The 70,613-nt window shown below is 45.6% G+C and overlaps 3 protein-coding genes across 9 annotated transcripts; 2 read left to right on the top strand and 1 right to left on the bottom strand.

Annotated features, from left to right (window-relative positions):
- Window positions 1-6,050: 6,050 nt before the first annotated feature.
- On the top strand, window positions 6,051-16,705 carry LOC136959001 (BTB/POZ domain-containing protein KCTD1). Of its 2 annotated transcripts, none has more exons than XM_067253184.1 (5): window positions 6,051-6,419; window positions 11,385-11,563; window positions 12,863-13,007; window positions 13,873-14,178; window positions 15,481-16,705. In XM_067253184.1, the coding sequence occupies exons 1-5, from the start codon at window positions 6,411-6,413 to the stop codon at window positions 15,643-15,645; spliced, it is 804 nt and encodes a 267-aa protein (XP_067109285.1). In that variant the 5' UTR covers window positions 6,051-6,410; the 3' UTR covers window positions 15,646-16,705. The 2 variants fall into 2 exon arrangements, with proteins under 2 accessions (XP_067109285.1, XP_067109284.1); XM_067253183.1 differs by lacking the exon at window positions 6,051-6,419 and adding an exon at window positions 10,504-10,740.
- A 19,821-nt stretch (window positions 16,706-36,526) lies between these two features.
- On the bottom strand, window positions 36,527-39,240 carry LOC136958641 (proteasome subunit alpha type-7). Its single transcript, XM_067252682.1, has 7 exons — window positions 39,052-39,240; window positions 38,411-38,537; window positions 38,062-38,186; window positions 37,809-37,931; window positions 37,447-37,566; window positions 37,294-37,356; window positions 36,527-37,097 (listed from the first exon to the last, which is right to left on the bottom strand). The coding sequence occupies exons 1-7, from the start codon at window positions 39,151-39,153 to the stop codon at window positions 37,002-37,004; spliced, it is 756 nt and encodes a 251-aa protein (XP_067108783.1). The 5' UTR covers window positions 39,154-39,240; the 3' UTR covers window positions 36,527-37,001.
- A 625-nt stretch (window positions 39,241-39,865) lies between these two features.
- On the top strand, window positions 39,866-50,110 carry ss18 (SS18 subunit of BAF chromatin remodeling complex). Of its 6 annotated transcripts, XM_067253584.1 has the most exons (12): window positions 39,866-40,007; window positions 40,698-40,774; window positions 40,972-41,056; window positions 41,749-41,784; window positions 42,178-42,334; window positions 42,795-43,025; window positions 43,223-43,393; window positions 43,883-43,960; window positions 45,600-45,722; window positions 47,354-47,484; window positions 48,036-48,102; window positions 48,969-50,110. In XM_067253584.1, the coding sequence occupies exons 1-11, from the start codon at window positions 39,939-39,941 to the stop codon at window positions 48,051-48,053; spliced, it is 1,176 nt and encodes a 391-aa protein (XP_067109685.1). In that variant the 5' UTR covers window positions 39,866-39,938; the 3' UTR covers window positions 48,054-48,102; window positions 48,969-50,110. The 6 variants fall into 6 exon arrangements, with proteins under 6 accessions (XP_067109685.1, XP_067109683.1, XP_067109684.1 ...); XM_067253582.1 differs by lacking the exon at window positions 48,036-48,102; XM_067253583.1 differs by lacking the exon at window positions 48,036-48,102 and having other exon boundaries at window positions 41,752-41,784.
- The last annotated feature ends 20,503 nt before the right edge of the window (window positions 50,111-70,613 follow it).

Consider the following 70,613-nt stretch of genomic DNA (forward strand, 5'->3'; position numbering starts at 1 on the left):
CAATAGAAATTCAGCAGAGTAGAGGAGAAAGGCTCGCAGTAATGATGGATGATCACAGCTCTGTGTGGACCGTGTTCTCCTAGTGTTCCCCAGGCCAGATGAATGGCTGTGCGGCCGTTTCATTCTGAGTTTATGTCTCTGAAAGTAGCCTTGTTTCATCTTGCCTCATCCGTGGGAACACTGACAAAATGCGCTGCCCAGTTACACACAATAGTGGTGATTTGTCACAATAACACTTTATTTCCTCTGAAAAAGTAACAAGTACAATATTATTGGGGACCATGTGGTTTCTATGGTTTCTTCCATGCTGAGTAATAAAAAGTAAAGGGGACTGATTAGGCAGACAGATTGTGTCACTGTCACAACAAAGCTGTGGGGAGATAGTAAATGCTTTTATTGTGAATGGGAGGCAATTTTGTTCTGACACTAAATCATGTCATACCATATACCTTTGTGTGTTTATTCTCACAACTTCCTTCCCCTGATGAAAATGTATGACTACAGCGCCACCCATTGGACATGTTTATATGAGAAACTGTACTACTGTACATTTGTACCACTGATCTTGGTAATAATGATTACAATTAAAATTTAAAATTTAAAAAACAAGAACAGTCAATTCTGGTCTTCCACAATCTAGTCCAAGTCAAAATCTAAGTACCTGTTTAAAAAGTTAGTTCTTTCTGAATCACAATGTTACATTTAGAGCCTATTCTATGAAAGACATACTGACATGGTAAAAGGTCTCAAAAATGTGTGGACAATAATGTATTCCTCTGATAAGTATAACCTTTTAATGAGCCACAGTCTATTTACTGTATTAGAGGTGTTCATTGTATATGAACAATTTCCATTTGTATGCGTGTACCCATCACTGACCAGGAGAAGGCAGTCATGAGCCTTTCGTCAGGCTTTTTAAATTTGATGACTTCAGCTTGGCTGCTTGATTCCAATGCTTTGTCTTGATCTGACTCCAGTGAAAGATGTTTCTGGATAAATACCACAAATCATTTACAGGCTGAGACAGACACAGATGGATAGTTTCTTACCAGGAACCAGTCTTGGTGTCAACAAACCAGCTCACCTTGGCCTGCCCGACCACCTGTCAAGCCCCTCAGCTCCTGCTGCATCACATTTACAGCTTCCATGACTGAACCTATAAATGGAAGGTGTTGAGCATGTAGCTTCTGCTGGGAATCTGGGCTGGAGTGCTTTATCACCAGGAGTGATTTAGAACAGGATCGTGCCAGGATCAGATAGGGCAGGACAGGTGGACACCAGAGGTTCATAGACAAGAACATCAGTCCTTCTCAACTCTATGTTCATGTGTGCGACTAATACAAAACAATACAGTTACACACACTGACATTACGTTCTTCGATATTATAGTTTCATGTTCAGTGTATGACCGTGTAGCATAGGTTTTGTATTTTGATCTTTATTGTGTGATCACAATACACCATACAAATAGCAAGAAAAACATTACAATGACATTGGGCAATATAGCAGTTTACTTTCACAGTTGAGAAGTTTTAAAGTGTTGTTGGTGAGGGAAAGTCTCCACCATGATCTGTCCCTCACTATATTCCACACGCTGACAAGCCCCCCAACACCTTCTTTAGGACAAGTTCAATCCAAACAGTTCCACGCTGCTCTCATTGAATTCTTGGAGGATCAAATGCTTTCTGACCAACCAGCTAATTTTCATTAGAATAATCAAAAACTATGCTTCAATCCGAGGAAAAATTATTTCACCCATTTGATGGCTTATTTTGCTTGTTTGTTTTTTACCAGAGAACACGATGACAGAAAAGAACAAGAATGTATCTGCTGGATAAAACTACCACAAGAACAAAAAAGGTCATTTTGGTTTGATATAGAAGGAAATAATTTACCTCAAAACATATTTGATTAACTAACGTTCCATAGAGAATACTGCTGTAGCATTTTCCAACTTAAAACTTTGTATGCTAAATGCCTCTCAGCAGATGTGACGGCGGGGGCACAAAGATAAAACACACACCTTAAAGATCATTAGCAATTAATATTTGGGGATTCGTGAAGAAAAACAGCGTTAAACTCTTGCTTAATAATTCATACTATAAACAAGAAAGTCTCCCACTTCCTTAATAATTTAGACGTAAGCTAATGTTGATTTATTCAGGAAGGTCTCTGCCACCAGCAGTGCCTGGAGTGCCCAAATTTGAATTAAAGTAGGACAGTAGCGGGCGAGTCTGTAATAACATTTGTATAATTTTATTATTGCTCTGGGCTTAGTTCATTTCCTCCTCCAGTAGCTGCGTGAAATTGTTTGATTCTGGAAACCGCCTTGAGTCTGCAGCTCAGGGGTTGGAGGGTGGTACAGGAACAGGAAGGAGTGTGACACACACACACTCACACACATCTCTCTTTTTCTCTCTGATTGTCTGTCATACACATAAACACACAGGCACACATGCAAAGATACACATAGATGCTCACAAGAGAGATAAATTATCATTTGTTATTCTGGGTTTCATAATTCTGCAATTGGCTCACTTAATAACTCTATCTGTCAGGAGAATATGATTGATATCCTCACTCACCTTGTCGCTTATGATAAATACGTTGCTGCCTTTGCTGGAGACAGCTGGAAGACAGAGTAACTTTGGCATTTTATCACATTATCAAATAAAACAAAAATTAGATTTCTGTATTTGTGCACATTCAACACACAATTTGCCACATTCGGTTAACATTGGGCTGAGCCATGTTCAACGGTTCATGCTCCCTCAGTTTCCTTGAGAAGCACCTGTCGTGGATAAGGGATGCTAAAAACCTGCTAGCCATCCATGGACCCAGATCTGCACAGAAGGGCTTTCCACCCCCTTCACTATGTTGATGCCAGTGTCTGCCCTTGAACTGAAACTGTGTTGTGCCAGTGATTGGACTTTCATTTTCCAAAATGGTAATTTACAAAACCCTGATTACTTGAACACAAACAATCAAGTCGAGGTGGTATTAGCCCGGGTAGTGCACACCTGAGACCCCGATGGCTCCACGACAGGAAGGTGGGGGCAGGGGGGGGGGGAGGCTTCTGATTGGTGTCCTCAGGGCTCCTCATCTTCAGCTCCCACCCCCACACATTCCCTAACTCCCTCGCAACCCCCCCCCCCCCCCCCCCCCCCCCACTCCCCCTGTATGCAGAAACACCCAAACTCCACTTTGATGAAACACATTTGTTTGGCTTAACTCTTCCTGCTCCGGCACAGATGCCAAATCTCAAAGGCCTGGCGGTGTAATGTGGGCCATCAGCAGTTGGCCCTAATGAGAGGATATATGTACGACTGTGGGACTGCACCGGAGGAGCTGTTTTCCATTTGAGTCTGGACTGCTCCTGTTATTAGGGAAACCTTTATTATTGTTGCCCTCTAGTGGGAACCATATAATAGGATTACATTTTATTGGAGCCTCCCAGCATCACCCAAGCAACCCCCTCCTCTTGTCTCTCTTCCTCTACTCTCGCAGTGTCACCAGCTTCTCTGTCCACCACAGGAGCGGGGGGGGAGGGGGGGCAGAGGGGTAGGGCCCACGCTGTGATTGGACCGTTAGTGTAGATGAGTGGAGAAGTGGTCCTCAGTTTTGTATTCAAATCAAGCAGCGTGGGCCTTTCTCCGCACTTGTGGAACTATCTTTGGGATACCCTGCTCTGGGAATCTTGGGTTCAAGTTGGGTGAAATAAGACAGTCCCAGTTTCTTCATCAGAACCTCTACTGTCAGATCCACCTCTTAAACTGTATACAGCTTAAACACATTAAACACAATGTTAACTCAACTGCCGTGCTAAGACAGATACAGATACCAGTGTTACCTGTAGGTCATACTTCACCAATACGAGCTTGCTTGCATGGAGCCTTTCTGTAAAAGTGATATTGTTTAATGCCCAAAATACTACACGATGAAAAACTCTTGCCCTAAACTGTACATGCCTGGCAGGCAGATTGAGTCAGATTCTGGAATGATCTCAGTCCTTTCCCTTTCTGCAGTCCACTCCCTTACATAACCACAGGCCATTATAAGGGTGTGGTGAGCACAGAGAGTAATTAACATGGTCCCAGGCTAGAGCAAGATATCCCATAATACTCTGAATCAGAATAGGCCTGTTGTGGATGTGCCAATCTGAGAACAATGATGTCGAAGTGAGACAAAGGGCAGATTGGCCGTGAGATAATGAGAAGCAGCTTCGAGGTCAGTTCCATGTCATGGTCAGAATCTGAAGGTGGGTTCAGGTGATCCCGTCTTCCAGAGAGCTAGAAAAACACATCCCCCAGTCCCGTAGAGGTGTTTATAACCACGGGCATGATGTCATCGAGGCCGGCCAGTTTCTGTTTAGGCTCATTCACATCTGCAAGCAATCTTTGTAATTTGTCCACCGAAAACTACAGCTCAGTCAGAACCTCTCCCAGTGCTGCGGCTGCGACGACGTGGTTGAGGTCCAACTAAAAACACAACCCTTCAGACGCAGTGCTAGAACAATGGCTAGATGTTGGCCCCCAAACACAAGAGTATTTCAGACAGGAAAGTTACCAGCGGCTGGTTCCTACAACACTGAATGCATATCTTGAATACTGAATCGGGAGAGGTTCTTTTACTACTTGGCTCTATTTGTGTGGAAAATGGAGAACGTATGCGATTCGGACGCCTGGGGTGTTCTCACTTTGCTACAGTTTGTCAGCCTGATGGCGAAGATAAAAAAAAAAAGTGCAGGAGGGGGGAAAATAGAAAATGCAAGGCTTGGTGTTTGTGTGCGCCAGCCGGCACCCTCTGGGGGAAATAACTTCCTCGTAACACTTTAATCCTGTGTTTGTTTTCCTCTAGGACACGCTGGTCAAACAGTGGAAAGTTAAAGGGCCTCTGCTCTGGGTGGCACATACGGTGGGCAGGCTCTTCCTCCAAAAGCAATTACACTGATCATCTGTAGCCTCTGTACTAGAACATGCCAGGGAAAAACTAGATCTGCAGAAATGCATCAGTGTTGATAGAATTCCACAGCTTTTGGAATTTGCTGTTGATGGGGGCAGTGTTGCTGAAGTCTGTGAGATGTGGATTTGCATTGTGGCTTCATCCACCCTGACGAGCTAGTGTTTCTGACAGCAGGGGGCGAGAGAGAGAGACAGAAAGAAAGACACACAGAGAGAGAGAGAGAGAGAGAGAGAGAGAGAGAGAGAGAGAGAGAGAGAGAGAGAGAGAGAGAGAGAGAGAGAGAGAGAGAGAGAGAGAGAGAGAGAGAGAGAGAGAGAGAGAGAGAGAGAGAGAGAGAGAGTCCGAGGCCGGAAGAATTCCACTTCAGTCAAATGTTAGTTGATTGTGTGTAATCCTGGAGCTTGTGTTGATCTGTTTGGGCATTTATATATATTTTTCATCTTCCCTGTCCTATTCTAAATGTAGGTCTATATTGAGATGAGCATCAGATTCTTTAACATCTAGATAACAATAATAACAATATAGCATATTATGTCCAACAAATATGTTTGAGAAGATGTAATTCAAACATACTGGTTAATGCCCTTTACTGTTGCAATCCAGCAGTTTGAAGCTAAAAGCTTCAGAAGAGCTTCAATCTTCCTGAAATTATGCATGGTTGAACATTTGAAATGAGCTCTCGCATCAGCCCGGGGCACTGATTCAGACTTGATTGGGGCAAAGCAAGCTGCAAGTGCTTATTTATATAACTACGTCATTTGGGAATTTAGCCAAAAGCACAAAAAAAGGAATATCTGGTGTAGAATTTCTATTTGAACCCATTCCGTTGATTTAAAGTTGATTATTATCAACAAGTTGTGTATGATGTAGGCCTACATGTAGTACCCATTTATCTTTTACAAGATACATTGAGTGAGAAAAAATATATCAAAAGACTCTACTAACAATCTATATAATTATCATCATGTGCTGCTTTTCCTCCTTGGCAAAGAAACACCCCATCCATTTGTAGAAATCGCCTGAGGGAACGTTCCATCAAAACTAATCATAACGATTAAAATCAGCTTTTCTGTTCGAGAGAGGGAGGCAATAGGCAAGTTGGAGGCAAGAGTGAGTGAGAGTGTCGTATTCCCCAAAATAGCTAGATTTCTTTATTCGGTTTATAACACATAACATTCTAAATAGGCCGACACACTGCTGTTGTGATCTGCTCTTTTGCTCGGAGTTTTATTCTGCAGATTGGTTGAGACTGGGGTAGAGAGACATGAGCTAATTGTATCCTGATCTTTGCCTTGAGGGGTTTTCGGAGCCCTGGAGCAAGTATTCTCTGTATTTTGTTCTGTCTACCTTAGCCAAGCTATTGCATTTCTCACTGGTGTAGGAAGGGAAGCAGATCGCGGCAGAAATCGGAGGGAAAAGGTGCTCAAAAAGATACTTTATGCCGATCTATGTTTCAGGTAAGCGGAGATTTATTTGGTTTGCTATTATTTCCAAGGCTGGTTTGACTGGGGCATTCAAGGCGCAGCCGCTTTTACGCATGTGCCAGACGATGAGCTCCACAGTTCTTACAAAAAATGTTTAACCATTTACTGGAAATTGTTCGTTGTTTTACAAGTGTATGTATGTGGTGATGTTACGAAATCGTAGTTGAAAATACTCAATTTGACTGTATTTCAACCGAATACGACGACCTTGTTGGGGAAACACATAGCTATCGTCCATGCGAATTCGCTTCTGGCGCGTTGTTTCAGCCCTGAACGCATTATCGTCGCCGTGTCCCTCTTGGAATACTTGTCACATACTTACACAAACCTCGATTAAGCATGTCGATACAGCTTTTTCTGGTCTAGTCAGTTAGTCCCAAACCAGTTTCATTTCCTGACTGCCCCAGATCCACTAATGAAAGACGCCATTGTGGAGTAATTTTGCCGGAGGGGTTTTCTTATTTTGTAAGACAGGAGGTACCTATTTTACATACGTCAATGCAGATTCTTTGAATAATCTCTTGGTAGTACACTCTCCGCTACTTTGTAACAAGACTACATTTTTGCAATCCAAGTTAAACTGAAGGCTAACCTACTTGTCTTTTGTTACCCATTTCTTGTGGGGCTGACCTTAAGCCGTATACCAAGGGAACTCCAAGGCTAAAATTCGACTGTACAAATCCAACACTTCTGGGCGGAAATCTGGCTCTATGATTTTTTATTAAATTCTGTATGGTAAAAAATAAAGTTTTAATTTGAAACTGAAAATGTAGATATTTCAAGACCAAGATCATTTGCCTGTGTTAGACGCAACTGATTTTCTTTTCTCTGTATATTAGATTGAAGGATGGCAAGGATGCATCAGAATGTGGCTCCTTGTTGCAATTACATATCTTGGGAATGCAGTTCTTTGAACTTCTGCTCCCGCAAATACGGCCCTACGGCCATTCAATACACATTCAATACTAAATAAACCTTATGCATTTGTACTCTACGTTTATTCAAGGTCACCAATTTAAATAGTTGGATGTCCTTATAACCAGTTTATTAGGGAAAAGGGGGGGGGGGGGTGCACATTTGAAAGAGTTAGGTTGCGTGGTTTTTAAATTTGTATTGTGTTCACTGGAGGGCGCTATTATGACAACCTCAGAGAAAGCATTTCACACTGGGTTACATTTCTGTAAACTGAATTGGCTTACTGATCAGCTGGTATGTTAGAGTCACAAAATTAGGACAAGGTTGTCATCACCATCTGTCTTCTATTTATTATTAGTCATGTAAACCTTTATAAACATGCATTGGAGATACAGAGCTTGTCATTAACTTCAGTTACTTGGTTGAGGTAAAACTGAATCATCTGCAAATATAGATGTGGGTTGCTCTGTTGCTCTGGTCTTCTCAAACAAACACCCACAGGCAGAGAAAGACAGCCTACATTATGTAAACTCAAGTCTGACCGGCCCAAACTTATTAGCAATACTCATCTGCGTTGCAGTGGGGGATTGGTTGACATAGCTTGGAGTAACAACCAGTGACGTCCAGACCATTCCATTTGCTTTATCTCATCCTGCATGTGACTGGTAATTTGGCTGTAATGTTTACATTTATGACTTGGCTGCAACAGGTTGGAAAAGAGGTTCATTGCCACATACCACAGCATGTTTTCTACAGAGATCATGCTTGAAAATTACAGTTCCAACAACCACAGCGTTTATTCCTCCATGACAGTTTGACAAAATTGTGAAGTTGTGGGTATTTAAATTGTGTATTTAAATTGTACACTTTGGGTAAACAGACAGACCACTTGCTACATGAGACATTGTGAGTGTTTGAAGTGGACCAGAACACAGCTGTCTAAAGAGAACTGATTAATTCACTTGTGTGTTTAGATTTTTTAGATATCATACAGAAAAACTAAAGGCAACAGGTGGGATAACTGTTGCAGAGGGGCTACAGTAAAGTGCTTCCAGAAGTTAAGTTTTCCAGTCCAGATGTAACAGCATTATATATTATATAGAGGCTACTGTAGTGTCACTCATATCCTGTAGGCTTCTATGACACAGTGACTGTCAATAGAGGTTTTATGTTTTGAAACCAACATTCTTGTAGCTAAAGAGGCCTGGCCCAATGTAGTACAAGTTGTTTACTTTCTCTCCTCATTTGAGCCAGGATGAGTTATGCTACACGTATTACAGGAGGTCATCCACAGACGCACAGCCTTTTTTTATGAAGCCGAACAATATTTCACGAGGCTATGTCTAAGCTATGAGGAAATCCAATTCCAGAACTTACTCCACAGACACAAACTCCCTTTCCCTCTCTCTCTGTGTCTCTTTCCCTCTGCATACACACCACCACCAGCAGCACCAACATCATCTCCACAAATTAGTCAAGGAACAAATTACCTGCATTCTGAGTGTGATCCCACGCACACTGGCGGATGCCTTACACAGGTCCCCTTTTGAAGAGCAGCCGTGTGATTTCTCTCCCCTTCGCCCCGAAGGCCTCCTCTGCCTTCTGCAAGGGATTCTGGAGTTGAATAAAAAAAAAAACTATGCATGGCTGCTGCCTGGGCTTATCAGCTCGTGCACAAACGGCATGCAAATCAGGCCAGGATCACACACCGCAGTGGAGGCCTGCACTCAGAGGCAGGCTTAATTGCTAATTGGGTATCTAGGTGTGAAACCCACTCTGCCAACGAGACGTAGAGCCACAGTGGTTTTTAAAGACAGTGTGGTTTCTGTTAATCAATTTATTCCGAACATATTCCTGAATTAATTTTTTTAATTAACGGATTCCCTTCCCGTTACAAGGAAGACACGGAGGGGTGGTATTATGATTGAACACACGCGTCAGGCATTTGTGTGGTGTGGCGATTTGAGTGTCAACATTAGTGGCTACAGGCCTGGTGTTCTGATGGTGCCACTTTCTGAGGGGCGTTTGTGATTTGTGCATTTATCATTCGGAACATTGTGGAAGGAAATGCAGTCTGTTTGTTCTGAAAGAGGCAGGAATCATTGCCTGTGGTCACAGCTGATCAGATCTACAAATACTCTGAAGTCTTCATAGCTGGACATGGCTACACTGATTAGAAGACTGACTTTTACGAAGGTGCAACAGTGTCTCTATAGCAAAATGATCAGGACAGAATAACCCTTTATAACAAATAATACCGTCTCTTTACACTGTAACAGATAATCTTTTACCATAAAAAAAAACATGTTTGGGAAGGACATGCAGGTTATTTAATTTAAAAAAAGGATCCTACTCCACCAACTTTCTTACAATCAATGTAAGGCATTGTTCAGGAAATACATAATCACACATGTGAGGAGAAAGGAGAGGTTGCAGCATGCAGAGACTATAAAATGTCTGTGGAAAGGTCAGCCGTTCATGTGAGGTCACAGCTGCCCTGGGGACATTTGTCCAGTGAATGGTGTAACTGGTTTTAATCTCGAACAGAAACCGCCTCTGTGGTTAAGATACCATTCGATTCGTTACTGGATACTGTTAGGCTAGTTGGATGAGTTATATAGCGGCTGTTGCCCTATTTGCTCAAAGTGTGGAGATGTGTTGCCAGTGATATGACCGAAAATGTAGTGAATTTCACTTCGGTGCTGCTAACGTGTTATCTGCATGTTATGGCTTGAAAGTTCAGAAAGAACAAAGGATAGCTTTAGGAGCAGGACAGGGCAAAGAAAGATTCTCAAGAGTTCACTGGGCAGGTCGCAATCCAGATGTGTTATTTGGACTCGACATTCACCTTATGGGTGCTTAAAAGTTCAACGAGGGGCTCCCTTTGGAAAATAGTCATTAGCAGAGGTTTGCTGTTGGTCTAAAAACGCGACATTATCTGCTATTAAAAAAGCGACAATCCAAAAGACCCGAGGGCACAACAATGCTAATGTTGTCGGGGGCTTTGACTTCTCCCAGCCATTGCTTAGAAGCTTCTCAGTGTGACTGCCGCATTTATAGCCTACGCCGTCTCGGTGTGTGCGCTGTATCTCTATTCGGAAGGTGAAACCCGAGAGAATCTCCGACTTAAGTCTCTGTTGCAATGGACGAAACGGATATCATGGACTTAACGCATCAGAAAACGAGAAAACGACCGCGTCCAATCAGTTCTGTGGATTTGTCCGTACACGCGTCCTTAAAACGAATCCCGTTAAGAACCGGGGAATGCAGGGACCCAGCGTTCATGTTCACAGTCAGAGGCGACAACATACCTGCAGCATCTTTAAAGCAGAATGATCATTCTGTGTCTACTTCGCCAACTACAGTAATGCCCGCACAGGTAATGGATAAGTCCGGTACAGGCTATTGTCTCAAACAAATTGTTTTCCAGGCCAGTTGTGTGTTGGACCTGTCACTTTTCAGCCTTTTGCGTGCATGCATGGCTACTGGGGAATTCCCCTTACATACTTGAAAATGTACGTGGTTTTAGTTTTCTGTTTCAGATATTGTTTTTTTGTTTTTTTTTACCAATGCATAGTCACATTCCATTTCTTCGCTCTTTTATCTTATCAATTTTTTTATTTTTTTTATTTTGTAAAACATCTTGTCAGCTAATTGTGTTTTTAGGTTAGCTGGGAACATTTCCTCAGAATCCTATTACATTATTCAAATCTAGACTGATTGTTCTCTGTGAGATTGCTGCTCCAAATTAATTTGGTTTTGGAGGAGATAGCCCACAGATATAGAGCCTCCTGCTTGTGGTTACATTCAGGTCAAGGTCAGGAAATATTAGGCAATGTTGTAACAATGAGTGAGATAAATTATTCCTGAACCTCTCTGTGAACTGCAGAACATGACAGTTTCAGAATACTTTCTGAAAATGTTTCACCCGTTACAAGTACTGTGATCATCAATAACCACGACATTAAGAGGTCTGATCTGGTCTCCTGCTGTCTTAACACGTCTTTTTTATGTACTTGACAGGATAACCGTTCCAGTATGTCCAGACCCATGATCACCAGATCGCCAGCGTCTCCCATGAGTAACCAGGGCATCCCAGCCCCCGCCCAGCTAACCAAGTCCAACGCCCCCGTGCACATTGATGTGGGAGGACACATGTACACCAGCAGCCTGGCGACACTAACAAAGTACCCAGAGTCCAGGTGAGAGAGAGGCGCCCCCTGTTGGATCTACCGGCTAAACAATCCATGGAGATAATGATGTGTGGGGATGGGTATAGCTCAGTGGTAGAGTACTTGACCGTAGATCAAGAAGTCCTGGGTTCAAAACCCCCCTGTACGTCACATGTAAATTCTGCTGAATGTTTTTTTATTGTTATATTACAGAGATACGGTTTCCTACGCCAGACAGTATTTACAAAAAACTACTTTTTATTTATTTTTTTACTTTAAGACTTTTCTGTCATTGTCAATCAGCAACTGCAGAGTAGTGAATGAGCTATATACATATTTGTGTGTATTCACATGTCTCCGTCCATGTGAAGAATGTGGTTGATTTCAGGGCATAACTCTCTCAGATAGGATGACTCAGACTAAGAAAGTGAGCTGACGTCCTCACGCCAGATGTGTTTGTATGCATCAGCATTCACGTCAACTGTAATGTCAAACCTCGTCCAATCATGAAGAGCTCACAGTCCTTTTGGCAGAAATGAACAGGCAGGCCCTTGTTTAAACAAGGAGCAATAGCAGCTGGTGCATGGGAATTGTGCTCATAATTAATTGCATTTATATTTATTGTGCAACTTATTTCATACGGTTTATGCTTGCGTTATCTACGAATTGAAATTGAATACACAACATTGAAACTGAACTGAAAAATGGCTTTCAACCCCACAGTTGTGTTCAAGCCGTAAACATTTGCAGGGGCTGGAAGTCCGAAATTCAGAGCACAGACAAAAGCAGTTCAGTTATTCTGACAGATGTCACAGCAGCAGTAAAGGGCCAAAGGGCGCAGGGCCATCTGGAGGCTGGGAGGCTGTACTGTCGCTGGGGGCTCAGCCCCTGGCGTGGCATCCTGCCTGCAGCACCTCTCTACCAGCTGGCCATGCCCCTGACCCCTCCATCAGACCACACCACACCGCCTCTCTCTATTTCATCTCTGTCTCCCTCCCTCTCTTTCTCCCTCCCTCATTCTCTCACTCTTTTGCTCTCGGTGGTATGTGTGCGTCGAGCACGGCAACGTGTGCGTCTCTCGACGAAGGTGTAAAGGGAAACAATCGCTTCCGAGTTGACACGCGGAAGTGAGTCATCTCCGGCGCTGGCTCACGCTCACACACCTGTGTCAGCTCTGCCTTCTGTAAAAGCAGCTGTGAGGAATCGAATCGTTTTCTGCAGGCCAACAACAGACATGTTGTATGTTGTGTGGTTGACATGTTTTATCCCCCCCCCCGCTCTCTCTCGCTCTCTCTCTCTCGCTCTCTCTCTCTCCGTGCGTTCCTCCAGAATCGGCCGTCTCTTTGATGGTACAGAGCCCATAGTCCTGGACAGCCTGAAGCAGCACTACTTCATAGACAGGGATGGACACATGTTCCGCTACATCCTCAACTTCCTCAGGACGTCCAAGCTCCTCATCCCAGATGACTTCAAAGTGAGTACCATCAGTCACCCCAGCAGTGGTTTTCAGGGCGGTCAAGGGCTGCCGACGCGTTCTCAGTTCCTTTTAGTCTCACGGGGAGCCATTCTGAAAGAAATCCATCATTCTCATCATGCCAAGCCATGTTTTGTTAACAAGGAAATCCCGCTGTTCCCACAACCCCCAACATTCCCAATTGTCGTTATTTTAGACGTAAGGTTATGAAAATGAAAAGCCCGAGAGTGAACATGCTATTTGACACCAGAGGCTATATGTTCCCACTACAAGTGTCCAGCAGAGATAGGTTGATCCTCACTGTATGTGACACATTTGCATTCCGTCAGCTCTCTCCTATGTGTCATTTAGCCTTTAATTACTAACTTGCCCTGGGAGAAAATAAATAATCACATTATCTGATGAACTGTCCACACTGTGACTCAATCAGTGGAAAGTATGTCAGCTAAAATAAGCAGAGACTAAAAGACTGGCTCAAGTTCAGACCGAGGCCATGTTCACATCAGGGGACCGTTTTAAAGTAGAAAAACAGGAGAAAAAAAAGATGAAGCAACACAGTGTGACTTCCTCCCATTCAGTATCTCCGCCGCTCTGCTCCTTTGTCATCCCGGAAGGGTCCCGTCTCCCGGTAGACGTGGGGGGGGGGGGGGGGGGCGTTCACCCCGCCCTCTGGGTCTCTCACTGTGGGGCTTCTAGAAGAGTCTCTCCCACCGAGTCTCTCAGGCTGACAGTGTTCGAAGAGAGTCTGAATTTCGAAGAACTTAAACCCCACGCGGCTCTCTGTCCCTGCTTCTTCTATCCCTGACCCCCCTCCCCCACGTTATAGTATTGTTAACTGTTGCTCGCCCCCCCCCCCCGCCTGCAGGACTACAGCCTGTTGTACGAGGAGGCGCGCTACTTCCAGCTGCAGCCCATGCTGAGCGAGCTGGAGCGCTGGCGCTTGGACCGGGAGCAGGGCCGGGTGTCGCGGCCCTGCGAGTGCCTGGTGGTGCGCGTGGCGCCCGACCTGGGCGAGAGGATCACGCTGAGCGGCGACAAGGCCCTCATCGAGGACGTCTTCCCCGAGATCGGCGACGTCATGTGCAACTCGGTCAACGCTGGCTGGAACCACGATTCCACGCACGTCATTCGCTTTCCCCTCAACGGCTACTGCCACCTTAACTCCGTCCAGGTGAGGGGGTGTCTGCTTCTGCAGGACATATGAACATGCTACAACGGTGTTGTTATGTACTCTCTAGTACATGTCAACACTCTACAACAGAGTCAACTGCAACAACTATTCTAGCGGGTTTAGTTAGATCAAACTAAACCACTCATCCAATAATCAGGATGACAAAAGACAGGACACAAAGCACGTCAATAAATGACAGTCCTAAAGTGTTTGTGAATAGATCAGACAGCTGGCTCGGTCTCCATTTTAGAAGGCAGGAAGTCGACTCTACATTCTAGCCCATGTATGCAGGAGAGAGAGAAAGAGAGATGGAAGGAGAGAGAAAGAGAGAGACAGAAAGAGCGTGCTCCTTGGCAGGTTATCCCTAGGCAGGGCCCATAATCCTGTTTGGTTATTAAAGCACGCCGGCGGTGGGTGCTGTATCTGCGGCTAATGGAGGCTGGGGGGAAGGGGAGGAGGGGTGGTGGGGGGGGGGGGGTTGGTGGCCGGGGGGCGGGGTTGAGGGAGACTGCCAGCCGTTTGGGGGGTGGGGGCCTTTGTAGTTTTGGCGGGGGCTAAGGCCTGGGGCTGGGGGAAGGAGGAGGAGGGGGGGACGGGACTGGTTGATCAGCCCAGACTGCGCCAAGTGGCGGGGAGGGCGGGGGGTTTGGGGGAGAAAAGCCCAGAGATCCCTGGGGTCTCTTTGATGGAATGTGATCCTAGAGCCCGGCGGACACGTCTGTAGATGTCTGAGAGGCTGGGGGGATCAGGAACGTATCCACACACGCACGCTCGCTCGCGCACACTCACACAAACAATAAATGAACTCACGCACTCACACACACACAAAGAAGAAATGAACATGCGCATGCGCTCACACACACAAACAATCAAGATAAATGAGGCTGTGAGACTGAAGGGTTCTTTCTCAGGTGACAAGAGTCCCTCTTTTCTCTTATTTATTCAGCTTTATTTGGCGTCTGTGCAGTCCAACATATACCTTATTTAAAATTATGGTTTATCTGACACTGTGCTTCATCTCATTGGTTTTTATACACAAGCCTAGTTTGTTTATATTTTGATGCAACATTACACAATTCAGGAAGCGCAAGACTGCTTGTCTGCGAAAACCACATACCATAAAAAAGTTTGGAATTCACTCACAAGATATCGGCGGCTCCAAAACAAGTTTGGTTCTACACGCAGCAGTCGCGTGTGTGCACGTGTGCGTGTGGGCGAGTTTATAAGGGTGGACAGTGTGGCATTGAGTTTCTGCTCACCATCTCTCTCTCTCCCCCCTCTTCTTCTCCGTGGTGCCCCCAGGTGTTGGAGCGCCTGCAGCAGCGTGGGTTTGAGATCGTGGGCTCCTGTGGTGGGGGCGTGGACTCGTCCCAGTTCAGCGAGTACGTCCTGAGGAGGGAACTGAGAAGGACACCCCAGAGAGGAGGGCCCAACTCAAACAGAATAAAACAGGAGCAGCTGGACTAGAGACCTCCACAACCACAGGAGGCGCTAGACTTATTTACTTACTTTAGGCGTGAGCTCTGCGTGGGCGGAGCTCTCTGTATGGACTCTTGTGTTTTTTCGTTTTGGTTTTGTTTCCTTTGACATTTTTTATTTTTATTTTTACTTGAGAACCACCTATAGAAAAAAAGGTGCAAAATTTGTTTTGTTTTTTGCCATAAGAAGATACAGAATATTTGATAAGTTATTGAAATCTCAAGGACATTTGTTGATTGTTTACTAGCCCCTTTTGAGTGAATTTAAAAGAATTATACACCGAAGCCCAAAATGAAGTTTGTTTTAAAACTTTGAGCCTACATTAGGTTAATGTTCTCAATTTTACCTGTCAACATTTTTAAGGGTTTGATTGTACATGTAGTGCACACCCTTCTATCAGTGCTTAGATGTTTCCCCACTGGCAAATTGCCTAGTTTTCTGTACAAGGTCTCCGTTTCCATAAATGCTTTTCAATAGAATTGAATATACTAATTAATAATTACATTCTTTTTCTCATGATTAAAAGGGTTTAGTATTGTGCCACAAATGAAGTTGTTTTTACATGAATGGAAGTTATCTTATTGGATTATGCTATTAAATAGAGTTCACTTTAGTCTCATCAAGATTTTATGTCATAGGTCATTCTATAATCACTTAAAGAAAATGCTAAGTAAATTATTATTATAATGTCACATCATTGCCTTGTTGTACAGGGAATACAGGTTATCCTAGAGACAACCAAGGTAATTCATTCAGCGGGTTATAACCCTCTGGAGTGGCAAACTGTATGATATTGTCATTGTATACGTGTTTGTTTGTGTTTTTTTACATTGAAATTGACATCTTTTTAAAACAAATCTGTTGCCTCACACATGACTGAACTGATACAAGCCTATTGTAACACCCAATCTAAAGATCACCCTCACATTTAGCGTATATTGAAATGAAGTTTCTAACATGACCAACCTACCTACTCTCCCTAGATTTGAGGTAAGAGGAATGTAGCTCACAAATGTGAAATAAATCTTCAACATAAGTTGTAATAAAGGCTGGGTTCAAACTTTGTCTTTTTTCATGCTAGTAGGCAACAACAATGTGTTGTATACATGTCTGTCGATGAGTCTGTATACAATTGTATTCAACAAAATGTTTTAGTTATGTTAAACCAACAGGTTGGAATCAGATAGGCACGACTATGTAATTTGATCATCTTTGGAATAATATGATATACAATAGTATACGCTACTACAGTATTAAAATGAATTCAGAAATTGTGGAGAACATATGGTGATTGCTATACTTCCACCTGTAGAGCCTGCAATAGCCTAGCTCATTTAGGGTACGAGGCCGGTGGGAGTAAGTAGGCTATCTTGACGGATTTCGTTTTGCAGATGGTTGACTGAATCAGCCATTCAATACATAGTTTGAGTCAAGACGACTGCTCCACGCAAGTGCTGTCAGCTGTTCTCACATATTTCCGCCGGGCTCGCATCCAAAGTGAAACCCCATGCGGAGTGCTGTCGTCTCGGCTTCAACGCTTTTGGCAGAATGTCCACTTTCTGTAGCGATGCAATTCGCCAAATTCATTTCAACCTGCGGTGTCCCAGATACCCATATGACAGACTTGAACTCTCCGGTAGGTTAAAGGTAAACTGAGAGCGTCTCCTGTGCGGTCAAAGACGCCAATGCTCGGGGTTAGGGTCAGAAATGTTGTTTCAATTCAGAAATGTGCGAGGCATTTATTAGTTTAGTCTAGAAAGCGTCCACCGATGGCAGAATAACATGTGGGAGCTCAGAGAGAGAAAAGATGGTGAAGGTGAAGGTAAATCCGTTTTTAGACCAGGCAGATGGCTAGCAGGTTGTTGTGGAATAGCTGGGGAGTCAAGTGTCTTCTGAGGCCAGACTTTAGTTGGAAACCCAACTTCAGAGCTCCCTAGTCTTTTACAGGGGCAGATGTATACTTTTATGCACCCCTGTGTGATTTAAAAGTTGTTGTTTTATTTGAACCTGTGGGGCAGCCTAGGTAATGAGACATCGTCCACCCTTATTTTTTCACTTCCTTTTCAACAGAGTTCCAATAGAGTTGAAAAGGAATTAAACTTCACTGGGGACACAGCCTGTCAGAGGGAAAAAGATTAATGGTGCAAGGAAAACCCACATCCGACAGTTTTTAGAGGATGGGGGTTTAAGGAGGGGGCGGCGCTAATTTGAGATGCTCCTCTCGTCATGGTGTCTCTGGGATCTTGTCTCTGTCTCTCTCAAGTCATTAGTACTCTTCTTCAAAAGGCAGGGGGGGGGGGGGGGGGTGGCTGTGTTTTGTGGCTGTGCCCCCACCAGCCCCTCCTCCCCAGGCTCTGCTTATTCACCACTAGTGAAGGTCAGGGGATTGACTCTCACCACACTTCCAAACCACTGCTGCTTACAGCGGCCATCCAGGCAGCACAGCAGGAGTACAAACAGAGGGGACGATTCTTAATGAGAGGCCAGGGAAAGCACACTGGTCAGGTGATGTCCTTTTGCTGTCTATCTCACCTTTCTCTCTCTCTCTCTCTCTCTCTCTCTCTCTAACAAACCTCACCCGTGGCAAGCCCCCCCCCCCCCCCCCTCTCTCTCTTGAAGCGTCGGGGGCTGTTTTCTCATACTGAGAAGGGAGATTGAGGCCTCATAAATACCTGTATTAGAATACAATACACATATTCTTCTCATTAGATCTGCTAGATACATCGACACACGTTTTCTCGCTGAATCTCTCCTGTCTTTTGGGGCTTTAGATAGGTTTGAAATGGACATGCAATAGTGAAACCATGTGACCCAACACCCGACAATGATGACTTGTGCTTCAGAGCTTCAAATCCAGCAGTACTGACAGCAGACACATATCTGAAGTACAGAATGGGAGTGTTAGAACTCTCCAGAGTACCTACATGACCTACATGATGTTATTATTCCCAAAGTTAAAGCTCTAACAGAAATCCTGCCACTGTGAGTCAATGAGGCCTTTTAGGATTTCCACCAGGAGGGACTTGGTTCAGTGAGCACCTCCACCACTATGATTGTCCAAAAACAACTCTCACCTCCCCCTTACCAGCCCCAGCTCCAACAGTCTCAGAGGACTTTCAGCCAATGTGTGTGTGCACGCGCGTTCGTGCGTGTGACAGTGCTCCATGTGGAAATTTGGCGGTAGTGCTTGCCTAATACTCGGAGCTCTTTATAGTTTATTTATCAGTCCCGCCCTAGAGTTATGGTGTGCTTGGGGTGAGGAATTGAGGCTGGAATATGGTCGCCGTGGGCCCTTTGGCGCACACTGTACGCTAAGAGGGAATCATTGATATTCTCCTCCAGAGGTAACAGAGGAATGGGAGATTGGGAAACGGCTCAAGCTCAACTCTGCCTGTGTGGCTCAGGGCACAGAGAGGCTGAGTTGGGGTTGCCCTGCATATCTAACGCAAGTTGTGTTTTCATTTTCGATAGTTTCCAAGTCTCTTCATATGTATGCAGTGCCCACTTACCTCCTCTCTTTCTTTCTTTCTTTCTCTGTCTGTTGATCTCTCTGTCTGTCTGTCTCGGCTCTCACTCTCTCTTTCCATGTCTGTCTCTTGCTCTCTCACATCCACACACAACACAACCCACACATTGCTGTTCAGTTACAATTTACCCAGATGTTCGGATCTTTCTATGTGTAGATAAGTCTTCCCAGTGGCAAGCCTGCCTATGGACACTATAGGATCCTCATTCAAACCTGTATTGAAGAAGCCTGAGGGCTGTTTTAAGCTACTGAGATAATTACAAACGAACCCTTTGGCTGTGACATCAGCAAGCTCTCTCTCTCTCTCCCTCCCTCTCCTTCTTTCACACTTATATACACCCTCTCACTCAATATATTCCCTCTCACTCAATCTATTTTTTCATTCAATCTTTCTTTCTCTCACTCACTCTCTCTCTGTTAGGAATTTAGAGCCACACCGTGTCGTTGATTAAAAAGCCCAAACTGGACTGCATTGCTCAGAACCAGAAGCCCCCTTTGCACCAACACGGGTAGACCTGCAGTGCTCTAATGATTCTGGGGGAGCTTGCCATTCGAGGGCCACCCATCCATCATTGTGGTAAGGCCAGGGGCTTTATTATAATACAGAGGACAGACATGCTCTGGGGCTATGTGGGACACAATAGAGGTCTTTCAACAGACCTATAAATACATGATCTGTCAGTGCCGACTGTCCTGGGGGCGCTCTCAGCCAGGCTCCAGCCCTCCGGTCGGCCATCACTTATGCTAAGATATGCGCACGGCCCTCAGGCTGTGGCTAAGGCTCAGTTCATTCCAGCCCCTCATCAACCAGCCCTTTCTACCTCCAGCCAGCAGAATAAATAAGAACAAGATGAAAAAAGTGATTCATTATGATGGAGAGCGAGACCTTAACAAAACAAACAAATGGGTTTTGAAAAAAAAAAAAAAAAAAGATACAATTGACTCCTTTGAGACAGCGTTTGAGGAGTGTTTTTATTGTCAAATGGACCCTAAGCAGTCGTGTGGCCAGGGGATGACCCATGTGGATGTTTGGTGGATGATATTCTACACATTGAAAGTTTTACACGCCTCAATACAAGATAATGATCGGTTGTCAAGGAATAAAGATTGGAGTGCAATATCTCAAACCAATGCTTGTGAGGTCAAGAATATGAAACCTGACTCCAGGAGTACAGGAAACATGCACCTCTAATTCTAAATGGGAGTCAGGTGGCTGAGCGGTTAGGGAATCGGACTAGTAATCAGAAGGTTGCAGGTTCGATTCTTGGCCGTGCAAATTGACGTTGTGTCCTTGGGCAAGGCACTTCACCCTACTTGCCTCGGGGGAATGTCCCTGTAATGTCCCTGTAAGTCGCTCTGGATAAGAGCGTCTGCTAAATGACTAAATGTAAAATGTAAATGTAAATTCAAAGATACATAACTGGAGCTTATTGGTCTCAAAAGGCAACAAAAGGAGTATTAATTCCCCCAAAGAAGTACCAGTCTGTCACTTCCTCCTGCCTCTCAGGTCTGATTATTTGGGTGTTGTACGTAATGAGTCATCTTGTCTCTGCCACCTCCTACCTATTCCCTTAAGATTTGTCTCAGGTGAGAATCTCAACTCACCAGCACCGCCAACCTCACCTTCACTCCCCCGACTCCTTCAGAGCTCAGATATCTGGGGGGGAGGTGTGGGGTTGGAGGAGAGGAGGGGGGGGGGGGGGGGGGGGGGTGAGGCTGTTGAGCAGATTAGTGTGGGCCGTCACCTGCCAGAATAATAAACAGGTGAGCGTTTTAACCCAGCATAATTCCTTATCTTGACTTGGGCATAATGTATTAAAATGCTATTCCTCCTCGGGGCAGAGAACCAGTGGCAGATTATGTCCAGCGTGCTGTGAGAGGAAATTCAATGACAACTCCCACAGCTCTACACAACAGCCCTCCTCTGGTCAGGAGTGGACTGTGTACACACAAGCACCACCAGGCTGGGGAGTTGGCCGACTGGAATCGTCAGACTCACCAATAACTCATACCTTTGCTTCAATCCCACTAGTTACCCCTCCACCCCCATGCAGCCCACTCCAGCACTACATGCTCCTACTCCAAGGGCTATTCTGGTCCCCTTGACAGCCACAGCAAGGCGGAGGGGTTGGGGGCAGCCAGAAGGTTCACAGTATCTGGCGTCCGTTGATGCAGGTTTACCAACCCATCTCTCTCTTCTGCAGCGCCCCCCCCCCCCCCCCCCGCCTGCCCCCCCCCCCCCCCCCCCCCCCCCCCCCCCCCCCCCCCAGATCTCTCTCCTTGCCACAGCTGCCGCCCTCCAGCCTGGCCCCCAGTCTGCAGGAGGCTCCCCTGCCTCCCCCTCCTCTGCCCTGCAGCACTGAAGGAGAAGCAGGGAGAGAGGAGGAAAATAAGACTTCAGGCACACCACGCAAGGCCATCTGGGTAATCTTGTTCAAAAGGCTTGAGGTGATAGCTGCAATTTACACAGGCAAAGAAGAAGAAAAAACTCATGTGTGTCTCTGTGTTCATTTCCATACCTAGCAGCCTCAAGGAGACGGAATTGAATAAACTAAGAATTAGGAAAGAATTACACTAAAACCAATACAGAATATTCAACATTAGTGCATTTTGTCCATGTAATCCCCCACATGCTCAAACACCCTGTATACATTTTGTGATTAAAGAGAACATTTGGACAAACACGATGTAATGGACACCTAGTAGACACACTGACATAGACTCACAGACGCGCAACCATATCACACACAGAAACACATATACACACACACACACAAGCATGCGCGCCATGGGGGAAAAATATATTTGTGATGAAAGCGAATCAAACTGAAATCCAACACGTTAGAGTCAAATTGATTAGTGTGAAAATGCAAAAACATCCTCAACTGGCATAACCCACAGTCATAAAATATGTAAATGTGAAACTTTATGGCTGAAAGCATAATTCTGCTTATATAAACCTTGAAACACTGCATTTCTTAAAAAATGTGCTTTAATTTAATGAAGTAAACACCACCACAAAACAATAAATGCCCCAATTAAAGAACAGGCATGAAGCAAAGTGTCTATTTCCTGTTTTGGCCCCGCGGACATATGTAGCCAAGCGTGTCCATGTGCATTTACCCACACATGGGAGCATATGCGTTGTGTGCAGCTCGTAAACATCATGCCTTCACATTTTACATTAGCATATCTGCCTTGTTTGTCATGTAGGCTATCTGATGCTAGACCCAGGCTATATGTTTATGAGAACATGGCTGCGTGGGTGGGTATGGGTGTGTGTGTGTAAGTATCTGATTCATTCGTTTTTGAAAATGTTCCTTCTCCTTAAGCGTGCGCTATGCGAGATGTCCAGTATGGTGTGTACGTTGTACAGTATATATTTGCCTGCGTGTGAGTCTGTGTTGTGCTAGCATACTGGATGTGTGTGCGGAAGACGCTGTGCTCCTTTCTCCTCTCCTCCGTGTGGATGTGGTCCTGTTTCTGGCCTGCCTGTCTGTCTGGAAGCCCCGGAGGGCATCTCCCATCAGGCTCGTCGTGCTCCGATGTGTCCCGACAGACCTGATGCAATCTGAGTGGCTGACGGGTTTGTCCCTGCTGCCCGCTGTCTTTTCTCCTCCCCGCCTCGCTGACACGTGCGTCCGGCCGACACAACCTGAAGAGGACCGCACCTCCCGCCGACTGCGCCTTATTAAGACGTTAGCGACGAGCTGCTATGAGAGGGTTGGATTTGATCACTGAGGAGATAGTTACACACACAGGCGCGCGCGCACACACACACACACACAGGAACAGAAGGTTCCACGTTGTAGCTGTATGAATCATTTCATTGTCAGTTGACAGGTGGAGCTGACCAATGTGGAACCCCAGAGTTTGTATGGCGTGACAGCCTGTGTGTCTGTATAGTGGATATGGTTGTAGCAGTGGAGGGGTGCGTGTGTGCGCACGTATGTGAACACTGTGGGGAAAAACAACAATGCCCTTGGTTCAGTGGCCCTGTCACACACGTACACATATGTACACTCGCACACACAAACACCCACACACACACATCGAGGAACCCTGAGGGGATGCAGAGAGAGTGGGGGCTGTATACCATGAGACTGAGGCATCAAAATAGGACGACACAAAGATATACCAACTGGAACCTTATACCTGCAGGGTGTGTGTGTGCCATAGAGAGAGCATGCATATTTTGTGCAGGCATATGCAGAAAGAAAGTGTGTGGTATTTGTGAGGAAGACAAATGCATTTCATTGGGTAAATAAGGGGTGGACATTGTGCGTGTGAGGGTAATCTAATTGCAAACAAAGGAGAAACACTGCCTGCAGGTATAACTATGGACTGTGCTGATGAGAACTAGCCTGATATCTCAATCTACAATCATATGCTGCACCACCCCCCGAGGACTTTAAACTACCTTTTAAGGAGTGAGTTATTTTTCCAAAACGGAAGCTAGCTAGTTTTAGTTAGCTTCCGTTACCTAGCAACCTAGCATAATACTCGTAGCAATGCTACTTCCTGCTAGTGTTACTTGTTAGCCTCCTAATTGTAAATTTTGAAGCCATACTATAGCGTTTGTCATATAGTTTTTGTCTATCGGAAAATAGTCGGTTGGAATGTTCAGAATCACATATGTGTGACGCTACTCCTTAACGGGTTAAAGCAAATAATTAAAGTAGCCCCTAAACTATACCTTTACAAAAAAACTAAGATCTGAAATGTTTACTATGGAGATGAGCTGTTGCCACAGAGGTGTCCTCTCACGAGTCATTAAGATTTAATGACACCCAACTCCAGATGACTGATGGACAGGGCACAAGGATGACAACATTCAGTGGTTTTTACACAATCAGGCAGCAGAGGTCAAAAGGCCTAGCTGGCTCTTTAATGAACAGATCAGGCGATTTCTATTGACATTTTACGATCTATTTCAGGCACTGTTCTTCAGTGCCTCGAGTACACGTTTTTCTCGGTTGATGGTCAAGCCTTCGAGTGGAAATCTTCCTGTAGTAACACTTCTGACCTGAAGATGTTCCTGGGTTCGTTGGTGTCTCCAGTGGCCATGTCTGGTAGACAGGAGATGGCCTCTGAGATGGTTCAGAGAGAAGATGGATGACCAGCTGTGTCCTAACCTCTGTTGACCCAGGTCAGGGAGTCGAGTAAAAAAAAAGGACTTTACTTACACACAGTTTGCCTCTGACATTTGTGACATGATTTCTGAAAAAGTGTCTGGACACATTGTCAGGCCTGGAAACCTATAAGGGCTCCAGGATGCTGCCGCCATTTTGGAAGGGCACATGTGACCCTCATGCTGTTCCTGACATTGCAGTCCAGCCCACCAGCCAACGGGACAGGGAGAGGGAAGGGGCTGTGAGGGGGCCATGGAAGGGGTCAGATGAGTCACATGAGTGGGCCCGAGGCTTTTGGGGAGAGACGCGGAGATGGAGAGGCTGAGAAGGGAAGGACGGAGCTAGAAGCCCTGAGGGGGAGAACGAGGTCAGTGCCACAGGAAACGAAGGAGAAGAGCCTGAGGCGACTTCCCTTAATGAGAGCCTATCCCCCAGAGGCTGTCCTTGCAGCCCCGAGCCCAAGCCAGCAGCTACGTAGGCTGCTCTGCTCCCGTCCCTCACAACACTGGAAGGAAGAGACAGCAGCCATTTTCTCAGCCCATTCCTGAGCCTAGGAGCCATTTTGTGTAGTAAACAAGTCCAAAGGAAAAAACATTACATATCTAAATGTCAAAAGGAAATACATTTCATATTATTATAAATTGATACCCTGTATAACTGATCAACTTTCTGCCAATGTACAATCATTGTGATACCCTATGAAAAAGCAGAGGCTAACGGAAACATGGGGTTTGGGGGGGGGGAGTGAAGAAACAGGTTTGAAAATAAACTTTCAGTTGCTCATTAGATGCAGAAAATTATAAGAATAATAACCCTGAGCGCTGCCTGGGGAGAGAAATCTCATTAACAGGTTTTTCGATTCTCTCTTTCGATACATTTGTTAGAAGTGCCAGGGAGCGTTCAATTATCACCCGCCCTCTCACCTAGGAGACATAGGGTGGCGATAGGCCCAGAGGAGCCCTAGAGGGGCAGAGAGAGGCCACACTCTCAGCATGGACACGTTCAGATTGCAGGGGGTCCACTTGTCTGCAGCAGGAGACATGCACCAATCACCCACCTCCCACCTCGGTTGTGGGGCTTTTGTGACCATGTGTTTAATGGCGTCGACACAAGAGAGGGGAGCTGGGGGGCTGCACAAACACACTCTCACACGCATTACAGACACAAATGCACAAACTCACTGCATTATTTTCTCACAAAGGGGAAAAAAGGTTGTTATGCACCACAGGGATCCATCCCATCATTATAAAATAAGCCTTGCAAACTGTGAGTCACTTACTGAGTTGTAGAAGAAAAAACTGGGTGCACATTTTCCTCCTCTCTCACTTTTTCTTTCCTTTCTTTCATGTGTTTCCAATCCCCCCAATCGGGGATGCCCCTCAGGCTGACTCCTGAAGGCAGGAGTTTTGGAAGGCTGTGTTTGTTCTGGAGCCGCGCAGCATGCCCTCCTCTTTCTCAAGACGTGACAGAGCGCCCGGGGTGGGTGGTGGTGGGGGTGTAGCTCGGCCCACCTGGAGTGCCTTGTTTCCATCCAACCCCCCCTGGTGGCAGCCAGGGGCGCTGTGCAGCGATGGGTAGTACCCTGCAGTATGGCAGCTGAGGCAGCTCCTTGGAATGGCATCACCCCTCGACAATCTGGAGACCCAGTCTTGCTGATACCAGCTCTACTGCTCCTCCTTGCTTTGGATGTTGGAAGCCCTTCGGCACACTGTCCCTAAAAATATCTAAAAAGATGATGACTTTTACCCAATCACAAGTGTGGTGTCTGTCAAGTATAAATAATAGTTTTTACTTATATTTCTATTCAAGAATAACAAATATCCGCAGTACCTTTTTACATTGACTTCCTATTCAGCTGCCTGGTCTAATGGACCAATTGAAGTTGATGAAATAAATCAATAGTACCTAAGTATTGGACACATAGAAATGGATTTTGGTGATGAAAACAAAGGTGACCATATTGAAGCCTGCTGGAGTGCAGCGTTGCGCCTGCAGGTCGGTACGTCTGCACCGGGGAGGACTGCAGCGTTGAGCCCTGAGGCACGACCCCAACACTAACACCTGCGTGGACACAAACAGGAAACAGCCAAAGATCAGGAGAGTGTGGCGGTAAATGAAGCAGCAAACAGACACAAGCATAGAAATCAAAGACGTCACTGTGGTGACAGATGGACAGCCGGCGTGGGATTACCCAGGCGTTTGGAATACATCTTTTCCATTTCACATTCTACAAGAGTCCATAATTGTTAACTCGGGTCATATAAAATGGCTTGTTTTGCAGATCGTGTCTGCAGGGTATGGAGTATCCATTGTGTCCTTAGGACCAAATCTACAACCGAGGCTCGATCTCCATCTCTCTGTTGTATTCGCAGCCGTCCAAACTGCAGCATCTGCTCCATTCATTTTGTTTTGTATCCACTTTCTGGCCTCTTCGTGTGCAAACAGCAAAGGGAGAAAGACGGATACGTACAAAGATAGACAGAGAGTGAGAGGATGGAAAAGAGAATTAGAGAGAGAGGAGAGAGAGAGATAAAGACTTTCATCAAAATCCATCTGTTGGAAACAGCTATTTGTCGAGGCGATATTTCTTTTGCCGCTTTGTATGTCAAGAGACACTTGACTTGGTTCAATTTTCTGCCTCTCACAGAGACATCACAGGACTGTTCTAGTGCTGTTTATGAACATACAGCACACTGCCCATTTCAGTGAGGACCTATATCTGTGACAAGTTAAAAAGCCATTGGTAAACAGTACAGTAGATTCTATGATTTTAGTTTTATCAGTCTTTTAGTTGGTTTGGAAGACACACACACACTCACACAGTAGAAGTTTTAGTGCTTAGTTTTGATTCTGCTCTTCATTAGCCACAGGGCCCAGCTCCGGTTAGCTCCAGTATTAGGCTCAATTAGAACAAGATCCAATTAGAGGTCTGCTTCCCCCTGGGGCAAGGAGAGGCAGGAAATGGAGACTGAGAAATGTATAAGTCGACAACATGCGGACACAGCCAACGTAAACAAACTTACTTTGTTGATCTCTTACTGTTGCTACGCAGGAGTCCGCTGGGAGTTGAAGCCCTGCTAGTCTAAGCTATGAGATAAAACAAAATATAAAAAAGCCCTGGAGCGAAACATGAACTCTGTGAACACAAGGGCTCCGACACCATGAAGGGAACGTCTGGGCCCAGAAAATGAAAAGCCCCAAGGCTTTTTCCATTTACAGCTAAAAATCCAGCACTAGCTCCTAACCAGGGTTAGTATCAGACTCACAGAATGAGCACTTACACTACAGGGGAACAAATGAGTAGCTCCTCTATTGTCGCTCTATCAGGTCTCTCTGTTAATAGAAATATACCTTAAAACAGATGACAGTCTGTAGCGTATGAAAAGGAAATGTTTGATAGAAATGATTATACTGTATACACATTGAAAGAAATAAAGAAATAAAAAGAAAAAAGACAGGAAGAAAGAAAGGGAGAGAGAGAGAGAGAGAGAGAGAGAGAGAGAGAGAGAGAGAGAGAGAGAGAGAGAGAGAAAGAGAGAGAGAGAGAGAGAGAAAATGCATCTCTAGATCTCTAGCACACCTATTGTCAGTGTTTCCCTCTATATTGTTGAATGTTGGAGGTGACGATGGCGGCCATGTTGTGAGAGCTGTTTGGGCATGCCCTTGCCTGGGGCCCTCAGTGTTCCTCCCTGAGGCAGTGCATGGGGGAAATGGTGTGTGGTGGTAGGGCAAACCTTGACCTGCCTGCCAGGAGGCTGCACACGGAATGAAATGAGCACAAACAAAGAAGGGAGGGAGAGAGAGGGAGGGGCAGGGAGAGAGGGTTGAACGAGGGAGGAGACACCGTTTCTCCTATATCACCTCGCTTTTGTTTCTTCCTGTTCTGACAGACACAGGCTCATCTCTTCCTGCTCAGAGAGACATCCTCGCTCATGACAGGTTCTCAGGTAGGGTGGGTGAGATCTACATTCAGCAGGCTTCAGAAGGGTGGAGTGTTAAATGCTCCATTTTATGCTCTGCCAAAATATATTTGGAGGGAATGATGGAAGTGGCATTATGTCACTGTTTAACCTGGTTTTATTCCATTAGCTTTTATCCTGAGATTCCAGGCCCAACATCCTCTCAAACTTTTTTAACTTCCAATTTTAATAAGCAGAAAAGTTTGCTATTCTAATTCATGTTGAGTGAATTAGTGTCCAGAAGTCTACAAAAGGGTAACTATTTCCCACCAATGACCAGGACTCACTTGATCAATTCTGCTCTGCATTTTTCTTCATGCAAAAGTTAGTTTAGTTGTTGTGGAGGTAAATCAAGCATAAGACTGACGTAGAAGCACCATGCAAATGGTATCATCATGAGACAGGTTTAGTGTGATCAGTTTTGAAGATAAGCTTGGAGATTTTGGAACAATTCACCCCATCCACAACTCTCCCTGATTGCTGTTTTTAAAACGGAAAGGGACTAAGCATGTCTCATCCTTTCAATGTCTCCATTCTTAACAATGGAGGGTGTAAGTAGCTATTTGATTGGTCAGAGCCAGTGCGTGGGCTGAATCGGGTGACTCCATGCTCTCCCACACCAAATCTACCTGAGAAATATCCTCCGAAATCCATTACACACTTTCTAGACGACTCATAAAAGGAATAATTAGCACAGCATGCTCTCTGCACGGCTGGAAGTCGCTCCTGATAATGAACAAGGGAAAGGAAATTAGCTTTTGTCTCATAAAGTCACAACTTCAAAGATCCCTGGCATTGCATTAATACAGCCATAGCCTGCAGCGGCATGGGAGAGTATCAAGTAAGCACTCAAGCTGTAAGACCCCATTCCACACAAGGTCTTTCTCAGGACAAATACCAAGAGCTCTTAAAAGGCAGACACGCACATACATTCACTCGCACGTATAAGCCACACATACACCTGAAACTGTCGAGACACAAGTGGCAGGAAGCCAACCTTAAACACCCATCAACCAGGCAGAAAAATGGAAGTAAGCAGGCTGTTCTGCTAACTGCTGTTCTCCTGGCTGAGGGAGAGAATGAGGATTGGATTAGCGAAGGTTCTTCTCCTCCAGGTACCAGAGAACATGTCCATGAGTCATCCCCCCGTGCAGCTGGGTGTGGAGTTCATCTGGAGGGGTGGAAAGACGGGCCCCAGGGGCCCCAGCTGTGGCCTGGCCTGGTCTGGCTGAACCCATGAAGATCGTCTCTCCTCGCCACCTGGAATGCACAGACGTTTGAACCGTCTCGGTCACACTCACATGTCTGCGATCATCCCCATCATCATCACAATCCTCATTGTCATCACTGTCTTTATTTTCATCACCATCAACAGGAAATGTCTTACTCATCCTCCTAAACACACAAGACGGTACGTTATGGCCAAGTTTTCAAATGGCTATGTAAGTACACCGAGGGCCTGGGCAGAAAGAGGTAGGGAGGCCTGGCCGAGGCACTGCTCCATCTCCTATCTGCTCCTTTATCTGCAAGGATCAGTTGTTGGAGCAGGCAGTCCTCCTCTCGAGTCCTCTGGAGAGACGTGGCTCTCAGCTGGAGAGAGGCGCCGGCGGACATGCTGCGTCTCCATTGTGTGGAGAGACACGCAGAGGACAGGAGAGACTCTGTGCAGGTGCAGCGGGGGGAGGGGGGAACCCACCTGAGGGGGTCGGAGTGTTTCTCTCCACGCTGTCGAGCTTGTTGGCTGCGGGCCTTTTAGTGCTGGGATTGGGTTTCTGGTAGGACGTTTTAGTGTGGAGGACAGCGTCGTTTGAGGGGCTACTGTCCATGCTAATGATGTACTTTCAGTACTTCCAGTCTCTCTCTACATCCTTTGTTGTAATGTTTTGTTGAAGTTCTTATTGGAAACCTGTTACAGTGTGGGTTCACAGTTAATGTTTATGTGGAAATATAGCGTGAGGCTTAGTGCAGGGACACAGGTCTCCATGGCAGACATGTCCGATGGAGAGAGGGTCAGACTCTGGGTGAGTCCCAATACTCATACTATTATTTAGTATGCTCCTGCACACCAAAGTACATTCCTTGTTGTGTAAACCAATTGGCGATTAAACTTTATTCAGATTCTGTGTGCGAGAAAAATATTTTTTATGTCCTAATATGTAGTATGTCAACTGTAGGAAGCCCAAAATACCAGGATGTCCCGTTGCATCTGGTCGCATTTTACAGTATGCAAGCCAACATGCTTTTCTGGCTATTGTGACCCACAATCCTCTGCGCAGCAGAAGATTGTCACATTGAATGAACTACATACATGACAGAGTGACAGCATAACTCTCCTGATTGCCATCCGACAAAATGTGCCCAGGCCAGCTGGACTAATGGTGTTTTTTGTAAGGTAAAAAATTATTGCACCAAACATTTTGTTATGTATGTGACGGATGTATGAGCATTGAGCAAGAGGGTCAAAGTTCAAGGTGTAATGATATGACAAAAAAAGTATGTCTCAATTGTAAGCATACTGCATGCAACAGTCAATGCTTTGTAAGGGAATCTGCAGTACGTACTAGAATTTTGTAATTTGGAGTGCAGGGTGTGTGTGTGTGTGTATTTGTGTGTGTGTGAGATCCTCACACATTGGCAGACACTCTCATGTTATCCTGCAAGTGGAGTTAGCTAATAATGACCTCACCGCAGACTCACTCGGGAGGTCTCCTGTGAAAGTGATCCTTTCGCCGGCTGTTTGTTTAAAAGCTGACAGGCTACAAGAGTCTCAATGACAGCGCCTATTCATCTCAGAGTGTCAGACACAAGAAAGGAGGGAGCGAGAGAGAGAGGCTGGGTGTGTTTGATAGAGACAGGGTAAAGAAGAAGAAAGAGATGGAGTGAGTGGGAGAGACCGAGTGAGAGAGAGAGAATGAGAGAGTGGGAGAGACAGAGTGAGAGTGGGAGAGACAGAGTGAGAGAGTGGGAGAGACAGAGTGAGAGAGTGGGAGAGACAGAGTGAGAAAGTGGGAGAGACAAAGTGAGAGAGTGGGAGAGACAGAGTGAGAGAGTGGGAGAGACAGAGTGAGAGTGGGAGAGACAGAGTGAGAGAGTGGGAGAGACAGAGTGAGAGAGTGGGAGAGACAGAGTGAGAGAGTGGGAGAAGGGTGGACTGATAGGGAACAGCAGAGGTAAAGACAGATGTGAAGTTGTTATACCGTATTGAATTTATTCCAGACACCCCCTGACACACTCAGAAGAAAAGGTTCTTTGCCTGTCGCTGAAAGGAAACCTTCAGAAAAATCTTTTTTGGATCCTGGTAATAAACCTTTCACTGGTAAAATGGTTTAAGATTAAGTCTTTTCTTAGTGATAAACCAGGACACAGTGAAATAATATTTAATCATATTTATTAAATCATTGCAAGGTTAACTTTTTGCAACAAATAAAGAAAAATAACCTTTTTTGTAGGTTATTTTTGAATGTGTACTGACAACTTTAGCCATAGCAGTGAATGAATCCAGTTTGCAAATGAATGAGTGAGTTCTGATGTTTTCATCCGAGCAGTAAAAAGTGGTTTTAATTATACTGTACGTCTCACTCATAACAGCCCTTCCTTCCATTTGGCTAATTTAGATTGAGATACTTCCAGGCTTTCCCCCTTCTATCTTTCATTTCCCTCCTCTCCCCTCTCTGCATCCCATCAGCCCCTAAAAAAAAAAAAAAAAAAAAAAAAAAAAAAAAAAAAACCTTCATGTCTGTGACTTTCTTGCCCTCCAGCACATGAAGCCCTCTTTTATTTTGATCATCGCAGCACAATGGATTCATGCCATTCTGGCAACTTTATTCAGTCTCAGCCCAAATTTACATACTGCTTAACAAGTTTGCACGTGACTGTTGATGCCTCTGATCAAAGTGCTTTTTGGAAATCTCTCCCTCATCGGATCATTTATTATTAATTTTTAATTTTTTTGCTTCTGTCTACCGCAAATGCTTGCAGGAGACAAGTCTTTGACTCAGAGGCAGAGAATAGTAACCTCGGCTCTGCACAAGCCAAATGTCATCCAACAAGCTGTGTGCATGTCCGGAGGAAAAAGATAATGTAATCTAAGCACTATACAGTGTGTTGAAGTGTGTGTTTGTGTGTGTGTGTGTGTGTGTTCTCTGTGTCTGTTGGAGGCTGTCTGTGCGTCGCAGGGTTAGGGGGCTGAGGGAGAGAGGGAGGAAGGAGGGGGGATGACAAAAGTCAAAGTAGTCATGTGTCATTTTTGTTGCTGAAGGGCTGGGACCTGGCCCCAGGCCTGTCCTCCCTGTCAGAGGCACTCACATATCTGCACTTAACACACACACACACACTCTCAGACCCTGACCAAGTAATGTGACATGAAAAAGCAGTGGGGTAGTGGTAACAAGTATTCACAGTCTAGATATAGCTCTTGGACATGGCAAAAGACTAGTTAGAAAGATGTGATCCGTGAGCAACAACACGACACGCCACCCACCTCAGAATGTGTCAGAGTGCGAAGACAAAAAACAGTGTGGAGAGATTTCGGAGAACGCGTCCGGTCCTGAATCAAGACATCTGACAGACAGCCCGCTCTTTGAGCCAATGGCTCTGAAGGATGGAACGAAAGGAGGCGGAGACCTTTCGTTTACACCCTCACATTCATGAGTATGCTTGACTACTAGATTGCAGAGTCCAAATGAAAAATCATTAAATGCTGGCGAAAATAAAGAAAAGGGGGGGGGGGGGGGGGTGGACTTAAATAATACAATGAGAAGAGGGTGTGGGGTGGAAAGAGAGGAATCGTGGGAATGCGAGATTGCAACCCCCTCAGGCAATCGAATTATCCTATGGGCCAATGGTTCCTCTTATGCGCCTGCTGACATTTTCCTGTAACCCCATCCTGTGTAATGCTATGTGATGTGTGTGACTGGCTTCTGCCATGGCCTTAAGAGGCTCGGGCACCCGGAGGCCATCACTTCCTGCCCTGCGGCACCTTGGGAATTGTTTTATTTAGCCCTGTCTGCTCCTTTTTGCCTCTCCTCTCTCCCTTTTACTTCCACTCTGTGTTTTTCTCCTCCTTCACTTCCTCCATCTTTTTGGAGTATCTGCTCATATCCTCTTTCAATTAGAAGAGGTCGCGCTTGTAGTCTTGATACAAAACAAATGCCATGTGATTCCTTGCAAGTAACAGGAAACCCTCCATTTGTACTGTATACACAAACTGTCAGGGTTCCAGCACCATTCAGCAGACAAACAAAGGTAAATGGCCATCAAATCCAACTTACTGTATCCATTACCCAACTATGTACACTGCATGTTAGCTTGAGTGATGACAGTAATGGAGGAGGGCGTGTTCAAGAATCAAGAGTCAAAGATGCCTGGGCCTTGTGTGTGTGGAAAAACACAGTGTAAAGAATTCTGGGGAACATTTTACAAACTGCATCCTGCAGCTATAGCCTATTGATGAGCACAGGTTGGTCCAGGGGTCTTCAGGCCTACAAACTACAGTTTGTTTCTCTCATGTGCTTCATGGAACTGCAGTTGCCCTGTGGGGGAAAGAGTAAAGGCCAGCGGATCAGCTATGCTGGGATAATGGTGTGTGTATCTGTCAGAATGTGACAAGCAGAAAGGGGACAGTGTTGAGTGTAGCCTTTCATGACCCAACACACTCTGACAGCTTGGCCATCGCTGGAGGACATAAGCCATGTTGTTTTTACATCTGACAATTTTAAGCAAAGCGAGTCCGCCTCGATGAATTGAATTGTTCTGAAGCTCTTTGAAGGAGCATGTTGGAGCACTGAGACAAAAACATGTCAGAAGCCAGTAGATTCTGTTGGCTGTTAGCAACACTCATACTGTCAGTCTATAGGACGAAAGCGAGATGAAAGTGTAACTGATACGATGGAGGCCCTGGTTTTATGCAACACTGCGCCCTGCTGGTTGAAAGTGGTAAGGCCTAACTGTAGAGCAAGCATTTCAGTACAGCACCATTCTGAACTAGAGGACTGATATAACCTAAGCTCCCAAGGGTTGTGTCTTTCAGTTTTTTGCCCTTGGAGCAGTTTTCTTATCCAGACCTGAGGACATTTTTATGCACACTGGTAAATTTAAACATCCCAAGAGGAACCTGCTTTGAATGACTGCAGGGGGTAACACATTAGAATGACAAAATGTGGATCCTTAAAGAGAAATCAGCCTATGAATGAAGATCAAGAAGACAGAAAAGAACCATGATTGGATGAAAGTTTGATTAGATAAAACTACAGCTGTCAGTTGGTGAAACCGATATGTAAAGGATATATGTTTTGAACTCAGGAAACATGACTCAATACAACGCAAATACTTTCAATACCCCTGACTAAGATAATGTTTGGGGTGTATATGCTTGTTTTTGCGTTTGTATGTGTGTGTGTTAATATTTGCATGTTAGCTAGCATGAGAGAGAAGTTCTTGTGTCTGGGTGCTCATGCTTATTTTTCTGGCAGTGTAATGTGTAAACTAATATCTGCAATATGTGTATGCAATGTATGTACAGTGTGTATGTGAAGCCTGTTTGTTGTACACACACACAGAGAGAGAGAGAGAGAGAGAGAGAGAGAGAGAGAGAGAGAGAGAGAGAGAGAGAGAGGAGAGAGAGAGAGAGAGAGAGAGAGAGAGAGAGAGAGAGAGAGAGAGAGAGAGAGAGGAGAGAGAGGAGAGAGAGAGAGAGAGAGAGAGAGAGAGAGAGAGAGAGAGAGAGAGGAGAGAGAGAGAGAGAGAGAGAGAGAGAGAGTAATGCACTCAGTCTACAGCCTACAGGGGCTGCACATTCTTGCTTGGAGAGTACATGGCCCTGGGCCTCTTTCCTCCGTCGATGACCTCTAGTGGAGCCATTATTTTCTGCATTAATGACGAGCAGCAGCCTGCGATGAGAGAGATGGGCTCTGTCCTCCGGCACATGAGCTCCTGATTATGGGCAAAAACAACGGCAGGAAGAAAATAAATACAAGAAAAAGTCTTCCCACAAGCAGTCAAAACACAAGCAGAAACAGCAGCAGCAGTGTTAGAACATAAGCTCCTCTCCGCCTTTTTGAGATGCATCAAGATAACCTCAGTGGCTGAAAGGATTACTCAGAATGAACTTTAGCTAAAGTTTAGAACATTCTTCTTGGGTGTATTTTTATTTTATAAAATTTACTTTGAATAAGTACCTTAAGCATAAAAAAAAAGGTCTGTGTCGATGAATATCAACGGATACATTGTCGGTCTTGAGTAAAAAGGGGAAAGGGGTGGATTTTTGGGGATTTCCAATGGAAAAGGAAAATACTAGACAATGCCTTCTTAATTTACACTTGTATGTAGTGTAGTAGAGTCTTCACTGGATGGCCTTGCATTTGAAAAATGAACTAAATTCATTACAACCTAGAAAATAGTGTTATATGGTGCTATAAGGACACGCTAAAATCAGCTTGTTCCTACTCATCCATCTATAAGGCCCCACAAACAAGACAAATTGCAGACAAATTGCAGTTGCTCTTGCTATGGCAGCCAGGGCACCCACTCAGGAAATCCTGGCTGGAGGAGATGACTCTAAATGAAGGACTTTACCATTCACCATTATGTCTTTGGTGAGAGTCAGAGGGACCCCCCGGGGCTCCACAGCGCGGCACGGCACAACTTTTCAAAGGGCTCCAGATTAAAGTCACTGAAGTTTCCCACCGGGGTCTGAGGCCAGGATCCCATTAAGCAGCCCCACCACACCGCCGGCCATAATTGTGTCTTTGAGAATTCAGAGCAGCGGTTGCTTGATAAGCGAATTTAGGGTGAAATAAAAGGAGGGAAGAGGCAAAAAGGCGTCTCGTTGGACCACCATTAGACGCTTCCCTCGCTCATCGCTAATTTGTTTTAAATGACTGAGGGAAAGGTGAAGTCGACATAAAGCGCTAGTCTACTCCTCCTTTGGCTCGGTGGAGCTGTGCTGCACGAGGCTGGAGAGAAAACGTCTTTAAGCACTTCTCAATACACTGCCTCTGCAGCAGTGAAGATGTGGCAAGGTTTTAGAAAATATGTTACAGTCTGCTTTATGTTCGTTTTTACAAGGAAATACATCTAAAAATATAAACGTAGGAATATCTGTGCGTCTGTCTGTGGATTCTCTTGCAAACCAGGTACTGAATGAAGTTGAATGTATGAACTGTATGAAATTCGGCAGGTGTATTGCTCAGTACCCAAGGACAAGTTGTTTGGTTGTACTGTTCGCAAGAAAGAAAGACAATTGGACACCAAGGGGCACTGTACTAGTTGTAATGACCTGCTTTTCTGTACACCATGAACATTACGTACAATTTGGAATTACTTGTGGAATTTACAATTTACACTTAAATAACAAAGATGATTGATAAACAATTGGAGTTTATTAGGTTTTGACCCATTAAACCTTCTGATCCATTAGCATTTAAGTAGTTACAAAACATGACAGATGTTGAACATACTTTGTAGCTGAACCCCAACTTGAAATTCTGCATTTTTGTTTTATTCACAAAAATGAAATTAGTGAAAACCATGTCAAACATAAAAAAGGGTTAGGTGTTTGTTGTAAGTGTCCATGAAAAGAACGGTGAGCAAAATGCAGCCTCAATCGAATTGGGAAATAAAACCAGGGGTTTGACTGAATGAAACCAGGGGTTTGACTAAATGAAACCAGGGTTTGACTGAATGAAACCAGGGTTTGACTGAATGAAACCAGGGTTTGACTGACAACATTTAAGTGGATTTTTTCTGTTTCTTCTTCTCTGCTTCTTCTTCCTTTTCTTTCTCTATTTCTGCCACCAGAGTCTCAATCTCTTTGGACTCCAAAATCTGGAGTCAAACCAAAAACAAAATGAACAAAATTGTACAACAACTTACCCAAATACATTCGTGATCATTTATATTTTAGCGTGGAACTTTCAGTCCAAATACATTGGCGCTCCTCCAATTTAACCACAGCCACCTGCTATTAAAATACAAGCACTTCAGTAAAAAAACGAAACTAATCTCTTTCAGGTTAGGCTACCTTCAGTGGTTGGTTTCTTCTGATCACTGCAAGTTCAATGTTTTTCCCTCCTGATTGGACCACCTGCGGGGGTAAATTAAAAGGTAAGCGAGCATGTATATAAAAAACGCATGATCTCCTGACCTGTATAAAAAAATGAGTGTTTGAGCTCACCTCGAGCAGAGCTCTGATGGCTAGCTTTATCGCCTCATTGTCACCAGCTATGGCTTCATCTGTGTAGTTCTTCTCCAGGAACTCTCTCACCGTCTTTGCGCTGCGGCCAATGGCATTTGCCTGAACAAATCAGATTTTTTTGGTTTGTTTTGTTTCCTGATCGTAACAGGAATGGCAACGATTTCCCAAGGTGGACAGAAACCTTAGGTTGTTCTGGGGACAATTTACTAGAAGGTTACATGACAACTCCTTTTATCAACTCGTCAGGCAACTTAAAATTCTGGTACGGCCTAAATATTTAAATTTCAGACAAGTAGGGATGGCTGTATCAATTCCCCATGTTACAAATTTCATTGAAATACCTTCCAAGCATGGTAGGTGCCTGAGGGGTCTGTCTGATAGAGTCTGGGGGTCCCGTCGTAGTCGAAGCCCACAATCAGGGCGGAGATGCCGAACGGTCTGCGTCCGTTACTCTGGGTGTATCGCTGGGCAACACAGGAATATCAGTGATACAAATCAATATTAACTTGGAGGCAGAGGGAAGTGTAATGCCGCTGCGTTGGTATGCAAGCCTACCACAGGCCGTTCTGAACAGATCTGTGTGGTGTGGGCTACCTGTTTGAGGGTGGCTATGTGGCGCGTTATGTACTCCACAGTGACGGGATCCTCAACAGTGAGCCTGTGACTTTGACACTCTACCCGAGCTCTGTTGATGACAATACGGGCGTCTGCAGTGAGGCCTGACAAAGAGAGAAACAAACAAATCAAAGTGGTGTACATACAGGTTGAAAACAACTGTCTTGAGCATCAATCATGTTGTGTGCCATTCAATAACACAGAGTTCGTCAACCCCCTGGGAGATACTAAAGAATCAAATCAGATTCAACATTTTAACAAAACAGACACTACTAAGGATGACTACTAAACCCAAACTTGCGTAGACATAATTTATCTACAAGCTTACCTGCAAACGCCATGCAGACGTGTTCGTCAAGAGCACATATCTTGCGGACAGTTCTCTCCTCCTGCAGTTTGGCTACAGATTTCTTCTCAACACCAAGGACAACAATGTCTTTACCTCGGATGCCCACCTACAAGTTGTAAGGAGGATGACTAATGTTAAAACCTACAAGTAGCATAGGTGACAATTGGAAAATAAAATACGTTATACTATATATAACTATTTTGTATGTTGCCTAGCTAATAGATTTTGAACTTGGCTTTTCCTCTGTCTACAACTTAAGAGTTTTGTTCTTTCATCATTAGCCTCCACCGACCTCATCCAAAGCTACTGCGAGCTAAACAGCAAGCATGAGCGAGTATAATTGCTGCAAAACGTAGCCTAACTAACTTACTAGTTAGTAGAGTGCTGTAGTAGCGTAGTTGACTTAACTAGCTCTGTCCACCAGGTTAGCCTAGCTAGACTAGCTAAATCTCTTAGCGGCAAAGCGGCTTGCTAATGCTAGTAGCTGCCCATGACTTGGCGTGTGAGTGACACAGCAACCAAATAGCTAGGTGGCTAGCTAGCCTTCCCTATGGCCGTAGCCTCCCGTAGGTAGCTGGCTAACAAGCTTGCTAAGGGATCAGGCTTCCTAGTGAACTTACTGCTGTGGAGCCTTTCTTTACAGCCTCTTGAGCATATTCCACCTGAAAGAGGTGCCCATCTGGAGAAAACACAGTGATCGCTCTGTCGTATCTTGCTGACATTGTGTTAAGTGAAACCAGTAAAAGTCTACAAGAATCTGTTACTCCCGAAAAGTATCCGGTTGATTACTAGATAATTGAAAGAAAGGCGCATGTGCATGAACTACGAACCAGGAAAGTACCAATATACATCGTTTGATGGTTTATTTAGGGACTGTTGTTACATGAAGACATTTATATTTTTGCAAATTGTGCATCATTATTATGGATGTTAAAATACCAATCGGATGATTAGGGAGCTATGGCCTTTAAAATGGAAAAATCTATGGACGTAACTAGCAATATTTTTCCCTCGTGGATGTTGTCTTTTCAATGCATTTATTAATTATATAAGACTCGTGATAAAATTAATAAATCAGACTGGAACAGTAAGTGTGAAATAAATAATTCCTCTGTTTTTCTTTTCATGGAGAACCACCCCACTCGAGGAATATACCATTTTTTCAATCCCCTGTGGCCTTTGGGGTGCGTTTGGATTATACCATTTTGAAAGTAGGCACACAATGTGTTTTTGTATCAAGATGTTTTATAACATTGTTTAAAAAATTGTCTTTATGGATTAAGTTGTGTATCAGACATTTATTAAACTCATATTTATTGGTTTAAATCATGTGCATATATCATTACCCATTTTACGTTGTTCAACTGCATTACCGGTTTCCCCTATACAGGACCATTACATTACAGAACAGCATCCCACTCAAAACTGTCTGGTGTGAGTTCTGGAGATTTGTTAGTAAGGTGATAACTTGTATGTTTACGTTCGTTTTACTTCCTAGTTAATCACCATGTCGGTGGCATTTGCTCCTCACAGACAGCGTGGAAAAGGTGATATAACCCCCGCTGGAATACAAAAGGTAATTAATTTGATCACGCACCAGTAACAGAATGGAGTCGTAGCATCAGCTCCTAGCTAGGAGCTAAACTAGCGGCCAAGTCGATATAGGGAAATAGATTGGTAACAATATAGCGCCGGGGTGTAGCGCGGTCATTATGAACTCAGCGGGAGAGTTCATCGAACATGTAAACGCTGAATATGTGAAGTCAATTGTATCTGTTCATGTTGAATTTCTTCCACACTAGTGGGGGCCTATGGGTATGTTAGCTTGGTTGTTAGCTGGAAAGCTAACAAAAAGCCTCTTTTGTTAGCTAGGCACGCTCAAATTATTCGGATCCATTGATACTAGTCAATGCTAGGCGGGATGAGTAGCCACATGACTACCTTTCAGTGTTTCAATCAATATTTTATCCAATATCTTCAAGAATCAACAAGTCAATACCTTTTGAGTCTTGAATATTTCACATGTAGCTGGCTGCATTTGATTCCCATGCATCTTGTCCTTAAGAACTGAACTTGGTAAACCTGCTAGTACACAGTAGTAGCAGTGCTACAATGTATAGACTCAGCCAGTAGCTAACCAAGCTATGTTGTTGTATTAATCTTGCTGACTGCAATGTCACAGTTTGTAAACGTAACACGGTTTTTGTCTGTATGAATTTCATTATTTGAGATTTTTTATTTTTTGTCTTTGATTTACTTGTTTCAGTTACTGGATGAGAACAATCAACTGATTCAGTGTATAATGGAATTCCAAAGCAAAGGAAAAACAGCAGAGTGTTCACAGTAAGTTCTTCAAGCTTAGTTACTGGTAGTACTAGATGGACTTTCTCACGCAAAGTATTATGCTACTTGTCATCAATGACTATTTATTGTTGTTGTACTGATATGCTTTAGCTGAATTATAGAAAATCTGGAAATAATGCAGTATTCTTAACCCACCAGAAACCAACATCTTTTTTTCACGACCTTTTCGTTAACAGATATCAGCAGATGCTCCACAGAAATTTAGTGTACCTGGCCACGATAGCAGACTCCAATCAGAACATGCAGTCTCTCTTACCTGCTGTGAGTATGCGTTTTGGGGTAGAGCTACCTGTTGTGGCTGTCAATGACACGAGTCAGAGTTCAGGTTCTTAATCACTTTACATGGGGTTACTTTTTGGGGGTTAGGTTATTAAAACGACCAATTAAAAAATATAATGAAGAAAACTACTGGCCACCTGTTCCGTGGCTGGGAACCTGAATTTCGACTTGCATGGTAGAAGAAAATACCATCCAAGCCACTCTGACGAGGAGCGTTGAGAGGAAATGCTAATTCAACCGATCTATCTGGACACATCAAGATTTACCCACCGGCATTGCAACAATATGACGTGGTTCACATTCATACGGCTACCGTCCAGTTAAAAAGCCTATTAACTGATCATCTGCTTTCCATTAATTCCAATTTGGGACTTGAGATTAGGGGCATCGTCACACACCAACAGAGCAAGACTAACTTATCCATTACAGCACTGATTAGGAATTCCACCACATTTGGCAAGTACATGGATTGGAGCGAGTCGCTCTTTTGCTCTAATATATATTCAAAGGCTTTCGAGCATTGATAAAACTTTGGTGCATGTGAGGTTGAATGCTAAACTGAAATGCCTCATATGTAACCAATTCCAGTTTGCCCTGTTCCCCCCCCTCTTCCCCATTGTTGCCAAGGGGGGAGACGTGTTCATGTTCACCTAGATGCTCTTACTTGGTTTCAGAAGTGTGACTCCCCCATCCCAGAGGTAAAGCTTGAAGTGAGTATGTGTGGAGGAGTGGGCTGTAATGGCGATAGGGTCTCTTGATTGTCATCATGTCCATACTGTTTCTCATGTTGAGCCCCAAGTTTTACAGTAACCGGGGGACTATCTGTGTCCGTCACCTCATGGCCCAGAGATTACTGCTGCTGAATGTATTCAGCCTCATATATATAACCTGCATAGAGCATCATATCTATCATGTATATTTTGTCAATAAAAAGAAAGCAGGCGAACGTCGTCCTCATTTGAATTCAGTTCTTGTCAGTCATGTCAGTTGTTTTATTCCTTGGTTTTTCTCTGGATGTCGGTCCTCACCAGTGCTGGCAGCCCAGACCGCGTGTCTAATCCCCGTCGGTGTCTCCTCCTCCTCCCTGTGTTGTGTGTCTGCAGCCGCCCAGTCAGAGCATGCCCATGGGCCCCGGTGGGATGACCCAGAGTGGAGCCCCCCCGCAGCCCCCCCACGGCCACAGCATGCCCTCCGACGGCATGGTCAGCGGAGGCCCCCCGGCCCCACACATGCAGAACCAGATGAATGGACAGATGCCTGGTGAGTGACCCTCTCCCCCCCTCCCCCCATCCCCCACCCGCCCTCGTCTGCCCTTCTCTTCGCTCCGTCCCTGTAGTGGCGGGGTTGCCTAGCAACTGCGCCGAGCTGCAAGGGAGGTTGGCCGTGCTGGAGGATGATGTCACCCCCTCCGAGAGCTCCAGCAGTAGACTTGGACCTGCTTTTTCCTCTGCGCTTGTTTTGTCGTGTCTGACTTGCTGTTTGTGTTTTGTGCACGTGCATTTGTTTGTATGTGCCCATGCAAATGGGCTCTACCGGTTCAGTGTGTTGGCGGCTTTGAGCTTCAGGCATAATCAGCGATCAATTTCAATGCTTGGAAAAAATATATATATATCTGCTATTATATTTTTTGAAGGTAAACAACACGTAGCGTGTAAGTGTGTTTAGCATCGTGCTATAGACTGTGTCCAGAAGGGATGACCAGTCTCTGCTCCATCCCCAGGCCCTAACCACATGCCCATGCAGGGCCCCGGGCCTGGCCCTAACCAGCCCCCCAACATGCCCAGTGGAGCCATGAACATGCCCCCCAGCAGCCACGGCTCCATGGGCGGCTACAACCACTCTGTCCCCTCCTCCCAGGGCATTCCCGCCCAGGCCCAGATGAACATGACCCAGGGCCAGCCCATGGGCAACTACGGCCCCCGGCCCAACATGAACATGCAGCCTAACCAAGGTGACTACAGCCCGGCGACACGCGCGTGCGCACACACAGCCCTCCCCAACGCAGGATCCAGAAAGCTCATTCTGTGGTTTCAGCTACACTTGTTGACCTTGACGTTATGGGTCATGGATGCTGGCGCTCGACCTGAACTCTTCTCCTGCACGTTTCAATGCTGACGAAGTGGTGTTCCATCCTTGTGTCTTCTCCAGGTCCCATGATGCAGCATCAGCCCCCCTCTCAACAGTACAACATGCCCCCCGGCGCCAGCGGACAGCACTACCAGGGCCAGCAGAACCCCATGGGCATGATGGGCCAGGTCAACCAGGGGAACCATGTCATGGGCCAGAGGCCCATGCCGCCCTACAGACCCCCCCAGCAAGGTATGCTCCTCAGCGGGCAGCGGTGTCGGGGGGGGTGGGGGGGAGTGCCCACCGGCACTGGACTACAACCTCTCCTCTACCCTCTTCTTTAACCCCCCCCCCCTCTCTCCTTCTGACGTGACCCTGTTTTCACTGTGGTTGCTCACTGACGCAGGCGAGCCCCCCCCCACCCCCACATGCCCACCCCCCCTATTAGACACGCCCTGGTGCTCTGGAGTCCTTTTTTGGCATTTCCTGTCAGTCCTGGACGCAACCCTACTCCCAGTCTCCGAAACAGCTAAAACCCCTATCCTGGTGTATCCACGGAGGCCCTGGTCAGAGTGCTCCAGAGCATATTACTGGGGGGGTAGAGAAAAGAAAAGCTAAAAAAAACAAAAAAAAAACACCCCAACCCCCTTCACTCCCTTCCCCGAACACAGTATGACCCACCCCCCAACAACACCTTGAATCTACTTGTGTGTATGTTGTGTGCTGTGTGTGTATGTGTAGGACCCCCTCAGCAGTACCCAGGGCAGGAAGACTACTATGGGGACCAGTACAGTCACGCAGCACAGGGAGCCTCAGAAGGTAGGAGAACTCTCCGGCCTCTCCCAGAAAAAAAAACCCAAACCACGAGCTCTTATCTCTCGCCAGCTAATAAACACTTAAAAAGGAAAAGAGAAGAGGAGCAGTCTTAAATCCCAGAGCAGAACGGACAGGAGGGATGAGGTCAAGAGCCGCCACACACCCCACGAGACATGCCCGGCAGGGGCCGGTCCCTAGCGAGCCTCAAAGCCGATTTGTTACGTGAAGAGAAGGGATGCCTCATCTTAACAACCCCCCCCCCCCCCCCCAACCCGCCCCACCCCCCACAGCTCAGCTGTTATTTCAGTCAGAGCCGTCCCTGTGTCTTGGTAGCTCCTTGAGGCTGTGCATCAGAACACGTCGGCCTCTCGTCAGAGCGCCAGAGCCTCTCCGCGCTGTGTCACCGTCGACCATGTTCCCAGAAACGACTTCCTCCTGTGTCGGTTAACTTTGACTCGCTCCACGCTTTTCTTTATCTTCCTCTCCCGAAACCTTTCACTGTTTTCACACTAAAGTTACCAAATAAAACCTTGCCCCCCCCCCCCACACACACACACACACAAGGCTGTTTGCTGAACATGGCATATCCGCTTTTAAAAGCAATATTGATAAACATGTATTAAACATGTACACTGTAAGTCTGTGATGAGTGTTCGTCCTGCTTTCAAACCATGGTTCCGTTTCCCTTCATAAGACAATGCCGGGTTTTATTTCCTGCCCCTGGGGCATTAACATGTCTTCCTATCTCCCTGTCACTACCATGTAGGTCACACTTACTGTTCTCCACTACTGTATCCTGAAGTAGGCCTCTACAGGCCTTGTGAGGAGCCCACACTGCATTGCCACCAAGGAGGTATCTAGGAGGCGATACCTTAGCAAACGTCTTCACATGTCCAAGCACATGAGGAGGTGAAAGCAGACACTTTGCTCTGCCATTGATTTGGTCTGGGAGTCAACTTTTTTGGGGGGCTTTACTCAAGGCTTTTTTTTGGAAAGGACCTCAACGAACGAGCAGTTTTGCATTAACCACGTCCACAGTCCTTCCTGGCTAGCCTAGCTAGCAGCGAGTGAGCAGCCTTAGCTTGCCGTGTGCGCTTTACTCACAGCCTACTCTGCTTTTTAGTCGTCGTCCATTTCTCTGTCCGTGCTTTGTGTGTCTTATTTGTGTCTTCCCCCCCCCCCCCCCCCCCTCTCATTACTCACTTTTCATGAATTGTTTTAAAATCATGTGGGCTTTTATTTTGGTTGTAACTGTTTTTGTATATTTGCGTCTCACTTATGACGTCAGGTAAGGCTACTTGGACGGCGTTGCAGTAACCAGCTGAGGCGTAAAGCCCTCAAACCCGTCGGGATATCCCAACGCTTCACTCACCGTCTGTTGACCTGCTTCGGTGGTTCTCGCTTTCATTCTTTTTGAAAAGTGGCGTCACAACATTGCGAGAGCTACAGCTGACAGCCAACAGACAGTGACCACGAGAGGGGGGTGTTGGTGAGAGGGGGTAACCGTTGGGCCACCCCAGTCTCGGACCAAAGCGGTCTCCCAACAGACACCCCACCCTTGTGAATGCTCTGGCTGAAAGCTGCTGCTGTTGAGGAGCGGTGCTGCTCTCCTGCTGATGCCGCTCTCTGTCTCCCCCTGCAGGTAACGCCCAGTATGGCCAGCAGCAGGAGGCCTACCAGCAGGGCCCCCCCCAGCAGCAGGGCTACCCCCCTCAGCAGCAGTACCCAGGACAGCAGGGCTACCCCGGACAGCAGCAGGGCTACGGTAGGTGGGACGGTGAAACGGCGCGTCTACTACTCTCGCCCTCTCTTTCTCCCTCTTGCTTTTTCTCTCTGTCTCTCCCATGCTTCTGTCTCTGTTACTCTCACCCCCCCCCCCCCCCCCCCCCCCCCATGAACCTCAGTTTGAAGATGTTTGAGAGACAGGACGCAGGGTTACACTAGTCCGACGAAGTTTAGCCATGAGCAGGCTATTGGACAACACTCTGGCAGGCGAGAGCCATACAGAAGTGAGGAAGAGGAGGGGAGGAGAGGGGGGCTGGCCCAGGATAACCCCGAGGGCGGTGATGGGAGAGTGGGCGAGGAGGGCTGCGCTCCTCACCCGTGTTTGGGAACTCATCTCTCGCTCGCTCTCCCTCTGAGCCAGAGGCCATTCTCGCATGTCAGTAATGAGCTGGTGAGGTTTTGGGCTAGGATCAATCTGGCACACCCACATACACACTTAGGTTCTTGAAGGCCTCCGCAAGGTTGTTTGACTGCATCGGGCATTAGTGGGTGCTTAACGATGCAGATCTTGGTAAGTCAGTTAGCCAGCCAGGCCTCAGTGGCAGAAGGCTAGCTAGCTAGCTCCAGCACGCAGACGGGCTGATGAAGTGATTTTTAATGAGGTCGGCTCCACTAATGAAGGCTCACGGAATCTCCTTTATGTCTCTCTCCATTAAGACAGCAGCACCCTAACTCCTGGCCCTGAACTCTCAGTCTTCCCCTCCTCGCTCACCTTCCTCCTCCTCTCTCTCTGTACCTCATTACTGAGTGATAATCTGGAGAGCGTGCACATGAACCAGAGCCCAGAGTATCCACCAACCTATGCCAGCCATGTCTGTCTATCATCTGTCTGTCCTGGAAGATGTAGACTGTTCTAACAAGTATAAAATAATGGCTGCCATTGTCACGAGGTGGACACAACCAGATAAATGAGTTGTTAAGACTGCCTGAGTAGCCCAGGGGGGGACATGTAGACGTTGAAAAGGGTCTGTCCTTAACCACTGATCAGTTAAAGATTACAACTAATGATTACTTTATTACATTTCTACTGTTTGTTTATTATATTCAGAGCATTCCAATGTTTGAACTATACCCTGCTATATTAGCTCATAGAACATGGAACTTCAGGACCATTTCTAGGAGCCCTATCTAAAGCCTAAACCAAAGCTATCTAGCATGCGGCGTCCTCTTTCTGTGTTTGCAAAGGCTATGTTGATTGTCATCCCCCCTGACGTTTCTTGTGAGAGTAAAACCCCCCAAATTGTCATCCTATTTAACTGCCCTTCATTCCTGTATTCATTGTCCGGTCTAAGATCAACTTGAGTGTATCAGACACCTGCACCTCATAGATCTGTATTAAATACAGAACTTGTACATTGGCGATTCACTTCATTGACTTGGTTAGGTCAGCAATTGGGTACTATCAAATGCTTCAAAGTAGAGCCCACCCTGGAACACTTGTAGTGCTGGAACACTTGTAGTGCTGGAACACTTGTAGTCCTGGAACACTTGTAGTGCTGGAACACTTGTAGTGCTGGAACACTTGTAGTCCTGGAACACTTGTAGTCCTACCCAACTGTGTTGAAGACCAGTGTCCTCACCCTCCTGTCCTCTCCATCTCCCCCCCCTCAGGTCCCTCCCAAGGTGCCCCGGGGCAATATCCCAACTACCCCCAGGGCCAGGGCCAGCAGTATGGGGGCTACCGGCCCCCCCAGCCGGGCCCACCCCAGGCCCAGCAGCAGCGTCCCTATGGCTACGACCAGGTGAGTACCCGCCCCCCCCACCCCCCCAACACAGCTCCCTCCTAGCAGCCACTTGCCCGTATGTGGCTGTGTATGTGTGTGTGTTCCCTATATATCTGTTTACTGTCAAGTCAGACATTAAGAAAGACAAACGTACAGAGATAATGTCTTTTTTTTATGCTAGGTTAACTGAGCCTGGAGTTTTAACTGATGAGGGAAGGCATAGGTCGTGTGCATGCTGTCACTGTGTGTGGAAGGGGGTGGGGGGGTTAGCAGACAGATTTGAGGAGGTGTTGATGCAGCTAGAGCTGCCCCTTGCTAGTCTTTAGGTTGTAATGCAGGGACCAGTGCCGAGTCTTGGCTAACAAACACAGCAGGTCCAGTCCAGTGACTCGGACCTGGGTACAGTCAGCGCCTCCAGACAGTAAGGGGGCGCTCTCTTCTCCCTGTACAGCATTTGAAAGGCAGCGTGTGACAGTGGTTGAGGGTCTACATGTTGCGCTGTGCTTTCCTGTGGTCCTGTGCGGGGGCCGCAGCAACCCTTTGATATCTTTATATCTTTGAATATTCAGGGACACATGAGGAAATAAAGGCCCGGGGATTTGAAACCCCCTCTGACTAGCTCTGTATGAAGCAAAGGTAATGGTTGCTGTGAAGACCTCGACGTCAAATCTTAGACTTTTTTATTCATTTTCTTTTCTTTATTCTTTTGTTTTGTTTTTGTTCACCACCTAGCCTTGATTTCATTTTATTTTGTATTTATTTCTTGCATTTGTTCTGGTTCTCCTTCTTTTCACTCTTCTTCTTTTCAATATTTTTTGTTTTGTTCCTATCTGTTTTCCCATCTTTGCTTTCTCAATTTTTGTAACCAGGGGTCGCATTTAAGTCTTGAGGTCCTCGAAAACACAGCATGCACAGTTTGTACGAGTAAAAATGGAGCTTTGGAATTTCTTTCAGTAATCAGTTTGATGTTCAGCTTATCATTCTGTTGTCGTGTGTCTCCTCTCATGCTATTAAGAAAACACCACTGCACCGGTTGCAATGAGCACTGTTGTAACGTAGTGCTATTTGAACCTAAAAAAAACAGTTCTTTGAAATGAATTACAAAAAGCAACATTACACACACGTCTAAGGCCTATTTCGACCCCTGTTTAGAAATGCACTTGACATTAAATAACTTCCTCAAAGAATGGCACACTTGGATCATTCTTCTACTAAACCCCCCCCCCCCCCCCCAATGTGGCCATTCAGCTGAAACCAGACAAATTGTTTGATTTTACCACAGCGATGAGGCCATGCTGCCACCTGCTGGTCAAACTCAGCCAATGCAGCCAAATAAAAAAAGATAAATGTTTACCGTACACCTACCATACGGTTCACTCGACAGACGTGCTTGTTTGCATCCTATTTAGATGTATCAATATTAACATTACCCGTGCATATTTCTACTGAGACTAAACTGTCCTTGTGATGTTTTTTCATCGACTCCTCTGCTCTCTCCGTAGGGTCAGTATGGAAATTACCAGCAATGAGAGAAGGCCGTGCCACCTCCTCACCCCCCCCCCCCCCCCCCCCCCCAACCCCGAGCCCTGACCTCTCACCCGTCTTCAACTATCTGGACTTTTGCCACGGCTGCAGCTCGCTGAGACGTTGTCTCAGACTCACGCACGCACACACTCTCTCTAATATCTGGGCTGGGGTCATTGTGTACAATTTCTTTCTTTTTCCCCCTTCCTTCCTCCTTCTCCCAGCTCCACCACTGTCCTGTTGTAGTCTGAGCAGCAAAGCCTTCAATGAAATTGAGCTGCCTTCCCCAGAGTATTGTAAATTGGGGAAATGGGGGCGACGGGAATTTATTATTAATATTCTAAAAGATATCTATACACGGGACAGATGTATACAGACCATAACCATAGCGCGGGGCTGCGTTTCTCCATCCTCTAACCCCACCCCCACACCCCCACATAAGAAGCAATAACTTCAGGAGGGGGAGGGAAGAGGTGGGTGGCTGAATGTGTGAGGTGGAGAGGTGACTTCTGCTAGGCCATGGTACATGTCGAGGGCCGTCTAAAGTATGTGATGTAAAGAAAAAAAAAAAAAAACTGTATTTGATGCTTTTTAGATGGAGCTAACTTTGTATAAGAATCTGGGGACTAGTCAAACATCTGGTTTCCTTGAGCTGTATGTGTCAATGGAAGTTTGGTTTTGTTTTTGTGACATCCAAGAATGTTTTTTGTTGTTTTTTTTGTCTTTTCATTTTTAAGTCCCCTCTTTGTTTAGTTGTGTCCTCTGCTACTTGAGTTAATTGTAAATCATGTGACTGCCTGGCCTGAATTGATACTTTGTTAATGGAAATGTACATAGATACTAAACCCACACAGATGTAACGTTTTTTTTTTTTTTTATCTGACTGCTGGGGATGACATCTATAAAGATGATGTCTGGCAGACACACCTGGACTCCACTACTACATCCTATATGCCATAAGCATCACAGGAACAATTTTGTATATTGTCATTCTGGGTTCTTGAGGTTATTTTGTCTCTGTCTTGATGTTCTGTCACACACAACCCTACAGTCCCCTCCCTCCATCTGTTACAACACATTCATCTTGGAAGCTATTGTTTTCCCCTGAATAAAGTTGTCAGTAAAATAATGCTTCTTCATTGGCATAGCACCAAATTTAAACTAACTTTGATATGACGATGATTTACTAGAAACAATACTTTCTAATAAATTATCATTAGCTACAATATTTAATCCAGCATACTCCATGAAAAACAGTAATGACCCAGTTCAATAGAATCAATAGTATACTGTATCAATCGTAACGTGACTAATTTTCAATTTTTCTGATCAAAATTCTGACTGGTGAAGCAAGGGTTAGGGATGATTTACTGTAACCAAGGGCAGTCATCGAATGTCATTAATCACTACGTTCTCGTAGTTGAAAACCAATAGAACCAGTTGCAATGCTTTCAAATATCTTTCTGCTAATCAGCGAGCTCTTGATTTTAGCAGCAGTCCTTACTCAGCATGTCGGATCTGTCCAGCTCCATTTGGAGAGGTCCGGGGCACATTTACACCCCAAATTACCTCCCCGTCCCCCTCCCCCCCTTTGCTCTAGAGAGAGAGAGGGACTACCTGTCACAGAGGGGGGGGGGGGGGGGGGGGGGGGATACAGATGGCATGCCAGATGTGTGGCTGCAGCACGTGACTGCTGTGTGGCCATGGCGTTAGAAAGGGCCTGAGCTGCTGAGGAGAGGGACTGTTTGTTCTCCAGAAGACCGAATTTGGAGCAACACATTTATATATCACTATGTCTGTGTAAAAGTGCTCCTAAGTGTGTGGGTGTGCGCATGGCTGGGGTCTAGTGGCATCTCCCCGTCACCCCACCATCCTGCTGCTCCACAGCTGGCAGCCCCACCCTTCCCAGCTGCCACTGGGGCTCCCCCCGGCCCCTCCGCTTGGCAGAGCTGGCGTTTTGGGCGCCCCCCCACCAGTCCTCCCCGGCAGCTGCCGCCCTCAGCTGCGCTCTCACAGACGGGATCGGGGTCGGACAAAGTCACTCCTCCTGTGACTCTGTCTGGGGCCGCGGGGGGGCGCCGGGATGAGGGGGTGGTAGGAAACAGTTTGTAACCCTCATGGAAGATGTCTTTTAGGCACACATGAATTCAGGACACAATAATGTGCACTTCATGGTGGAGCTTTTGAAGATGAAAGGCTGAGCAGCTCCTCTGGCTTGACAATTTTGTTTTTAAAAGTTTTGATTTGAAATGTATAACGCCAACAAATTATTTAATATGTAAAACGTGTTGACTAATACAGTATTGAGGTGGTTTTAAAGGAGAGTCGATTCAGGGGTTCTGAATGTATATTACAAAAAAGAAGAACAAAGTATGATTCCACACTGTGCCCTGTGTGATGGCAAGGCAAACAGCAGAGTGACAGTATCATTTCAGAGCATGATTATCTTGTTCAATATTTTGATAATTAGAATTCAGAGCACCTTTCAGAAAGGGCTCTAACCACCGAGGGGAAAATGACATTGTGATCATAGCTGCCAGGCAAAAAGTGATCTCTCCCTCTCTCTTTCCCTCAGTACCCCCCCCCCCCCTTCTCTCTGTCTCACCCTCTCTCTCTCCATCTCCATGCCTCCCCATTTCTCTCTCTCTCTCTGTCTCTCTCTCTCACAGTGTGACAGAAAGTCTATGGGGAGGTATAAGAGGTAGTTATGGGGGAAATGCAGCAGCCTCCACAGTTTAATTGGAGATGTGTCACACTAAATAAATGGTGCAAAAACAAGCGCTGACTGGAGGGCTTGAGGGAGGGCCCCTTGGGAGGCAGTCTGCTTTATTGGGCAGGAACTCTGCAGAGCTCCAGGGTGAAAGAGCCAGGCCGAGGTACCCACCCTCCACACCCAAACCTCCAGGCTCACAAAGCCCTCCGCGGAGGAAGGAGAAGAGGGATGGATCCTACTGTTTTATGTGCAGTAGAGAGACTACCTGTGAACTTGGAGACCGAAATGCACGGTTATTGATTATTTCTGACCCAATCAAAAAAAAAACTGCTAATTCCTCAAGCTGCAATGTCAATTCCTGCGTGACTCCAGAAATCCATAATCATAAAGAAAAATCTTACGCAAGCAGTCTATCTCTTCCTAGATTCTTGAGTTTGCCCGTGTCAATTGTGTTTTGCAGAAAGCAGAGCCAAGACAGCCAACCCAATTAGCCTACCTAATCCATAAAGGACCCCGGAACACCCCAGAGAATAGCTTCTCCAATACTCTATCAATGTTGATAACTAATGTCCTCAGCAATCTTGTCTTGTTTGCACTTGTGTGTTTTCCAAACATCACAACATGCACTGTGATTTACTTCCACGTTGAGAGGCTGTAAAAGACAGTGTGAACATCCTCTCAGATCTCTAGGGGAAGGGACAGAGTTGTGATGAAGGAGTTTGAGGGATGAATATGACCTAGAACCATTGCATGTGATTTTAGTGTACTCTGTGTAGTGTACTCTGTGTAGTTTTGTGTAAACTGAAAGTGCATGGTGTGGTGGTTGACTAATGAAAATGTGTCATATCATCAGATGCTTTTGTTGGCCTACAGACATCTTAGTTCAGTCATTTCAAATCTATGCTGCTCAGTACATACATATACTAACAATTTTCCAAATGGGATCTGTCTTAATCACGGGAAATGATTTAAACGACTCGTGTCTCCCATCAAGAATTCTTGTTCAGCCGCCTGCATCAGAAGTGCAGTGCTGTTCAAATCCCAATGTTTGGTGCTCTTTAGCCATCAACTGCAATTAAGAGTGTGCTGTTTTTGTTTGTGTACATGGAAGTTGTCTCTGGAAGAAATAGCAGGTATGCTGATATCAGTAATCCCACAGCCTGCATAATTGCTGTAATTTGCTTTCCCTTTGGGTAATCTGTAAACATGGCTGTTTTGATGTTTTTTGGCATCCTCCATTGGCTGAGTTCTCTCCTCCTCCAGCGGAGCCCCAGCCCAGCCCGGGGTGACACAAATAGATCCTTCCCCAGAAGGCGCACGTAGTTCCACACGGCAGCGATCAATACGGCCCCGTCCTCACTGGGACGCTGGCGGTTTTAAAAGCGCCCCTGTGAGCAGACACTCCCCATGCTGGCGTTTTAGGGAAATAAAGCTATCGATCTACCGGGGCCCTCCGGCCGAGCACTAACCTGGTCCCCCCGCAAATGAGAGCGTGCTCATCTGGACACATCTGCCCCACAATGTTCCCAAAAAACGGGGCCTGGAGAGAGAGGGGGGGGGCCTAACGGGGCCCGCTGCTTCTGATGATGAGCCCGGCCCTGCTGGACGCCCCCGTCCGAGAGGGGAGGCGTCTGGGCGCCCGGGACTTCCATTAGAGGCCCAGGATGGCGGCGTGGGTCGATGTGGTCAGGTCTGGTCGGGGGTACTCCATCTCGGCTCAGTGTGGCTGCCTCCCCTCTGACATTGTGAGGAGGGTCAGGGGGGGGGGTGACCCGACTGCAGAGCCGGACTGCTGAGGGGAGACACTGTCTCCACAGACGAGGCCTTTGCCTTCAAAGCACCTCTGTAGAGTTTCTCTCTTTGTTGCTCCGAATGCCTTAACATGAGCTTTTTGTTTGAGGTTTAACCGATACACTTTTTGGAATTCAGACAGGTTCTCATTTCTGAGCGCTCTGCAAACTAACGAGTATAAACCGTATTCTCTGTGTGGGGTAAAGATTATAGTAATGCACAGAACAAGTAAAACAGTTGGCTGTCATTTCCATTTTAAGATTGTATTTGTATTTGTGGACGGATGACATGATTGGCACATATTTCCTTTATAATACTAGCCTACTATTTTGAAGCAAAATTTGAAATTAATCTCGAACTTGGGATCAGCATGTCATTACTACATTTCATTAATTATATTTTGACTAGAAAATCGGATCTCGAATAAATGCAGAAGAAATATAGAAAACACTCTTCCTAACAGACACATGCTACAGAACCACACACACAGTTTCCAATGAATTGAAAATGTCTCCGTCATATGCTTCCCTCTTTTCAAAAACAACATAATTATCAATGACAGTTTGAAAACTTTCCCTCTCTGTAGCTCAGCCTGCCCTAGCGGTGTGCAGCATGGAAGTTCTCTGCCCCAGTTCTCCATGTCCTTGAGAGTTGTGCCTTCGGGCCGGGGCTGGTGGGGTCCCGCGGTGCACAATGTGTGCTTCGCGCCCAGGCTCCCGCTGTCCTCCGCCGCCCCTGCGTGGCTCTGGAGAGATGCCAAGCTCTGAGGGGTTGTTCGCGCGAGTGGGGGACGCATGCCGCCTACCAGCACTGCACACACACACACACAAACGCTACACACTCATACACGAACACAAATATCCACTATCTTCTCCTTCTAGCACACAATATGAATCACTGCATTGTGTGGCACAGCATTACACTGTGGAGGATACTGTTGATGGGTAACCAGATTCACAGGGATGTACAGATGTGTGATCTGATCTGTGAATGAGAAAGTAGCCTTGTTTTTTGTTCTTTGCCAGAGCTAAAACCACGATGTCAGAATATTACAAATGAATTTAAATTAATGAATTGTAAAATAAGGAATTTGATATTAGTATATTCTCCATTGAGGCAATTTGAAACCTCTGTTAAACACTTTCTGTTCAAGTTTACTCATGTTTTATTAAAAGCCAGCGATCACTTCCTGAGACCACTCAGTAGTCAGCCAACTCTACATGTTTGACAAATCACTATATATTTAATTCAGCAAATGTGATTTGTGTATTGTTAGTAATTAATATGGATATTGGCCAAGAGCAAAATATAAAGATCCATTTTCTAATATTTTGTCCTTGGATTGTGTACCACGGGAATTCACTTGACTTTTTCTCTTTCTCTTTCCCCGGCTCTGGCATGGGGAATTGGTGGGATGAGAGGCTATTCCCTAAATAGCCCATGGCAAGAGGTATCCTGATTAGCATGCTGCCTGCTCTCTGGCAGCCTTCCTCCAGGCCACCAGCGCTATCACTTACGTGCTGTTTGTATTTGTAGTTGATAGTGTGTGCTGTTATAATTGGAATGAGCTCGGGAACCTCGTTTGCTTTTGATCCGCTGCCAGCCACTCGGAGTGCTACTGGGCCACAGCTCTCACCTCAACGCTCCCAGAGGATTATGGGAAACTGCAGCGCTTATGTTCTAAAAAGCGCCTGACAGCATCTCATTCAAGGTCAAACAATATGACGGTGGGCGAGCAGGGATGGAACAGAATGAGACGGAGAGAAAGAGAGAGGGAAAAGATTCTGCAGATTTTTGATGTAGAGTCTGGGACAGACTTGGTAACTGTCTGGGAGGAAGATATCAAGATTCCTTGAAAGTGGAAAGCAAATGTACTGGCCTGTGTGTGAATGAGGTTGTTTCAATAACACACACAGACATCCAGCATTAATGTGGGCCTCCACAGTGCAGACTCAAAAGATAAACAAGTCAATATTAGTGTCATGAATACTCCTGTCCTTGCTGTTGACACAACTGTATGATGCTGCATTTATAATACATTAAAACAATACATATACATGTAATGATAATTCTGTTCAGTATTAGTCCTAAATGAATACTTCTGATTTTGTTTTGTGCAATTTCTCCCCTGTCTCATTGCCTTAAAAACAGTATGGTCTAAAAGAAAAATGTAATGATATATAGATGGTGCTAGAACTACATTTTCACATTCTCCAAGAAAGGTTCAGTGTTCTGCTTACTCAGCCTGTTCAACCGGAGAGGTCCGACACAGGGGATTTATGATGTTCTGATGCACCCTCTCTGCCAAATGCCAGAGTAGGCCGATGAGAAAAGATCTCTGAAGCTCCTTAGCTCAATATTTAATCAACCTCTGGTAAAAAAAATATTCTCATTTCAAATTGCTGTGAAAATATTTGACAAAAGCTTTGAATCTTTGTCAATTTCTTTGTCAATTATTACTAATTGTATAGGGAATATCTCATGGAATATCTCAAAGGAATGTTTTCTGGCAACAGAAACACTCGAATGAGTTTCACAGGGTAGAGATAGTTTTAATGGACTCTGCCTTTTGTTTGAACCTTAGTCTTAGCAGTAGCCTTAACCCCACATGTAAATCTGCATTATGTCTGTGTACGGAGAGAAATGTAACATCAAGCGACTGAGGCCACATCACAGTTTCTATGTCTTCGAATCCACTAAGGACCGAGTGGACGATTCACCAGAGACTCACCCTGATGAGCTGCTTCCAGTAGGGCACCACCACTGGTTAAGTACAAACACCTGCTCAAATATTGGCAATTAGGACATAATTAGCTGCTAATGTATTTCTAATCCAGAGCGAGCCATAGATTTGTCTTTTCTTGCGTAGACTCCCTTTTTTAATGTCCTTTGTTGTTATTGTTTTCCTCAGGTATTTGTATCCCGAGAACATTGACTAAGTGCCCTAGTTCATCATATGCAAATGGCTTATTAATTACACATGCATTTTGCCCGTGTTCCAGAGACATCAAAGGGCCTGTGAGTCTTCAGATGGTCCCACTCTGTACCACAACTCAGGTTACAAATGGCTGCGTGTGCACTTTTGAACATGCCTTCACACGCAGTATAACTGCATCCTCAATTAACATTTTCACAGGAACCTCTCTTTTTGCCTCATAATATTTGAGAAGTATCTCCGGTGGTCTGAAGAGGTTTGCAGTGCGGTTATCGTCTGAACGGGAATCACCGAGTGTTATTAGAAAGCTGCATTTTGGAAACAGGAAGCTTAGCCATAGGGGTTCCTGCAGGGAGACCAACCCAGATATGTTCTGTAGCTGATTGGGCTATTTTTACTTATTTTATTAATTTGCAGTTTTTTGCACATTTGTCTCTCATATCCTGACTCTTGAACATTGGTGTGATAGTTGAGTCCTAAACACAGACATCATTGTTGCATGTGTGTGTGTGTCTGTGGTGTGTGGATGTTTGTTCTCTCCCCATCCCTGGTGGGCTTCGTGTTAACGACCTATACCGCAGGTGTCAGCAGATGATTTATACAACCCATAAGGCCTTGCATTGATTAGCACTAGTGCTCTAATGGGTTAGCAGGACTCAAACTCAGGTTCACACGCAACACAACATTCTGTGTCCAGTCCCCTGCACCCTATTGTAACACACAAACTGGCCATAGCATGACCATTATTCACTCTTGTCCAATCAGATGTGTGGGAAGAGGATGTGTGCGTGTCTGTGAGTGTGTTTATCAGAACCCTGAGTAGTTGATCAGTCTCTGGTGGCGGGGTTTAACTGACTGGTGCTGCTGGTAGGATAATTAGCTAAGTGTAACGCTTTGATGATAGGCTGGATAGTTGAGAGATGCCTCTTCTTCCCTGCCCACCTGATATCACGATTGTTTATTGATCTCATTAAACCTAATTGAGCTGTTAATGGCTGAACATTTTGTATGGGAGGGGAAGTTGAGTGTTGAGAGACCATAGCACCCTTGAAAAGCAATTTTCCACAAATGGAGGCCAAACGTTACGTGGATGTCAAGAGATTGAAATGGATTTGAGCACCTTTTTTTGATAAACAAATATCAAAAACAACTGTCAGGAAGAATCATTTAAAGGTCAACAGCAAGCTTTTAGGTCCATCTCTGTGGTGGCTCATCATACTAGTCCGACACTTCTCTCTCTACAGTTGTCCTTGTCACTGGTCTTAACATCCTGGACGGGCGCAGCACCAACATAATGAAGTGTGTGATATGCCATTGAATTGAGTCAAACTGTACCAGAACCACCAGGTGGGGCTCATTCTTACAATAGAGATGTTTTCTCCTTTTAATCTTTATATTATTTTCGACGATATGAATGGTTGTTGTGTTACCACAGCCCAGAAAGCCTCCAGTGAGGTATAATCTTTGGTTCTTTAGCGAGTCGCCCACCCACACCGACCTATCATTCCTCATTAACAGACCGATGGGTTTGTGGTTGTCCTCATTACTAAAAAGGTAGGCTCTGCCCCCAGAGGTAGCTTCATCAACACCAGAGAAAAATCTATCTTAGGTGCTCTATTTATATTTCTGACTCACTGCCACAAAGATTTATTTTGTGCTCCTGTCAATCCATCTCTCTAATGGGCAGTGGCATCATTTTTAGTTTGGAGAGTGGGTACTGTATGTCTGTGTGTATGTGTGTGAGAGAAAAAGATTTTGTGTGCAGTTTGTGTAATAGCGTTTGATTACTTTTGCAATTGCCACCCCCCACCACCACCACCCCACCACCCCACACACACACATACACACATTGATGAAAAAACAAACCCACATGCACACACACACACACACGTATACACACAGACATAGACACCTAGAGGTCACAGGAGTCAGTGAATGACTGCTCTCACAGGACAGTTGCCTGGAGATAGAGATTGGAGATGCCATGTCATTAAGATGATAAAAAAGCCATTTTCATTTGCATGGGTTATTAATGTGGACTAATGATGCAGAGATCAACAGTGAGATGTCGGCTAGTTATGGGGTTAATCTTCTCACTGCTCCTAAAGTCATAAAGATGACTTTATCTGTAACACAAATGCTCATAGAAACCTTCAGAGACTTTCATTTTACAATAACTTTACCAAAGTTGTCAGGAAACACGGGTTCAACACTGGTTCATTCACAGGGAAGTGGTGTGGAGTGCATTTGCACAGTTCTTGTTTCACTTCAAGCAATCCGATGGAATTTATCTTCTTACTGAAGTCTGTTATTGTTACAATGCTACATCAATTTCTAGAACACTATAGAGCAGCACTGTGTGTGTGTAAATGGATGTACAGTACTCTTTTATCCCAAACGTGTTGGCATTTAAAATAAACGTAAATAATAAAAGAAATGCTAAAAACACATTTTATTTATGCAAAGACACTAGGAGGGTCTTAGAAAAAGGGCGTTGAAATATTGTTTGCAAGTGACAATACATGGACAATACATATTGTCCAATATTTTGGTTACCATTGAGTCAATGCTGAAGTACAGTCGCAACCAAAACAGACATTATTACATAGATTCAAATTTAATTTAATTCTACATTGTCACCAAATCAATCCTGTTTCATGTAGAGAAAGGATTTCACATGTGTGAACCCTTGAGCCAGGGTGAGGGGCCAGGGTTAAGGTGAGAGTTAGGATTACAGTGGGTTAAGGTGAGAGTTAGGATTACAGTGGGTTAAGATGAGAGTTAGGATTACAGACCTGCCAGAGAAGAAGCAGTGCCAAGCAGAAGAGCTTTTTTGGGGCCTAGTATTTGCCTCCCAGGTGTAGGTTGGGTTTTATTTAAAACATGTCTCTGTGCAGATGCATCCTCCATAGATGATTGTTTAATGGTGATTTAGTATGAGCCCTGATGGGGAGCATACTGCTGAAACAGCAGAAAGTAGAACATTTAAGTATACTGTTTGTGTGCTAACGTTTTTTCACCTAGAAAAATATAAATGATCCAATGTCCTTGTTATTTCAAAAGTAGCACAGAAGGGGGAATGACGTAACATGGATCTTTTCAGATTGTAAATTCATTTATGTTGTTTTCTCAGGAATGTTATGGTTTAACAAACTTGTTAAACAAAACATAACTAACCTGGCATTATGCATCTAACAATCCAATAGTTTCATATGAGTCACTCATACACTTGATATTGTATTTTATTACTCTCAACTTTATTCAACTCCATTACCGTGTGTTCTCCTCAGTTGCTTCTTGAATCAGGCCTGCTGTCGGCCGTTGGGTTTATTTTGAAAACCGCACAAAAGGTTGTCAGTTTTTTTTCTACATAGTGCAGCAGTGTGGGCGTATCCAGCCAACAGCTTGTGGAGTCAAGGGAGCGGGCCTATCTAGACGGTGCCACCCGTAAGTACAAACTCACTTTATCAAGATCTCTCTGGACTTGAAAAGTTTTAAAAGTGTGAATAGTCCAACTTGTATTGCTCTACAGATAGGAACTTCTTCTAACCAATCACGATTCATAATTCAACAACTTGAAGTGGAATCTTCATACCAAACCTAGTACCTATTTCACTATAAAAGCCACAGAGAGTAAATTGTCCAGACATTTTTATAGAGTGAGCTTGTGGGTAGGAACCGACCATATAGAGACTATAGCATCTGTAAAATATAAAAAGAAATCAACGTTGATTCCCTATCAGTTTGAAAGTAAGTGAGTAAATCAATCACGAGACACTCTGAATGTATTGAATTCTTACTTTCAACCCAAAACCCATCGTCAAATTTAACTCTAATTACTTCAGAGGCATAGCTTACCTTATGAAAACTGTTCTTTAGCTGTTTAAACTGTGGAAATTATTTTTCATACTGATGAGGATGAAATGCTAAAATGTCGTATGATAGCTTCATCACGAGGCTCGTCATCATTACGGTGTCATTAGTTTACGGCCATCGTTGCACCTCGTTAATGCACAAAAACAAGCAGCAGAAGATCATGTTATGTGTGTGGTGCCACTGTTTAATGAGGGGAAACATTTGCATACTGGCCCCCACCCCCACCCCCACCTCACCCAACAACCCACCCTCATTTATAAAAATAAATCACATTAGGACATCATTGGGTAATACAGTCTACTTTGGACCATATCACAGAGGTGGTAGTCACACTGCAGTCAATATACAATGGTGTCCAAGGATTGAGAAAATCTCTATGGTTCTCCTCCATGTCTTGTTTGTTACCACACCATTGAATCCTGCTATCAACCATCCTGAAAGTTCAAAGTTGAGTGTTTAGTGCTTCAAATATCCATTTGGTCAAGTAATTTTAGACATCCCGTGACTTAATTCCTTGATTGAAATACAAATGTGTTGTTTCTGTTAAGTCGTCTATAATCTTGATTGCAGCTAATTGTGGGGGTTTACTACCTGGGGTGGGGTGCTTTTCAACCCTTTTGTTCATTATCGAGAGAAATATTGAAATTTCCATCAGAAATGGTTGTTCATCAGATTGGTAACATTTTTGAATATGCAATTAGAACATTTGAACAGAAGACTTCAGTAGCCTGTGTTGAAAATCAAGATAAGTTCCTCACAGAAACAGAAGGATCCTCAGACATCCCCTTTGAAACCGACTGTGTACTGTATGCCTACGTTGGTGTGTGTGTGTCCGTTCATATGTGCCTGCCGTATTTGTGCTCCCAAGTCTGAATCTCCTAAATAAATTGTGTGTTTCCTGATGCCTAACGGTGTGCAGGGCCCACGCTCTGCTGAGGTCCATTCACAGATGACTACCAGCGGCCCCCTGTTCCCTCATTCCCCTGCTCGCTCCTCTCTCCAGCCTTCCTTCACGCCCAAATTGACACTTGGTGCAGTGGTAGCCAGTCGGGGGGCCTCTCTGCCCCGCGCCTCCAGAGATATGGCCCAGCTGTCAGCCGTCTAATCCAGCCCAGCCTCCCTCTGAGCCAGGCAGGGGCTCCAGGCTGCCCTCCCCCCACCCCGCATCCATGTGCCTGGAGGCACAGAGAACAACACGGAGCCTCTTGTACAACACCAGCACACAGCCAGCCAGGAGCACATCACTTAGTCAAATCAGTCATGACCGCTCATCACAAGATCTCGTGCGATCTCGATCACTAGTGAGAGTTGGGTCTGGAGATGTGGTGTGGCATCATGGACAGGGCAGCACACAGGGACAGAAGAGACCACACAGAGCCAGGGTGATCTGCCCTTCTCTCTGTGTCGTGTCCCAGCAGACTATCCCTGGTCATTTTCACAGTGCAGACTGGAGAGACAGTCCCTCTGTTCCTGACATCCCACCAGTCTTTGTCATTGACAATCATCTTACACAGCGTGCACACAAAGACATCCCTGGGCCAAATTACCTTCATTCAGATTACAGGTGTCAGTGTAGGCCACGTTACTATGGAAACAATGGAATAGATAACTTGACACCCTGGCAACCCTGAGCAGTGAGTATGACTGAGACATGATACCCATATTGTTCACTACTGTCTTGTCTGATACCAGGGATATCTAAGTAGTTCAAGGGGTTCTTTTTGTTACATCTCCCAAAATGTACAGTATGCACATTACTTTGACTCTAATGTGTGTGTGTGTGGTGTGTGTGTGATGGGGGGTGGGCGTGGGAGGGTGGGGGGGGGTCTGTTTCTCGTTCTCTGTCTCTGTGAATAATTTGTGTGTGTACGTCTGTTTGCTTAGTGTGCTTGTGTGTATGTGCCACTCCCCGCAGCATTCCCAATATCAGTATTCCTAGAGATGTGTTTTGATGTGTTTGAAGCCACGTAGCATACCTTCGAACATGACAGTAAACATGGCAGAGGCTCGCCCTCAGCGGAGCACTGAGGCACGTCACCCCTCAGAAGTGTGACGGGTGTACAAGCCAAATCTACCGGGGCACACCGACACTCCCACGGGACCCTCCTCTCACTGCGCCGCACTGACTGCACGTTGCTCAATGCAAAACCGTTGCAAACCGTTTCGCCCTCAGCCTCCGAAAACAAAAGAAACAGCCTGACGGCCGAGAAGAAAAAGAGGAACACACACGAAAATAGGTATTTCCATACGAGTGACATGTTACAGAACTGATTTGAAGTGTGTAGCTGGTCCACCAGCGGCAGATGTCATGAAATCTCTTGTCCCAATGTTTTCCCTCTGTTTCATCCCTGGAAAATCACTAGTGTACGTTTCCTGCATGCGTCCCGAGGGAAATTAAGAGGTGCACTATGGATCTCTGGGGGATCGCTCCAAGAATGAGAAAAAAGCAGACGGCTTGAAAGAGGAGTGTAGGTGTTAGGAGTTACTGGCCTGGCAAAGGGATTGCCAACACATCAAAATAAAACGGGTGTTGAACAAGACAGCAAAAAAACGGAGCCATTTACACCTGCCAGAAAACAGTGCCATCCTCATGCTGTAGACATTTCCATAGCTAGATGCACAACGCATAATGCAATGTGTGTCAGTCGGTGATCGTGTCAGGTCATAAAATGACCAAATTTGTTGCTTTGAACTTTGAATGTTTTTTTTGGGTTGTTGCATTTTTGATTTGGTTTTGCTTAGGTAGTATTTTTTGTAATAAGCTTGAAAAATCACACATCTCATTTAACTTTGTCGTGTACAGGAGAGTGAGAAGGAGCAAAACAAATGATAGAAAGAGCCCAAGAAAGATCAAGACTGAAAGATGTAGGGAGGGAGGCAGGGAGGGGGGTTTAGGGGGTGAAGGAGGAGGGGGCTTAGTGGGGTCGAGATGACAGTGGAGAACAGATGAGATGGGTCTGTTGAGGAGTTATTGTTCTGGAGGTGGGATGTGGGGTGGATTTGGGGAAAGGAGGAGGGAGGGAGGGAAACTAGGCCAGTGTCCAGACTCAGAGCACCAAAGGCCCCGGGTCCCTAGGTGGGCCGTGTCAGCCCTCTGACAGGAGAGATGGGACTGTAACACTGAGGTTTTTTATTCTCATACCCTCCCCGTCTGCTCCCCCCCCACCCCACCCCACCCTCCCACCCCCCTACCCTCGCAAACCAGTCAGAGTTTGAGGAGAGAAATGCAGTAGTTATTATAAGGAGGGCACATGACATGGGACCTGAGGCTTGCGAGCAACTCCTTGGTGTCCTGGCTAGTACAGGAGGGCTGTTTAGGACAGGAGGGCTGTTTAGGACAGGAGGGCTGGGCTGGCTAGTACAGGAGGGCTGGCTAGTACAGGAGGGCTGGGCTGGCTAGTACAGGAGGGCTGGGTAGGACAGGAGGGCTGGGTAGGACAGGAGGGCTGGGTAGGACAGGAGGACTGGGTAGGACAGGAGGGCTGGGTAGGACAGGAGGGCTGGGTAGGACAGGAGGACTGGGTAGGACAGGAGGACTGGGTAGGACAGGAGGGCTGGGTAGGACAGGAGGACTGGGTAGGACAGGAGGACTGGATAGGACAGGAGGGCTGGGCTGGGTAGGACAGGAGGGCTGGGTAGGACAGGAGGGCTGAGTAGTGCAAGAAGACTAGGCTGGGTAGTAGAGGAGACTTCCTTTCTCATGTAGCTCCACGTTTCACAAACAAAATAGCTCATTTCCAACGCTGCCTGTTGATCTCCACGCTCATGTGAGCAAACTGTCAGCTTCAACAGACTGAGAGGAGACCAACCACCTAGCGGACACAGAGTGTGCCCCTGGTCTCTGTCCTCCTCCATCCTTCTGAACTCTCATCTGCCCGATGTTCACTGCTGCCCACCGCCATAGAAAGAGTAACCTTAATATAGAGTTTAATCAAGTGGTCTGTTTGGCAATTAAAACCTTGTTAGAAGCGTAAAACCTTGAGTCAAACAGTGAGGGGTGTCCCAGGCGAGTCAACCACAGAGCGAATCCATAGTACCAAGCAAGGCTCCACTGGGATGTACTTTCTCTGCATGGATGGGAAATGACCTGTGCTCGTTGTGGGTGTGTGGGGGGGGAGCAGGGAAACCCTGTTTTGTTCCCTGTTTGAGTTAAACGTTCAAAAGTGTTCATTGGAGTTAATGAAGTGTAATCAGTGTGGCGTGGTGGACTTCAGTTTGGTTGTCTGTGTGACCTTTCAATCCAGGATCCTTGTACTTCGAGGCCGCCTTATTGTCAAGCCAAAACTAGCAATGACCTGGGGCCCTAAACAGCAGCAGTGTGAACTGGGCTTTACATTATGATACACATTTATGACACCTTTCTTCTTTAAAAAAGAATAATTTCAATAATCTATCATAACCTGCACATTCATGGAATTGTCAATATATATTAGATAGACCCTTCCAGAATTGTTATGCTTAAGCCATTTTGTAGACTTACCAATAAGGACAGGTTTAGTGGAGTGGGGGGTCCCGTCCATCTTATTAACAGATAAAGTATTGAGACCTGTAAATCCAGTCTTTCTTGATTGTGAGAAAATAATGTCTTGAAACAGATTAACTACACCCCAGCAAAATCCACAACTGGATAATGTGGGTCAAACCCAGCTGCCCTGGCCATAGAAGACCCTGGGCAGAGCACTGTCTGTGTAAATAAGAGAGTGGGCTCACAAGATGAGGGGGAATAGTGACCTCTTCCTTGGCTTGCCTGGTATTGTTTCTGCCCTGTTGTCTCTTGAAATTGTATAATTTTGTGTGCTTATAAAAAGTTATTAATATGTTGGCAGGCCAGATGTTTGTACAAATTGTACAGTACTGGAGACTGGAGAGAAATGTACACACAGTGCTGCAATTATGAAAAGACATGTTCTAAACTTGGCATCCGTGCCAGATGGAGGTTATCTTTTTTTGAACTTTTATATATTTTTGGGGGAAATTAGTTAACAATATATTCAGATGTAATCTAATTAGGTATTCTTAATTAACGTTTTATAAATTAATGTTTGAAATATCGCTGCTGGGTCCAATCCATTTATCATATATTCCCTATTGATGCAAACCAACCATGTTGTACTAAACTAGGCCATCTTTTTCCCAAATGATCATTCAATCCATGTGAAAACAATGTAATATATTTGGGCAATATGGAGTAGATAATTCATCATCATTTAATGATCTCCCAGAGACAGACATGGTTCCTTGACACGTGCTGCAATAAAAACATCTGTCCCTGACAGTGACAGGCTTGTTCTCTGAAACATACCTTCCCTCAGACCCCCAACCCCCTCAACCCCTGCACCAGCTCCCGACCTCTCACTGGTGTCCAGAAGACTTTTCCAGAAACTACCATTTCAGTTCCTCCCCTTGTCTCTTCCGTGCCTCTGTTTCTCCTTAACTCTCTGACACTGTCTCCTAAGTGGGTCTGGCCTGCATCCCACTGTCAGCTGGAGGTGTGTGGGCTGAGCCCGGATGGAGGAGAGAGGGGGTGTTTGGGGAGGTGAGGCCTTCTCTGGGACACACTAATCAGCTCCAGAGCCAAACCAAGGCAGGCAGACAGTGGACAGGTGAGTGGAAACACGCACTCCACAACCCCCACCCCCCTCAGTGTTGGGGTCAACCCAGCCACACACTCTCTGCCCCAACCACTCCTTCATCCTGCCCACCCTACCCCACCCCCTAGCTCCTTTCCTTGGTCCCCTGCCCCCCTACAAGGAGGGGGGGCGCTCCAAAGGGAAGGGATGGAGACCAGCTGCTCTACCAAGGGACCCTCCTGAACACACACTCAGCCAGCCCCCGTGTGTGTTAACCTTTTCCTTTAATTAACACCACCCCACAAGACCTCCCCCCCACCCCACAAGCCCCCACCCCCTGCCACCGTGGTCCAGAGAGAGGCTCTCTGGGCTTATGCCGCTGTCAGGGAGGGGGGTGGGAGTCATGGGGGAGGCAGGGAGGTGGGCAAGGCGTGGGTGGGGAGGGGGGGATGAATCATGTTCACATGGCCTGGGAGCGAGAGTTCCCCCTAATCCTTCGGAGCCCTCTTGATCCACAGAGTTCACAGCGCTGCCGCTATGCCGCCGTCCTTCCTGGGGAGATGTACGGCTAAATTGGACACGTAGACGACATGATGGGGCCCCTTCGTTTTTGCAGCTGAACCTCATTATTCTCGGTGAGAGTCAAAGGATTTTTGCCCGTGCGTCAGTTCATACTTAGATACTTGCTATACATGTGCTCTTGTTCAGTGGCTCACAGCGACTCCAATCAGGAGCCGAAATTACACCACTTATATCCTGTTCACTCAGGTGAGTAGGAATAGCTATATGTAGTCAACTCCAGCAAATAATATTATCCGCTCAAGCCCTTGTCCAAATTGATTGGGTCGAGTTAGTATTAATCCTGAACAGCGTGTTAACATGGAAATTAAATGAAGTGAGATAGCCCCTGTGAACCGCAGTGGTCAGACTCTCGTAAGGTGAGTCAGATTGATTGTGTTGCAGGTTCCTTGGGATGAGAGACGCTGACTAATGGCTTCACAGAGCTGGATAGTTAGTGGAAGCAGCATGTGCCTGGTGGAAATGCCGGATTCCTCTTGAAGGAGAGACTCCTAAAGAGAAGGAGCCATAATGAGCGAAAATTGTATGAAAAAAACGCGTCATTCCTATTGGAAATATAAAAGTCTATCTGAAACAGGATTTTCTCCAATGTTTTTCCCCTTCATATATGAGGGGTGGTGCCAAGAAAGAAAAGACCCTCACAGCGATGGAGAGTTTTCTTATTTTTTTACCCCTGACTTGGCTGAGCGAAAGTCCACCAGGGATTCTCTTTTCTTGGCTTGTTCATACTGGTCACCATTTACTGAGAATGGGCCTTAGAGGTCAAAGCTATTGTGAAGGACATAAACCCACCAGAATGACTCCTGATCACACTATAAAACCATCCCATCGAGGTTTAATGGGGTGCTACCTGCCAATAATACATCTTTATGAAGATCGTCTCTCCATGAGGCGCGTTCTGAGGTTGGTCGAGGAGAATACATCTGCCTGATGCTCCCGACTGGGCAGTCTACAGCCCCATCTGTAAGTAATGATATAGAAAGTGAACACAGCTTCGAGTCCTGTGGCTTCGCTGATGAGCAAGGCTACTAATAGAGTCCTATAGCGCGATGTAGTTGTAGCGGGGTGGACACATTAGCCTAGCATCTCATAGCCCTGGCTGATGATGGAGTAAGTAGGGGGAGAGCTGCCAGGACCTTCTCCTCATGAAGACCCAGAGCAAGGGCACTGTCTCCCCAGCCCCATAGATCAGCCAGCCCTGAATGTCAACCCGCACAGCAGCCTCAGCGGTGCCAGGAGTCCCCCTCTCGCTCCTGCTCTGGCCCGTGATCCGCTGTCTGGTGACACCACTGCGCTAATGACCCGGTTTGGGAGTTGCTCCGCAGGGCTCTTTTGGCTCGGGAAGATGGAAGCCATGGATATCCAACCGGAAGGTCACCGTTGACGAGGACCACTCGTTTTCTGTTCCGCCTGCTTTGTGACATCCCCCTCAGTTACTAGGGCAACGATAAGGAACCTTTGACTAACCTGTCCAAGTGCACACACGTGTAATTATTATCAGTCTTATCCTGTTTACTGAAGACGACAGGTTATCTGAGCTTCTTTATCACCGCTTTGCACCATGAGTTTTGTGAACAGAAACATTTACCCCTTATTGACCCCTGAAGTCCATTTTGGGGTGTCTGTGCTTGTGAGGGTGCGTGTATGTGTGTTTGTAGATGGGTGTATGCACTTCTGTGCGCACGTCTGTGTGGGAACACGTTTGCGTTTCGCTCCGTTTAATTGCTTAATGATTTTGGATAACTATGATGCTACAGAATACGAGGCTTCTGCCAACTCTGTAAGACAGCCAGGTTCACTGCTCTCTGTGTTCTGGTATTTTTGTTCTTTTTAAGCTTGCTGGGTGAGCTTGCTTCAGTGCTCAGAGAGGCCAATGTTTTCAGTCACTCCCTATCTTGTTTTTTCCCCCTTCCTCTCAGCCTCAGGAGTTTGGCTCGTTGGAGCATAGTGTAAGGTCCCTGGAGAGGCCTCCTCCGATGATGGGGGCGCAGGCTCGACCTCACTCCTGCCCGGTGTGGGTGGCATTCGACTGGGGAGATGCACAGCAGAGGTCCAGACAGAGGCTGCTGATGCTTCTGCTCCATCCTCCCAGGAGCGAGCCTTATTCTCAGGGTCATGCATTCCAGCTAGCGCAGTGTAATTATAAGAAGAGAGAGGCAAAATCTTTTTTTTTGAATTTTCTATCTCAAGATCTTTCTCGAGATGAACGTACCCTGCTCCTCAAGGGAGACATTCGCATCTCAGAGTTCTTGTAGATGGGTTTTAATGAGGCAAGTCAAGTGTGTGTGTGCGTGCGTGTGTGTGTGTGAATGTTCTGCCCTGGTCTAACAAGTATAATTGACAGTCATCTTGTATGTAGTGTTTTTCACCACTTGTGAAGTCATTTTTGGTTCTATAAAAAAAGAGTATACAGTATATCTTAAGGAAACACTTTGAAGAGAGAACTTTTGTGAAGTCAAAAAGTAAGACTAGCGTGTGTTTAGTGCTCAGTCTAGAGAGTCAGACTGACAGAGGGTGAGGGGGCGAAGGGGTCAGGAAGGAGGCCACGTAATCCCGCCCCCGAAGGCCACAGATTCCGCTGGGGAACGTTCCGTCCCACTGAGAGAGAGTGAGATCTCAGATGCTCTGGCACGCACGCTCGCCGTGGCGTCTCCATGTCTTATCGAGAGCGACGGGAGGTGGAACAAAAAAAACTGTGCTCAACTGCTCAGTTTGACTAAATACTATACATAGACTTTGATGGAGAATCTGACTTTTTTCTAACAAGGTTTGTAGCGTTGAATGTTTTGTTTGTATGATATCCGTTTTTCACTGTGGGGTTTTAATTAGATGCAGTCTTGTTTTAATAGTGATTCAGATTAACTCTGCTTTTCTGTTTTAAGAGTTTACACCTTGTTTAAATGTCGAGTCATTTGTCAGAATAAATGAGTGGGAATACTGAAATACAGTAGTGCTGGTGTTACTATGACATTAATCTTCACAATGATACCCCCAAAACAGACAAACCTATCTTCAAATATATTTGTTATTCTACCATCACTCTTTTCTTTAGCCCTCGTTTGATTCTATTTCTGTCTCTCTCGCTTAGTGGATGAGGTTTAGTAAAACAAACAAAAAATGTTTTTTGATTATCAAATGTAGCTATTTGTTCAGGTAAATCCATATTTGATTCCAAACGTGGCCTACCCATTGGTATGATGGTGTTGGCCTGTTTTCTTTTCCCGAGCTCGGTGAACGACAGCCTTCACATGGTGCTGCTCTCACATAAAAGACGAGTTCTGAGCAGCAGTCTCGATCACTCCTGTACCTTGGAGAGGGAACTGAGAGAGCGCTGAGCCAAGTCAAGCCTTTTCCCAGTTACTATGTCACTAATGAAAGTAGCAAACAGCCCTGGAGGACTGATGAGCGAACAGCGTTTGTTTGTGTTTGTGAGCGTATTCAGGAGGTGAGGGGGAGGAGGGGTGGGGGGACCTAGGTGGTAAAACTTTGGGAGAACTGTCTGACAGTGCATGGGGACCGAGAGCAGGAACTTTGGAGCGTTGTTAAGATTGAAGTTGGAGACAGCTGAGACCCCCTGACAGGATTCAAGCACCTCCAAGTAAAGGTTTCATATGTGTGTTTACCTGGCGTACTGTAGTTTGTGAGTGCTCTGACTGCACCAAAGAGCACATCATATCAATCTTTGCCTCTCTGGCTTTCATATATCTTTTGTTCATGTTCTGTGGCAGCATGTGGGCGGGGAGATGGTCTGAAAAAGGAAGGTTGAGGCTAAGATTAGAAGATGCATCATGCATAAACAAGTATTAGCAGCATATGTAGGTAATAAGTACATATACATATGTGGTTTGCAGACTGGTGTATGGCCTTGTGGTTGTATGAATATAAATAAATATTCTAATCCCAGGTAATCTCAATTGACAGATAAACACAAGGTGCTAAATATAAGTTTTTTTTTTTTTGAATGGAGGAAAGTAAATAACCAAACAATTAGGCTGCCAAATAAATAGGTTGCTTTTTCTTGTTTTGAGGTTGTTTGCCATAGTCTACACATTTGAAATCTAAACAAAGATTCACCATGCCAATGTGTGGATAGGTTTGATAATGCATCACAGCCCATTTTTGCCTGGTGAAACATATGAATGAACACAGTGCAAACATA

The sequence above is a fragment of the Osmerus mordax genome, chromosome 16, assembly GCF_038355195.1.
Source record: "Osmerus mordax isolate fOsmMor3 chromosome 16, fOsmMor3.pri, whole genome shotgun sequence".
Taxonomy (NCBI): Eukaryota; Metazoa; Chordata; class Actinopteri; order Osmeriformes; family Osmeridae; genus Osmerus; species Osmerus mordax.

What these genes read in the sequence shown, in the direction of transcription:
- LOC136959001 (XM_067253183.1), top strand. Translation starts at nt 10,504, where the DNA reads ATGGACGAAACGGATATCATGGACTTAACGCATCAGAAAACGAGAAAA. An exon ending in TCATCCCAGATGACTTCAAA is followed by an intron (nt 13,008 to 13,872) that starts GTGAGTACCATC and finishes CCCCGCCTGCAG; the next exon opens with GACTACAGCCTGTTGTACGA. An exon ending in GCCACCTTAACTCCGTCCAG is followed by an intron (nt 14,179 to 15,480) that starts GTGAGGGGGTGT and finishes TGGTGCCCCCAG; the next exon opens with GTGTTGGAGCGCCTGCAGCA.
- ss18 (XM_067253582.1), top strand. Translation starts at nt 39,939, where the DNA reads ATGTCGGTGGCATTTGCTCCTCACAGACAGCGTGGAAAAGGTGATATA. An exon ending in CGGACAGCAGCAGGGCTACG is followed by an intron (nt 45,723 to 47,353) that starts GTAGGTGGGACG and finishes CCCCCCCCTCAG; the next exon opens with GTCCCTCCCAAGGTGCCCCG. An exon ending in GTCCCTATGGCTACGACCAG is followed by an intron (nt 47,485 to 48,968) that starts GTGAGTACCCGC and finishes CTCTCTCCGTAG; the next exon opens with GGTCAGTATGGAAATTACCA.
- LOC136958641 (XM_067252682.1), bottom strand. Translation starts at nt 39,153, where the DNA reads ATGTCAGCAAGATACGACAGAGCGATCACTGTGTTTTCTCCAGATGGG. An exon ending in ACATAGCCACCCTCAAACAG is followed by an intron (nt 37,932 to 38,061) that starts GTAGCCCACACC and finishes TGTGTTGCCCAG; the next exon opens with CGATACACCCAGAGTAACGG. An exon ending in CCATCAGAGCTCTGCTCGAG is followed by an intron (nt 37,357 to 37,446) that starts GTGAGCTCAAAC and finishes TTACCCCCGCAG; the next exon opens with GTGGTCCAATCAGGAGGGAA.